Here is a 60,948-nt window from a genome sequence, read left to right as displayed (position 1 = left end):
CTGTGGGTGGCTCTGTTATGGAGAGGGGGATCTGTGGGTGGCTCTGTTATGGAGAGGGGGATCTGTGGGTGGCGCTGTTATGGAGAGGGGGATCTGTGGGTGGCGCTGTTATGGAGAGGGGGATCTGTGGGTGGCTCTGTTATGGAGAGGGGGATCTGTGGGTGGCTCTGTTATGGAGAGGGGGATCTGTGGGTGGCTCTGTTATGGAGAAGGGGATCTGTTGGTGGCTCTGTTATGGAGAGGGGGATCTGTGGGTGGCTCTGTTATGGAGAGGGGGATCTGTGGGTGGCGCTGTTATGGAGAGGGGGATCTGTGGGTGGCGCTGTTATGGAGGGGGGGATCTGTGCACTGTTATGGGCATAACAGTGCACAGATCCCTTTCCCCATAACAGTGCACAGATCCCTTTCCCCATAACAGTGCACAGATCCCTTTCCCCATAACAGTACACAGATCCCCCCTCCCCATAGCAGTGCACAGATCCCCCCTCCCCATAGCAGTGCCATAGACCGATCCCCCTACCCATAACAGCCCCGGCCCTGCTGCTCACAGCAGACTAATCACTCACTGCATCTTTATTTTACCTTACAATCGTGACGCTCCAGTAACAACTCTGCAGGCAGAGCGGAGGGCGGCGTAACGTCACTTACTCACGTGACGCACCTGCTCCGCCCACTTTATGAATGAAGGAGGCGGAGCAGGCGCGTCACGTGAGTAAGTGACGTTACGCCGCCCTCCGCTCTGCCTGCAGAGTTGTTACTGGAGCGTCACGATTGTAAGGTAAAATAAGATGCAGTGACTTAAAGTAAACCGCCCGCCCGCACAAATCCCAAACCCCATATTTTCTGCCGATATGGATTAGGCCCATTTTCGGCCGCCGGAATTTCGGTGCACCCCTAATATATATATATATATATATATATATATGTTGCACCATCAGTTAACATCCAGAGTAATTGCCATGTTAGAGCAGCCAGTTGGGCTGGGAGAGACTCAGGAAGGTCCCGGTAGGTTGTCACAGGTATCTGGATCCATGCTGACTGCAGTGCATCCCACAGCTGCTGGAGGGTGTGTGGGGGAGGATCCAAAGAGTGAACACCACGATCAAGGTGATCCCACAGATGTTCAACTGGGTTCATGTCTGGCGAATTAGGGGCCGGGGTAGTACTTTAAAGTCTTAGTCATGCTCTTCCAACCAATGTTGAAATAGTGGGGGAAAAAAGGGAAAACCAGTGGAAAAGGGAAGAATACTGAGCGTTAAACTGAAGAAGAAATTAGGGAAAAAGATAAAACAAGGGAACAGGCTAACGTGTTTCAAGGGGAATCTCCCCTCCTCATCAGACCTATAATACCTCACATTCAGAGACTGGAATTTATACAGGTTAAACAGAATGTGCTTGTAATTGGAGCCAAAACATCTTTGCACAAATATAAGTGACAAAATAATAGACCTACCATTTTTCTCCCTATAAGACGCACCTAGGTTTTAGAGGAGGACAATAAGAAAAAAATATTTTTCATTAGACCTCAGGTCAGACCACCAATGTTAATAAGACCTCAGATGACAGCCTCAATCAGACCCCCAATATTAATAAGACCTCAGCTCAGACCCCAATGTGAATGACCCCCAATCAGACCTCAGATAAGAGCCCCATGACAGGGTGAAGGGTGGTGTGGGAGACCAGAAATGGATTTTAGGATTATGCCCGATCCTGTTTCCTTGAATTTAGGTCTCTCTCTCTCTCTCTCTTTTTTTTTTTTTGGTCACTTACATTTGTGCAAATAAGTTTTGGCTCCAATGACAAGCACTTCCTGTTTAATGTGTATTAATTCCAGTCCCTGAATGTGGTGTATTATGGATCTGATGAAGAGTGGAAGCTCCCCCTTGAAATGCATTACCCTGCTCCCTTGTTTTATATTTTTTTTACCAAATAAATTCTTCTTCCGTTCAGTGTTCATTATCCTCCACTATTTCCTTATTGTATTTCTAAGTGGTTAGTTGGCTTCCAGTGATATGACTATAATCCAGTGGAAATCAGGTGAGCAGCCATCATTGGTCCTTTTGCCTCTAATTGCTTTCACACATGGTGCGGCTTACTCCATGTTTCCAACCAATATCGGACATTTCTAGCCATATGACATATCGCATTGTCTTGCTGGAGAATCCCACCCACCCCAGGGAAGACAATCAGCACGTATGGATGTACATGATCTGCAAGGATGTGTTTATACCCAAATCGTTGAGAGTGCCTTCCACATGGATGAGTTGGCCCAGAAAATGCCACAAAAAACATTCCCGAGACCATAACACTGCCACCACTAGCTTGTGTTCTTCCAGCAATGGTTGCAGGGTGTTTGTTCTATGATGTTTCTCACCTGACACACCAACATCCGTACGTTTGATGAAGCAGAAAAGGCAACTCTTTGCCAATCAGCAGAGGTCCAATTCCGATACTGCTTCAAACATTGAAGCCTCTTCTGTTAATGTAAATTTGTTAGCAAATGTGCAGTGACCATCTATCTGCTTCAGAGCCCCATACGTAGTAGGGTTCGCTGAATTGTTTTAGACAAACATCTGGTAGCCCCTGGTTCCCCATGGCACTGAGCTGCTCCACTGTAGCGCGTTGGTCTGCCCTTGTGCACATTCGTAGTGAAAGTTCTCTCACATCCCATCTCTCACAGTTTCCACGTCACGTATTCACAGTCCTACAATTTATCCATTCACATCACACTTTCACGTAAGCAGTTCACAAATGCTGCCACCCTTGGCCCGAAAGCCAATAATCATACCTTACCTCTGATAAATCACCCCTTTTACCTGGGACAGCAAAGAGGCATATGTGTGCAGACAGCTTATCTGTGGACTCGCAGCACTGCCAGGGTCACACAGCATTATATCGATTTATGATTCTATGTAACCCTTACAATTCTGGAATGTATTAGATGACACTGACATAATAATGTCAGTGTTATCCAATACATTCCAGACTTCTAAGGCTTACATAGCATAATAAATCAATATAATTCTATGTGACCCCGGCAGTGCTGAAAGTTCAGGACAGAAGCTGTGCTGCGAGTCTGCAGCGTGACACTCACTTGTCTAAAAGGAGCCTTATATACCCACCAAGCTAGCTCATGACACGTGACTTCCTTCATGAGCTACACATTACCAATGTAGTAAGTGGTCATAATTATGTCACTGGATATTGTGTGTGTGTGTATATATATATATATATATATATATATATATATATATATATATACACACACACACACACACACACAGAGTATATAAAGTTGCACTTTATTAATTTGGCGTACTAGGAACATTTGTCCGTGGGTGGGGGATATAATGTCAGTGTCATTAATTAATGCAGCTAGATTTTATAGCTACTGATTTTCCAACAAATCTTATAGAAATTGGTTCCAATTTAGGTTCTGCCCATATTGAAATTAAAAGATAAATTCAATAATGACATAAATCACATATTGCAGAGAATATGTGACAATATGCAACTTACTCAAGATTCTGGTCAACTATAACTTTGCATATGGTAATTTATGCCACAAAAGGGCAGGGTACAGACACTAAAGACCTATCCTCAGGGTAGGTCATTAATAGTGTTGAGCGAAGCAAGCTTCACATGCTACATTCGAAGTCGCTTTGTTCAAAACTTCGGATTAATACTGTATGGGCTCTGATGAGCCAAAGTTAGTTATTCGCTAAACTGAACTCTGCTTTGGTTCAGAGGTACTAGTAGGAACCTAAGCAGAGTTCGGTTTTAAAGTGGTTTTCCACTTTAAAAATCAACTACCGAAGTTATTCAACGAAGTCCCACGTGACTTCGCGAATAACTAACTTCAGCCCATGAACGAAGTGACTTCGGATGTAGCATACGAAGCTTGCTCCGCTCAACACTAGTCATCAATATTAGCTATTTTGGACTGCTGCGTACGGAGCTGGGGGCTGACAGCTCCATACACTCTAGCAGCCATGCTGGGGTACTGCAGCTAAGCTCTCATTCAAGAGAAACTGCCGATTGTTGGGCGTGCCAGATGTCGAACTCCCACCAATCTGATCGATCCTGAGGATAGATTATCAATATTGGTAGCCCACAGAACCCCTTTAACTCTCTGACAATGTACTGTGAAGAAGTCAATATATCTCCTGACAGAATTTTATTACGTTTAACAAAATAATAACGAGCCAAACTTATACTTTGCCTGCCCATATAAAGGGATAACAAATGAGCAATTTTACAAGTCTGCAAATAATGCACATTTGTAAGAACAGTGAGATTGTCTGATCACACCCCAACACGTACAATACAGCTACTTTTTTTTTTCCCGACAACATTACAACGGCCAGAGGAGTACTTGCTTGGGGGTAATGAGTACATCATAAAATATTGTTCACAAAAATGTCATAAAAATATATATTAGCTCTGTCCTTTTCTCTTTATGAATATAAATATTTTAGTAAAGAACATGCATCCTCCAAGTAAAAGTTGCAAGAGCGCGTTCTATATACATAAAAGATCAAACAGGAGAAAAACATTTTTGACATTTTACATTATAAAATATAGGACAATACAATATTAAAAAGGTAGGTTTTATGGTAAACAGATAAAAACAGTATCAGCTCCCTGTGCATCTGATGCCTCCTCTGGATGCAGCTTTACTTTCCTATACCTTTGGGATCTAGGCTTCAAGGGTTTACGTCCCTTATAACCAGTCATTTCCCTGTAACATGTAATATTGTACAGTCACTAGTGGTTACCTGGTGCACTATGATCCAGGCAATTATTTCATTATGAGAATATTCGGCGGTGTCTAGTCAAGAAAACACCTTTGACCTATTGGGTGCTTCAGAGTTAAAGGGGTTGTCCGACAAAAGAAAATATATTCTATTTCATTTGTAAAGAAAATTGAACTTGCAAATACACTTCATCAAAAATGCGTGGAACATACTATGTAAAACCCCCTTCGCACACCAGGAAGCTCTACTTCTGCACTTGTACTGACACAGACCCTTTCCACGTCGGCTACATACTTAAAGGGGGCCCAGTTCATTAGGTAAGCCATCACCCTTCTTGGACTAAGACAGCCAGCCCCACTCAAGCACATCACTGACAGAGAGGGGGAGCGAGCTCTCCAACTGTGTCAGGACTTCCAAAACCAGGAGAAGGGGGATCAAAAATCTTTTATTTTTTAATTTTGAAAACAATAAATAGATTTTTTGCTGTCTGACAACCCCTTTAACAGATGGAGTCTTCCATTTGGAGCTCTCCTCTATTTCGATAGGCACTGTAATACATAAATCTCCCTGTAACGTACTGTAGATGTATGGAAAAAAGTGACTCACTGGCAACTTTCCTGATAATCAGCTTATCATGGGGGTCAGTAACACAAACACTGGTTGTTCACATTAGACTACATTAGATAACTCCTTGATGCTAGTAGGCTCCTAGAAGCTTGTGTGTAGGGCATCACCTTTGGCCAGGCATCTCCTGACCACACTTACCATCGTTCCTTGTCTGGTTTGGCTAGGGGGTAAGTACTTTGAGAGAAAAAGAAAAAATTAGTTGCATAATAAGTTGACTCAAAATAAGGGTGAAATGTGCAGTAAGTTATAAAAAGATGGGATCACACAGACAACAGATTGGGTCTTCAGCCTATCACCAACCATGGAAAGTGCCTCTTCAGGTCACTGTTGGAAATGTCAGATACCCCTGTAATATAACGAGTGCGTACATGTCATGACTAATCTGATTATAGCACTAAAGGCCCTATTACACGGGCAGATTATTGTTAACATGATACAGGCGCTCGTTAGCGATCATATGGCAGTGTAATACTGCCACTGATTAACAGATGAAAGAGCAAACACTTGGTTCATCTGGTAATCGGGATCTTTTAGCATGTTAAAAAAGCCTGGTTTGCCAGCGACGGGTTGCGCTGTGTAATAGGCGCTCTGCTGTCGGCAAGCAATGAGACAGTATAGCTGAATGATGCATCAGCGAGGAGGAGATGGCTGCCATTACAGGCAGCGGTCTCCTCCTGATAAATGTCTGCCCGTATACTAGGGTCTTTACGCTCAAGACAACTGGTCACACGACAGGGGAAGCAGGACACTGCTGTGGCCTGGGACTGACTGCACTGGTCACATATCCCCCAATTGACGGATGTTGATCTCAGCATGGCAAGGAAAGGAAGAGCCGGCCCAGGAGCGTTAGACACCAAGCGGCGGGGGCCAGATAAGTATGATCACTACCGTGGGTCGGCCACTCTGGAAAGTCTCTCTTACTCTTGGATAACCCCTTTAAAGATATTCAGTGTGAAACTGGCAACTTCTTGCTTGTATGTATTCCGACATGGCCTGTAGCAGACTATGGGAAAAATGACTCCCTGTCCCTCACTACACATTTCATGGGCCCCTTATCTTTGACTCTTCATACAGTAACAGACATACAATGGCTTTATCATTTAAAGGGAGCCTGTTCCATTATACACAAAGTCCTTCAGGACGTATGCTATAGAGCTTCGGAGTCCAGTGAGTGGTCCTACTCCCTACCCAGCATTCTCTGTATGTATGCTTAGACAGGGAAGGCTGACAATCACTGAGCAGGTTCACCACTGGGCTCCTAAGCATGGGAATGGCAGAGGTTGGAACAAATAAAATACAAGTTACACTGAATCTTTTCCATCAAACTATATACCAATCTGCTCAGCTCCTCCTGTCTGCACTTTGCACTGCATTTTCAATGTGACAGATAATTAATGAAGTGTACATGCGTACTCTATACCATTAGTCACATTCGGTCTGTAAACAATTAGGGATTTTTACGAGCATCCAGATTTTTTTACACAATGTTCATAAGTCACTTGACTAAACAAAACATATTTAGGAAAAAAAAAGAGCAGATTTTCATGGCACCATGGTACTAAATGGTTTAGGGACGGACGCCAGAAACAGAACAACCAGTAATACTATCTATATCTGAGGAGACATAAGAATAGGTAATAATTAGAGAAGTGGAATAAAAATGCACAAAAGGGATTTCTTAAATTGAAATTGCTGGAATCCTTCCAATGACACACATAGACCACTGCCCTATAATTCTAACTACAACTTGGATTGGACTGCTGTGGGACAGCCTGTGTCTGCTGACGGATTGTAGGTCTACAGTGGTTGACTGGTAATTCCCTGCAGCTGTATGTATAGCACTGCAACGTTTAAAGGGAGCGATGGTGGTATCTATACTGATACATGTTCAGTGAGGAACCACATAGAAACGGACTTCACAGCCGTGTTCTTCAATGACCTATCGTACTACTACAAAGGTTTGCAATAGAAAACATAAAAAAATAGAAAAGCGCATATATGACATGCTTGAAATAATGTGGCAATTAAGTGAAATGCAAGCTACCGAAAAACCAGATAATCTATTAGGTAGCCTGACACTACGTCAAGCATTCACAAAGAAAACTTAAAGGGGTACTCCAGCCAGAAGCATTTATCACTTATGCACTGGATAAGCACCTTGTGGCTCCATCGAAAGTCTATGGCGCTGACCCGCTCGGCTGTTTTCTTCAGTGCCAAGGACTTTGAATGGAGTAGTACGTCTCCACCACTGCATTCAAACTGGCTGTGGTCTTGCAGCTAGCAGAACACACAGTGTGGGTCTCTGCGGTCGGACCCCAGTTATCTAACACCCAGTGGAGAGAGGATAAATGCTACTGACTGGAAGATCCCTTTAACTCACACTCTTTGCACATGACACCCATAATGACCTCTGAGGCAAAGATTTCCTTATGTCAATCAGATTTTCTTCTGAAAGACAAAGCGCTAAGTATTTGCCCGCTAATATAATCCACTGGACATGCAAGTATATCACCAATAGATGTATCAGACGATAGTTATATAGGACATAAAAAACCATTATTGCAAAAGTGCAGCTAAACAACTCAAACAAGCTCATTACCAACAGCGATGTCTTAACACTTACAAAGTAGCTGAAAAACCAACTCCTACACCATGGTGATCAAGAGTTTGCGCCATTCCCACCGAGGAAAGGTGGCTTCTTCTGTGATAGAACCATGTGGCGTGGGCACTTTCACTGTCACTATCACATACAATAACTATTCAAAAGTAGGGCACCAGCAACGGGTTAACAGTCTATTGCAACTTGACCAGTGCCTCTGTATATTTGTAACAATATGGACATAAGGAGTAGGATTCCCTTCCAATGAAAACCCAGTCACATCTGAAAAGGCACATTTCAGAGCAGGAAAACTTGGAGAACTTTTACTGCAACCAGAAGAAATGGACACATGTCCCCCATCTTGATGGACGTTCTTCAGTTTTATCGGATCTCGTATACAATCTTATTGCTCGTTGGTTTGGTCTTCAGACTTCTTGTTGAGGTCTTTATCAACGCTACATAATAGAATTAAAAAACTGTCAAATTATACAGAAAATGTAAACTTCATTTGGAAGTCAATAGCTTTGGGTAAATGTGTTTTCAGCTCATATACTTTTATGGAAAGCAAGTCAGCTAAATAAAACTGAAGAATTTCCCTTAACCCATTACCACCCTCCCACCATAATTATAACCTCGAACAAACATTATCGAAAATAACTCTGAACTTGGCCATTTAACTGGTTTAGGCTACTTTCACACTTGCGGCAGAGTGATCCGGCAAGCAGTTCCGTTGCCGGAACTGCCTGCCGGATCCGGCAAAACGTATGCCAACTGATGGCATTAGTAAGACTGATCAGGATCCTGATCAGTCTTAAAAATGCCTGATCAGTCAGAAAAATGCATTGAAATGCCGGATCCGTCTTTCCGGTGTCATCCGGCAAAATGGATCAGGCATTTATTTTTTTTCACCTTTTTTTTTGGTCTGCGCAGAAGGACGGATCCAGCATTCCGGTATTTTGAATACCGATCCGGCACTAATACATTCCTATGGAAAAAAAAATGCCGAATCCGGCATTCAGGCAAGTCTTCCGTTTTTTCGTCCGGAGATAAAACTGTAGCATGCTGCGGTTTTATCTTTTGCCTGATCAGTCAAAATGACTGAACTGATGAAGACATCCTGAACGGATTACTCTCCATTCAGAATGCATAGGGATGAAACTGATCAGTTATTTTCCGGTATAGAGCCCCTGGGACGGAACTCTATGCCGGAAAAGAAAAACGCTAGTGTGAAAGTACCCTTAGGTTCTGCAGTTAATGTGAATCAAAGGCCCTCTCTCTACCCATTGATCCCCACCAACACTGTCACTGGTGCCAAGAAGTTAACATGGCAGTGAAGGGCCCAACAATGGCCCCCAGGCCTGTCTCTTACAGATACTTATTAGTCCTGCCAAAGGAAGGACTTAATTGGTTCCCTGTCAGATTTACAGTAACATCTATAATACACTGAAATTGAAGTATTGCAGTGTATTAGATGTGCAATCAGAGGATTGATTGTTCAAGTCCCTCTACTGTGTTCTGAAAAAAAATTCTATATACCCCCCCCTCCCCCAAATAAACTACCTTTCTCCTTTTCCCTCTAAATGCCCTTTTACACAGCAACAGTTGAGTAGATGTTTCTTCCCAACAATCGCCTGCTGGTCAGTGAAGGAGACCGATGCATTGGGTAATGAGCGGCACCTTTAGGCCACCTGCACATGCTGTGGATTATGCACATTTTTCCGTGCAAATTCCCGTGAAGAAAAACCACAGCGTAGTACAAGACCAGTAAAGTGTATGAGATTGCATCTTATGTACATTTTGAAAATTAATTCTATGCGGAAATTGACCTGCATTGCGGATTTCCAAATCTGCAGCACGTCAATTATGTTTGGGGTCTTAGCTGCAGATTTCACAATTTTCCAATGCAGGGTGAGTTCTGCAGCAAAACTGCACCAAAATTTTCATCCAGAAATTGCAGATTGTGGTGTGGATATGTTGCAGAACGCACATGAATCAACTGGCGAATATTGTGTGCGATCACCCGCATCATGTGCAGATGGCCACAGGCATACGAATGCTTTTTAGCGATAATCTGCCTGATATTCGAGCAGTGTAAAGGGGCCTTAAATCCTTTTTCCCATAAAAATTTAAGAAATAAAAAAAAGTTACATATAACCAGTATCACCACATCAATAATGACCGGTACAATAAAATGAACACACTTTTGTGCACCCCAGTAAAAACAAAAAAAAACTATAAAAAGTTATACAGAAAAGTAATGGTAGAATTCTTTCACACTGCCCCCCACAAAAATATGTCACACACATTATATGTGCCGCTATATAGTGCCTAACTTTAAAACTACAACCTCGCAGAAACAAGCCCCCATGTGTCTTGTCAATGGAAAAATAAAAAAGCTATGGCTTTTGAAATGCTGAAAACATGAAAAACTCTGCCTCTGTGAGGGCTTAAAGCCTAATAGAGCAACATGGCTTAGGCACCTAGAGGACCAATTCTTGCATCTGCTCAATATACAGTAGGAAGGTTTTCAGCAAAGAAACCATACTGTAATATGATAAAGTACAGTAGGTTTTCACACATGGGGCTAGGCAATGATTTTGAGATATCATTAAGCAAACTGGGTTTGGACCACTGAGGTAAACTTCTACAGTTTTTAACACAACTTTCTCTCACGTGACTACAATTGTGGACAAAGAACCGCAGTTTGCTGTTTTCCACCATTACAATCTCAGTTTTGGTCATTGTGATAGAGGCCTACCATGCAAGCGGAGGAAAAACCTCAATAGAAGAAACCTGCTGCGATATTCCTCGGACCTCATCCTGAGCAAAGGTTTGTAAATCACAACTTTTCACCATTAAAGGGAGTTTTCCAAATTAACAACATTGAGGACATTTGCTCAGGATATCCTCAAAATCATATCGGTGGGGTCTGACACCCCACATCCGCTACCATTCAGCTTTTACCTGCAGCTACCAGGGTTGGAGTAAGAACAGCTCCATTCAAAGCGTAGTGGCTGTGCCAGAATCCTGGAGCTCAGCTCCCATTCAACCGACCTGACCTTCAGTAGTATGGCACGGCCTCTACAATTCAAGTAAATGGGAGCTGAGCTGCAGTAAACCGACGTGGCCACTATACATTCAATAGAGCCATTTCTGGCTACGTTGTCAGTGGCATCAGCAGGTAACAGCTCATCGGTGCTGGTGCAGGGTGTTGTACCCCCAAGGAACTGGCATTAATGACATATATCCCGAAGATAGTTCATCAATATCATTTGCTTGGAAAACATTCTTAACAATGTATCCTTGCCGTCCACAGTTATTTTCTTTTGGTCTTGTATACGGAACCTTTTTTACCTTAAAGGGGTTTTCCGAGATTTTTTGTTTTGTTTTTTTACTGATGACCTATCCTCAGGATAGGTCATCAGTATCTGATCGGTGGGGGTCCAACACCCAGGACCCCCGCCAATCAGCTGTTTGTCGGATCACAGAGAAGGATAGGACTGGTCTATTGAGGGCCGGATATTCCGTTCTACATGACCAGCATCCGTGTTTGCATGAAGCCTTAGAGGAACGTTTTTTTTTCACAAGAAAGGTAGAATTATGTTTCGGGGCACCAAACTTACACAGTGAAAGCTTACTCTGAAACCGATTTGGGAGGGGTTGTGCATGTATTGGGGCAGGCCTGCAAGGGAAGCATACTTACCTGCTTCCCGCTGCTGGCTTCTGGCTCCTACGTTCTCCAGCCTTGGTTGCTCCGCTCGGGTCCCTGGATGTAAACTTCCTGTTCAACGCCATTGCAGCCAGCGATTGGCTGTTTAATGGTCACATGACACAAGGGGAGCAGGTCACTGCTGAAGCCAGTGATTGGTTGCAGCGGTGTCAAACTGGAAGTTTACATTCAGGAACTGGAGCAGAGCAGCGGAGGGCGGAGAGGGAAGGAGCCGGGAAGCAGGTAAGTATTCTTCACTTCGCAGGTCTGCCCAGGACTTGGGTTTGCCAACCCCTCCCCGCAAATGTCAACAACCCCTTTAATGTATATCGATAAAAGGCAACATTGCTCAATAACTCTATGATATTAATACAGAGAATGGTGAACGAATAAAAAGAAAAAAGTAATTATCTTGAAAGCACTCAAAAAGTGTAATAGATGGGAAATTATCTGAACGGATTGTGCTTTTCAATTAAAAGGTGCGCCAATATTCTGTTAATATAATCTATTCATGCAAGCAATTACAGGCAGGAAATAAAATGATGCAGATTGGAGAGTGCACGTCGCTGCCTAATGGTTGCACGAAAGCTGGGGAAAGAATGAAGAGAGGGGATCGGGAGCATTCTCCACTTTGGTGTATTGGTTAACCTGGTAACTGGAGCACCGCAAATACAAACATTGCACTGGTGTAGAAGAAAACCGCTATATACATTGTTATTCTGCGTGCAAACAAGCAACAACAGGACAGCAAAGAACAGACCATGCAGTATATACGGCATGCTAACAGAGCCACATAGATTCCTCTCCATCAAAAACTGGGCAATGGCCACTGGGACAATTAGTGACCAGTGTATAGAAATGAATGTCATATAATGTATATGGTGCTTGTTTGTATTTGCTAAAGCTATACTGTATTATCCAAGCCAACCAAGAAGGTAGGGGGTTAGTTTGTGCAGAGCAGATGGACTTGTCTTGGTGCAACCCACAGAAGGTGTACAGATACCTTTTGTGTTTCTTTTTACTTTTTTCGTCGTCATACCTTAGTAGGAGAGAGTCGGAATTCAGTCAACATGTACAATGAAGAAGAATTTAGATAAGCATCACAGTTAAAAGAGATCAGCACAACAATCCAAAGACTAAGGCCAGTGCTTCTGTATTTCCAACGTTTTATGCTATGAGGACATTTCACCTACTACATTTCTATAGTTCTTGTCAATCACATGGTGTAAGGAAGTGCAGGTAGCACATAAATCAGAGTCAAAGGGCATCTGCAGGGCACTATGCAGAGTCACGCAGACCCACATGGTCTTATACAGCAAGCATGGACTGCGTAGGGTGAGGGCCAGCCCTGGTATGTACATATGTGATCCTCTACTGCAGTATAGTGCATAGGAAAAGAAGCTAGTCAATCTAAACTCTTCTGGAAAATACTGTGGGTGTAGTAATACCGGCACTGGTTATATGTGAGGGCAGCAATGCCGCAAGACTAGCACGTGTATCACTCTCTATATTAAAGATAGTTTTTGACCATGGTCCTCAAACTGTGTCTCTAAACATTCAGCATGCCCTAAAGCCTTGTGGCTGTCACGACATGTTAGGACAGGCATCCTCAAACTGCGGCCCTCCAGCTGTGGTAAAACTACAACTCCCACAATGCCCTGCTGTAGGCTGATACCTGTAGGCTGTTCGGGCATGCTGGGAGTTGTAGTTTTGCAACAGCTGGAGGGCCGCAGTTTGAGGATGCCTGTGTTTGGAGTTACATTTTGCAATAGCCGGAGAGCCACAGGCTGGGGAACACTGCAATAAAACATTTCTTTAGTAAAAGTTCACATTGCGACAGTACAATATAATAAAATAACTATGACCACATACTCTTTTATGCACTCCGGGATAACGACATACTCCATAGGAATAAGCTCTGCTAATTCTACCAGGCTAAAGACGTACTTAATCTTCTGACTGAATTTTGAGCTGAGGGGGAAAAAAAAAAGGAGAAAGGAGAAAGGAACACACAAAAATAAATCAATTACAGAAACTCAGAACAAGCAGCTTATAAAACACTTGAGCATAGATTATTACCTAATGAAGGGCTTCGTAATAGCTAGCAATGTTCTGATAAACCAGGAAGGATGGACTATAATGAGAGCCTTCAGATTTTTTCGTAGCCTTCAAAAAACAAACAAAAAAAAAAACATCATATTATGTTCAAACAAGAGATAAAATCAAGATACCAAGACCTTTTACAAGTAGGGCTGGAGAAGTCCTAGAGATCAGGTAGTTCCTACATAAAGAAATGTGTTCCTGACTGTCTGTGTGCCATTGTCATTGCCTGGCCACATAGAATGGTGCCACTGCCAGTTAGGCATGTTACAAAGGCTAATGGGACCACAACAGATCTCAACAAATTCCCAAAGGAAAATCCCACCATCGCTTCTCTCACTTTGTAACTACCAGAGTTGTATAGGCCGACAACATGCAGTAACAACCAACTCATCATACAAACTACTTCCCAGTTGTACTGGCGAGGAATATATGAGAAATCCAAAGAACTCTACTGGACTTCTCAGTCCTTATTAGTGGCTTTCTCTGTGAATGAAGCAGTGGTAGTGTCATTGGCAGTGCCACCGCTTCCTCCACAGATGACTTCTCCATTGTATGGAGTGATGCTTGCTGTAATGTGGCTGCAAGGCTGACAATTCTACTTTCATTCCCGGTAGTGAATCTGACATTGTACAGTATTCATCATGAGAGAATTAACAGGTTCACAATACATAAACTTCCACGTAAAACTACTTGTACGTTATGACTCCTAACAGACAACTTTAGGTAAATATTTCTCCAAAAAATATAGATTTCATAAACAGGAAAAGCTTCATGTAAAAGAGACGGCAGTGCAAAAACACAGACTATACAACTGTTAAATCAGTCCTACCGTCTATCAATTTGTTGATAGCATTTCCGGAGCCAGCCGAGACTTGGCATTTTTCTCCTGGTGGTGGCTCCATTTAAATAAACTATCATGTAGTTCTCTGCAACCAGCATTTCCAAAGTGCCAATGACGTACCTGCCAAAACAGAAGCCAGAAATGATCACAACTGTATGGGCCCACAGGAGATGTAAGCAGCGCCGTATTCCTTTCATCTGGAATCTCTATTATTCCAGTATTACACAAGTATCTTTCCCCTAGGAAGTTACACACCTAAGGCTACTTTCACACTAACGTCGGGGCTCCGTTTGAAGGGTCTCACAAGTGGCCCCGAACGCATCCGTCCAGCCCTAATGCATTCTGAGTGGACGCGGATCCGCTCAGAATACATCAGTCTGGCTCCGTTTGTCCTCCGCTCCGCTCAGTGAGCGGACACCTGAATGATGCTTGCAGCGTTCAGGTGTCCGCCTGGCCGTGCGGAGGCAAACGGATCCGTCCAGACTTACAATGTAAGTCAATGGGGACGGATCCGTTTGAAGTTGACACAATATGGCTCAATTTTCAAACGGATCCGTCCCCCATTGACTTTCAATGTAAAGTCTGGACGGATCCGTCTGAACAACTTTCAGACTTTGAATTTTTTCTAAACTATAATGCAGACGGATCCGTTCTGACTGGATCCAAACGTCTTCTTTATAGGAAAGGATCCGTCTGTGCAGACACCAAACGGATCCTCTCAGAACGCTAGTCTGAAAGTAGCCTAAGTAACCATTAGTAGGTGGCATAAAATATGCTACAATCACTGTATTTTACAAGCTCCTGGGGCTTACCAGCAGCACAACATTGGTCACCTATCCTCAGGACAAGGTCACCAATACCTGATCAGTAGGGGTCTGACTTCCAGCACCGCCACACACCACCAGTTTGAAGAGGCTGTAGCGCTCCGGTGAGAGTGCTCTGGACTCCACACAGTATACCAAGCACCGCACTGTACATTGTACAGTAGCTGTGCTTTGTATTGCAGCCAAGGCCCATTCACTTGAATGGGACTGAGCGGCATGTAGGAAAGGTGAGCGATAAACGAGACGTCACGAGTGCTTTAGCCCCTTCAAACAGCTGATCGATAGGGGTGCTGCTTGTCGGACCAGTACTGATCAGATAGTGATAACCTAACCTGAGAATAGGTCATTAATACTGTACTCCCAGAAAACCCCTTTAAAGGGTTTGTCTGGTTTCAGAAGGATGTCCCTACAATAAAGAAGTGATCATTACTTACTTGGTATAGGCCACGCTGGTTCTGCAGGCTGCAGCGTTGATATCACATCAACAACACGTGACTGCTGCAGCCAATCACCCCAGCCCTCTTTGGTGCACCCCTGAAGACAGAGATTGGCTGCAACGTGACATCACTGCTGGAGTCAGGTAAACAGATCCAGGCCAGGAGAACTGGCAGCCGGGGAGGGGGGGGGGGGGGGGGGGGGGGGGGGGGGGGGGGGGGGGGGGGGGGGGGGGGGGGGGGGGGGGATCTGCCAGGAAAGTAATGATCACTTTTTTTTACTGCAGGCTGAGCCCCTGTGTTGTTTCTTCTGAGACCCGACAACTCCTTTATTGATCATTCATTTAAGGCACTTACATGATACAATAATCACAATACGCCCAGCATCATACACTATAAAGACTGCTTTTTGGCGATAGTCACACATCTAATTTATTTTTTTCTGAAATGCCTGCGATTGTTCTATCCATCTGAACAGTCCTTGAAGAAATAAATCTTCTTGCTGCAAAAATAAACACTATTCAGATAACTAGATTTTTAGGTCTCTTGTACACGACCGTATGCCCTCCGAGATATACGGTCCATGAGCGGGCCATATGTCCTGGAGCAGCATTGATCGTGCACACGGGAGCACACAGCATCATAGATTACAATGATGCTGTGGACATCGGGTCGCCCGTGGGACTATTGTCTCGTACTATTGTCCCGCGGGCGGCCCGACGTGCACAGCATCGTTGTAATCTATGATGCTGTGTGCTCCCGTGTGCACGATCAATGCTGCTCCAGGACATATGGCCCGCTCACGGACCGTATATCTCGGAGGGCATACGGTCGTGTGCAAGAGGCCATATTCTTCTGCATGTGAGCATAGGAATATACCCAAATGGTGTGTTAACAACAATACACAGTTCTTCCTACAATTCAAGCAGAAATGGCAATGTAAGCAAGGCCATACTGCTGTGCAGAGAGAACATGACCCCATAATATATAAGCTGTTTGTCACCCGCACACATGGATACGTACTTGAAGAGATTGTCCATTAGGTATCTGTAGTTGGGTTGGCTGCTGTCTGGCATAAAACATACAGCAAATACAATAATGGCATTCAGGCCATCTCCATAGTAACCTGAGAAGAGGACACAATAAGTTGGACAATCAGTTTCCAAAAGAGAAGCAATGAACTGCCTTATTCAGTCCAAAACTGAAAATAGGAGAAAACCATCTTAACCTCCTCAGGACCGCCGTACGCAGGATTGCGTCTTTGCGGCGGTCCTGTTGTTCTGGGTGGACGCGCCGGTGCGTCCTCTCGCGAGACGCGAGATTTCCTGTGAACGCGCGCACACAGGCGCGCGCGTTCACAGGATCGGAAGGTAAGCGAGTGGATCTCCAGCCTGCCAGCGGCGATCGTTCGCTGGCAGGCTGGAGATGTGATTTTTTTAACCCCTAACAGGTATATTAGACGCTGTTTTGATAACAGCGTCTAATATACCTGCTACCTGGTCCTCTGGTGGTCCCCTTTGTTTGGATCGACCACCAGAGGACACAGGCAGCTCAGTAATATGTTGCACCAAGCACCACTACACTACACCCCCCCCCCCCCGTCACTTATTAACCCCTTATTAGCCCTTGATCACCCCATATAGACTCCCTGATCACCCCCCTGTCATTGATTACCCCCCTGTCATTGATCACCCCCCTGTAAAGCTCCATTCAGATGTCCGCATGATTTTTACGGATCCACTGATAGACTGATCGGATCCGTAAAAATCATACGGACGTCTGAATGGAGCCTTACAGGGGGGTGATCAATGACTGTGGTGATCACCCCATATAGACTCCCTGATCACCCCCCTGTCATTGATTACCCCTCTGTCATTGATCACCCCCCTGTAAAGCTCCATTCAGATGTCCGCATGATTTTTACGGATCCACTGATAGACTGATCGGATCCGTAAAAATCATACGGACGTCTGAATGCAGCCTTACAGGGGAGTGATCAATGACGGAGGTGATCACCCCATATAGACTCCCTGATCACCCCCCTGTCATTGATTACCCCTCTGTCATTGATCACCCCCCTGTAAAGCTCCATTCAGATGTCCGCATGATTTTTACGGATCCACTGATAGACTGATCGGATCCGTAAAAATCATACGGACGTCTGAATGCAGCCTTACAGGGGAGTGATCAATGACTGTGGTGATCACCCCATATAGACTCCCTGATCACCCCCCTGTCATTGATTACCCCTCTGTCATTGATCACCCCCCTGTAAAGCTCCATTCAGATGTCCGCATGATTTTTACGGATCCACTGATAGACTGATCGGATCCGTAAAAATCATACGGACGTCTGAATGCAGCCTTACAGGGGGGTGATCAATGACAGTTGGGTGATCACCCCATATAGACTCCCTGATCACCCCCCTGTCATTGATCACCCCCCTGTCATTGATCCCCCCCCCCCTGTAAGGCTGCATTCAGTCTTTTTTTTGGCCCAAGTTAGCGGGATTTTTTTTTTTTTCTTACAAAGTCACATATTCCACTAACTTGTGACAAAAAATAAAATCTCACATGAACTCACCATACCCCTCACGGAATCCAAATGCGTAAAATTTTTTAGACATTTATATTCCAGACTTCTTCTCACGCTTTAGGGCCGCTAGAATGCCAGGGCAGTATAAATACCCCACATGTGACCCCATTTCGGAAAGAAGACACCCCCAGGTATTCCGTGAGGGGCATATTGAGTCCATGAAAGATTGAAATTTTTGTCCCAAGTTAGCGGAACGGGAGACTTTGTGAGAAAAAAATAAAAAATATCAATTTCCGCTAACTTGTGCCAAAAAAAAAAAATTTCTATGAACTCGCCATGCCCCTCATTGAATACCTTGGGGTGTCTTCTTTCCAAAATGGGGTCACATGTGGGGTATTTATACTGCCCTGGCATTCTAGGGGCCCCAAAGCGTGAGAAGAAGTCTGGTATCCAAATGTCTAAAAATGCCCTCCTAAAAGGAATTTGGGCCCCTTTGCGCATCTAGGCTGCAAAAAAGTGTCACACATCTGGTATCGCCGTACTCAGGAGAAGTTGGGCAATGTGTTTTGGGGTGTCATTTTACATATACCCATGCTGGGTGAGATAAATATCTTGGTCAAATGCCAACTTTGTATAAAAAAAATGGAAAAAGTTGTCTTTTGCCAAGATATTTCTCTCACCCAGCATGGGTATATGTAAAATGACACCCCAAAACACATTCCCCAACTTCTCCTGAATACGGCGATACCAGATGTGTGACACTTTTTTGCAGCCTAGGTGGGCAAAGGGGCCCACATTCCAAAGAGCACCTTTCGGATTTCACTGGTCATTTACCTACTTACCACACATTAGGGCCCCTGGAAAATGCCAGGGCAGTATAACTACCCCACAAGTGACCCCATTTTGGAAAGAAGACACCCCAAGGTATTCCGTGAGGGGCATGGCGAGTTCCTAGAATTTTTTATTTTTTGTCACAAGTTAGTGGAAAATGATGATTTTTTTATTTTATTTTTTTTTTCATACAAAGTCTCATATTCCACTAACTTGTGACAAAAAATAAAAACTTCCATGAACTCACTATGCCCATCAGCGAATACCTTGGGGTCTCTTCTTTCCAAAATGGGGTCACTTGTGGGGTAGTTATACTGCCCTGGCATTCTAGGGGCCCAAATGTGTGGTAAGGAGTTTGAAATCAAATTCTGTAAAAAATGACCTGTGAAATCCGAAAGGCGCTCTTTGGAATATGGGCCCCTTTGCCCACCTAGGCTGCAAAAAAGTGTCACACATCTGGTATCTCCGTACTCAGGAGAAGGTGGGGAATGTGTTTTGGGGTGTCATTTTACATATACCCATGCTGGGTGAGAGAAATATCTTGGCAAAAGACAACTTTTCCCATTTTTTTATACAAAGTTGGCATTTGACCAAGATATTTATCTCACCCAGCATGGGTATATGTAAAAAGACACCCCAAAACACATTCCCCAACTTCTACTGAATACGGAGATACCAGATGTGTGACACTTTTTTGCAGCCTAGGTGGGCAAAGGGGCCCACATTCCAAAGAGCACCTTTCGGATTTCACTCGTCATTTTTTTACAGAATTTGATTTCAAACTCCTTACCACACATTTGGGCCCCTAGAATGCCAGGGCAGTATAACTACCCCACAAGTGACCCCATTTTGGAAAGAAGAGACCCCAAGGTATTCGCTGATGGGCATAGTGAGTTCATGGAAGTTTTTATTTTTTGTCATAAGTTATAAAATCATCATTTTCCGCTAACTTGTGACAAAAAATAAAAAGTTCTATGAACTCACTATGCCCATCAGCGAATACCTTAGGGTGTGTACTTTCCGAAATGGGGTCATTTGTGGGGTGTTTGTACTGTCTGGCCATTGTAGAACCTCAGGAAACATGACAGGTGCTCAGAAAGTCAGAGCTGCTTCAAAAAGCGGAAATTCACATTTTTGTACCATAGTTTGTAAACGCTATAACTTTTACCCAAACCATTTTTTTTTTACCCAAACATTTTTTTTTTATCAAAGACATGTAGAACAATAAATTTAGAGCTAAATTTATATATGGATGTCGTTTTTTTTGCAAAATTTTACAACTGAAAGTGAAAAATGTCATTTTTTTGCAAAAAAATCGTTAAATTTCGATTAATAACAAAAAAAGTAAAAATGTCAGCAGCAATGAAATACCACCAAATGAAAGCTCTATTAGTGAGAAGAAAAGGAGGTAAAATTCATTTGGGTGGTAAGTTGCATGACCGAGCAATAAACGGTGAAAGTAGTGTAGGTCAGAAGTGTAAAAAGTGGCCTGGTCTTTCAGGGTGTTTAAGCACTGGGGGCTGAGGTGGTTAAAGAGGACCTTTCACCACTCCTGACATTCCTGTTTTAATAGCTGCATGCATTCCCCATGTAATAACAATTCTGGAGCATCTAGTCTTATATGTTGTGCCATTCCTTATTATTTCTTCTAGAAGCTATGAATGAATTGCTAGCGTCTGCAGTAAGGGTACAGAGGGGTGGTAACCAGTTGGGGGGGTGCACCCCTGGGGATCAGTTGTTTTGACAGCTTTACAAGCACGACGCCATACACTGTATAGCGGCTGTGCTTGGTATTGCAGTTCAGCCCCATTGATTTGAATTGGGTTGAGGTGCAACTAAGTCATATGCGGTGACCTCACATGGCCTAAGAAGAGGCTGCAGCTTTCATGGAGCGCCAGCCTCTTCTAACAACTGATCGGCGGGGGTCTTGGTTGTGGAGAATCCAGAACATACAGTGAATAAAAAAAGTGTGCATACCCCTGTTAAAATGTCAGGTTTTTGTGCTGTAAAAAAAAAGAGACAAAGATAAATCATTTCAGAACTTTTTCCACCTTTAATGTGACCTATAAACTGTACAACTCAATTGAAAAACAAACTGAAATCTTTTAGGTGGAGGGAAGAAAACAAAAACGAAAATAATGTGGTTGCATAAGTATGCACCCCCTCTTATAACTGGGGATGTAGCTGTGTTCAGAATTAAGAAATCACATTCAAAATCATGTTAAATAGGAGTCAGCATACACCGGCCATCATTTAAAGTGCCTCTGATTAACCCCAAATAAAGTTCAGCTGCTCTAGTTGGTCTTTCCTGAAATTTTCTTAGTCGCATCCCACAGCAAAAGCCATGGTCCACAGAGAGCTTCCAAAGCATCAGAGGGATCTCATTGTTAATAGGTATCAGTCAGGAGAAGGGTACAAAAGAATTTCCAAGGCATTAGATATACCATGGAACACAGTGAAGACAGTCATCATCAAGTGGAGAAAATATGGCACAACAGTGACATTACCAAGAACTGGACGTCCCTCCAAAATTGATGAAAAGACGAGAAGAAAACTGGTCTGAGAGGCTACCAAGAGGCCTACAGCAACATTAAAAGGAGCTGCAGGAATATCTGGCAAGTACTGGCTGTGTGGTACATGTGACAACAATCTCCCGTATTCTTCATATGTCTGGGCTATGGGGTAGAGTGGAAAGACGAAAAACCTTTTCTTACGAAGAAAAACATCCATTTTGCAAAAACACATCTGAAGTCTCCCAAAAGCATGTGGGAAAAGGTGTTATGGTCTGATGAAAGCAAGGTTGAACTTTTTGGCCATAATTCCAAAAGATATGTTTGGGGCAAAAACAACACTGCACATCACCAAAAGAACACCATACCCACAGTGAAGCATGGTGGTGTCAGCATCATGCCTTGGGGCTGTTTTTCTTCAGCTGGAACTGGGGCCTTAGATAAGCTAGAGGGAATTATGAACAGTTCCAAATACCAGTCAATATTGGCACAAAACCTTCAGGCTTCTGCTAGAAAGCTGAACATGAAGAGGAACTTCATCTTTCAGCATGACAACGACCCAAAGCATACATCCAAATCAACAAAGGAATGGCTACACCAGAAGAAGATTAACGTTTTGGAATGGCCCAGTCAGAGCCCAGACCTGAATCCGATTGAAAATCTGTGGGATGATCTGAAGAGGGCTGTGCCCAGGAGATGCCCTCGCAATCTGACAGATTTGGAGTGTTTTTGCAAAGAAGAGTGGGCAAATCTTGCCAAGTCAAAATGTGCCATGCTGATAGACTCATACCCAAAAAGACTGAGTGCTGTAATAAAATCAAAAGCTGCTTCATCAAAGTATTAGTTTAAGGGTGTGCACACTTATGCAACCATATTATTTTATTTTTATATTTTTTCTTCCCTCAACCTAAAAGATTTCAGTTTGTTTTTCAATTGAGTTGTACAGTTTCTAGGTCACATTAAAAGGTGGAAAAAGTTCTGAAATGATTTATCTTTGTCTCAGTTTTTTTTTTTACATCACAGAAACCTGACATTTTAACAGGGGTGTGTAGACTTTTTATATCCACTGTAGGTCATCAATATAAATATATGTCATCGCTGCTGTTTGAAAACAAATGGCAGCAGAAGAACTGGACTGGCACCACAGAGAATGGGGCGAGTATAACTTTTTTTCTAAGCTATTTTAGGACATGTCCAACCCTTTTAGTGTATCAAACACTTTAGTAGTAGTGAAGAATTACTTAGGGAACTGACTGGCCGCAGTGAGTGTTGTTTGACCGTTCCATCTTAAAAGGAGGGAGTGGATCCTATATCAGGCTATTGTCTTCAATGCCTTAACCGCCTCACGTCCGCCCATAGGATATAAACGTCCTATGGGTGGACGTCTATTTCTGACAGCACGTTTTAAAACGTCCTGTCAGAAATAGAAGCTGCACGCTAATCGTGCAGCTGCTGATCGGGTTGCCCGCTGTCAGTGACAGCAGGGCAACCCTAAGACAAGGCAGGGACAGTGCCCAGGTGTCCCTGCCTTCACGATCGCTGCAGACACAGCGCTCACCGAGCGCTGTGTCTGCAGAGCAGGAAGCGCTGTGCGCTTCCTGTTCCGGCCCGGCGGTCATGTGACCGCCGGGACCGGAGAGTGCAGGAGCTGTGTGAGGTCTCTCAGAGACCTCGATCAGCCCTGCTGTGAGGCTGTACAGCGCAGGATTGCTGCTGTACAGCCTCTATAGGGGTGTATTTGTCCTGTAACTGGGGCTACTATGTCAGCCCCAGTTACAGGAGAAATCAACTGTGAAAAAAAAAAGAAAAAGTGAAGCAAATGTCCCCCAGAGGTCTTGTATGACCTTATGGGGGACGAAAAGTGTAAAAAAAAATAAAAAAAATAAAGGGTTGAAAAAATAAAATAAAATAAAGTTTCACATGTAAAAAAAAAAAAGTTCCCAAGTTAGGAATAAAAAAAAAAAAATTAAAATAGAAAAAATAAAGTAAAATAGACATATTTAGTATTGCCGCGTCCGTAAAAACCAGCTCTATAAAAATATCACATGACCTAACCCCTCGGGTGAACACCGTAAAAAAAAAAAAAAAAAAAACGGTGTCAAAACAAGCAATTTTTGTCACCTTGCATCACAAAAGGTGCAACACCAAGTGATCAAAAACGCGTATGTCCCACAAAATGGTACCAATAAAACCGTCACCTCATCCCGCAAAAAATGAGCCCCTACATAAGAAAATCTCTCAAAAAATAAAAAAACTATAGCTCTCAGAACATGGACACATTAAAACATAATTTTTTGGTTTCAAAAATGCTATTATTGTGTAAAACTTTAATAAATGAGAAAAAGTATACATATTAGGTATCGCCACGTCCGTAACAATCTGCTGTATAAAAATTTCACTTGACTGAACCCCTCAGGTGAACGCTGTAAAAATAAATAAATAGAAACTGTGCTAAAACAACCAATTTTTTGGTCACCTTGCCCCATAAAGTGTTATATTGAATGATCAAAAAATCATATGTACCCAAAAATAGTACTAATAAAACTGGCACCTTATCCCCTAGTTTCCAAAATGGGGTCACTTCTTGGGAGTTTCTACTGTAAGGGTGCATCAGGGGGCTTCAAATGGGACATGGCATCTAAAAACCATGTGGAGTTCCTTTCCTTCTGCGCCCTGCCGTGTGCCCATACAGCAGTTTACGACCACATGTGGGGTGTTTCTGTAAACCGCAGAATCTGGGTAATAAATATTGAGTTTTGTTTGGCTGTTAACCATCGATGTGTTAGAGAAAAAAATTGATTAAAATGGAAAATCTGCCAAAAAAGTGAAATTTAAAAATTTGATCTCCATTTTCCTTTAATTCTTGTGGAACGCCTAAAGGGTTAACAAAGTTTGTAAAATCGGTTTTGAATACCTTGAGGGGTGTAGTTTCTACAATGGGGTCATTTATGGGGGTATCCACTATGTAGGCCCCACAAAGTGACTTCAGACCTGAACTGGTCCTTATAAAGTGGGTTTTGGCAATTTTCTTAAAAATTTGAAGAATTGCTTCTAAACTTCTAAGCCTTCTAACGTCCTAAAAAAATAAAATGACATTTCCAAAATGATGCCAACATAAAGTAGACATATGGGGAATGTTAAATAATAAATATTTTATGAGGTATCACTTTCTGTTTTAAAAGCAGAGAAATTGAAATTTAGAAAATTGCGATTTTTTTTAAATTTTTGGGTAAATTTGGGATTTTTTCATAAATAAAGGTGAAATATTTGGACTCAAATTTATGACTATCATGAAGTACAATGTGTCACGAGAAAACAATCTCTGAATGACTTGGATAAATAAAGGCGTTCCAAAGTTATTACCACATAAAGTGAGATATGTCCGTTTTGCAAAATTTGGCCTGGTCAGGAAGGGGGCAAAGGGCCCAGATGGGAAGTGGTTAAGATTGCTTTAGCTCAGCATTACTCTCGACCTCCTCTGGAATGTAAGACCTGCAGGAAATATAAATAACCCAGAGCTATTTGCAGACTGATCTCTCAGAGCTAGAGCCTAGTGACTAGGATCGATCTGTACATCAGGTCACTACAAAGCTTACAGTGCAGAGAAAAGGTTGCATCGCCTTCCAGATGATTCCTACTATTAAATGAACGGCACAGTCCAGAGATAAGGAGATGTTCAAGCTAGGAGTCAAAGGGGTATGGCTCTCAGAAGAGCAGCATGTCCCCTTTCTTCTAGCCTCCAGCTATGTGCTCTTCCAGAACAACGCTTTTGGTTGTTGTACCGGTACATAAAGAAGGTTATTTGTGCGGACGCCTCCTCATCTCTTTATGTGACCGATATCTACAAATATGTACTGGTCCCGTTCTCCTCACAGCAGTGATAGCATAAGGAAATATGACCAGTGCCAGGGGAACACAGTCACAGCATTGCCCAGATTACCTCCATGGCTGATCACTTTCTTGTAGGGTTCTATGGCAGACATGTCCACTCTATGATCCTGCTCTCCAATCCTGAACATACGCCAGCGTCTGCTCTCCTCCTTCTCCTCAGCAGCAGTGTACTCTGGGATTGACCCTTTGGGGAGCACTTCAGTGGATTTTGGTTTTGGAAGGTCGTCTGTCAAAATGGAGATCTAAATGAAGGTGCATGTTTCAACAAGAATGCCACATCCTGAGATCTTTAACCACTTTCCTTTGGTTGGAGCTCTGGGAACAAGGCTCTCTGCAGTTAGGATACTTTCACATCTGCATTTTTAATTCAGGTTTTGATATCCGGCAGAAGATCTCAAAACCTAAAATAAAAGGTTCACTTTTGTCCCCATTCATTGTCAATGGGGACAAAACTGATCAGGATGCATCAGTTCAATTGCGTTTCGGGGCCGGATACAAAACCGCTGCAAGCAGCGTTTTTTGTCTCAGGTTTGCAAAACTAAACAAACCTGATCAGGCATGAAAATCAATGTAAGGGTACTTTCACACTAGCGGCAACAAACATGTCGTAGTTTTATTCTGGCCGCCTCTCGGCATGTTTGCTGTGCTGCCGCCAGAATGGGCCGGAGCGGTAATCCGGGGGCACGCGTGCACTAGCAGCAGCATGGATCCGACAGGCTGTTCACCCGCCGGAACAGCCTGCCGGAGTTCCTTGCCGCCAGTGTGAAACTAGCCTTGGTCAATGGTGCCTGATCCCTTTTTTTTGATCTGGTGCCCATTGTCTTACAATGATTTTCATGCCTGATCAGGTTTCTTCAGTTTTGATTTAATACAACCGGATCCGGCTGAGGCTACTTTCACAAGGCAGGGGTCAGCAAAAACACTTCTGTTAGGCTACTTTCACACTAGCGTTAATATTTTCAGGTATTGAGATCCGTCATAGGGTCTCAATACCAGAAAAAACGCTTTCGCTTTGTCCCCAATCATTGTAAATGGGAACAAAATGTAACTGAACAGAACGGAATGTTCCAGAATGTATTCCGTTCTGTTCTCATACTGGAGGGCAAACCGCAGCATGCTGCGGTTTGCTTTCCGCCCTGGGATGAGGAGCAAGACGGATCCGTTTTCTCTGACACAATCTGACATAATAGAAAATGGATCCGTCCCCCATTGACTTTCAATGGAGTTCATGACGGATCCATCTTGGTTATGTTAAAGATAATACAACCGGATCCGTTCATAACGGATGCAGATGGTTGTATCATCAGTAATGGAAGCGTTTTTGCTGAGCCCTGCCAGATCCAGCAAAAAACGCTAGTGTGAAAGTAGCCTTACTGAACACGATTGAAAGTCTATGGGGGACGGATCAGTTTTCTATTGTATCCGAGAAAACGGATCCGTCCCCATTGACTTGCATTGTGGGTCATGCCGGATCTGTTTTGCTCTGCATCCCGCAACGGAAAGAAAACCACAACCAAATGAAACGGAAGGGATTGCATTTTGGAGCATTTCGTTTTGTTCAGTTCAGTTCTGTCCCCATTGACAATAAATGCGGACAATACGGAAGCGTTTTTCTCTGCCAGATCTCAATACCGGAAAATGTAAACACAAGTGTGAAAGAAGCCTGAAACAGAGCCATCAGGATGTCTTAAATGGAACGGATCCTTTTAATTTGGGTTTTGAAATCCTTTGCCGGATCCCAAAACCTGAATTAAAAACGCAGATGTGAAAGTAGCCTAAGAACGTGGATGGGGGTGACTTGCATTGAGGTGGGAAATTATCAACAATTTATAATACACATAAAGCACACCATTAGTGAAGGACCATGCATTGATTTTGGAAGGTAACACTGCACCGCAGATAATGTCTATGGAGGAGGTCACCAGCTGCTCTCAGGTTTGCATTGGGTGGAAAGATGGCATTTAGTATCCATGCAAACAGAGACTACACCCAATATAGAGAGGAAATAAGGTGGTCACATGACCAAAGAGCCATTTGGGGTGCAGAAACCAAATATAAAAAAAAAAAACTCAATACCAGATATTGAACCCATTTGCTATGCATATGTTCTGTAATCCTATATCTGCCCAGACTTTTAGTATGTTACACATAGGCAGTGCTCGATCCAATGATATTCTCGTACCATCTTTCTGCCTTAACATCCCATACTCACGGAGGGAAATTTATCACAAGGGCAATTGTTAAAGTTAGTTTTGCAGGAGCCTATGTTGTCACAATGATGATTGATAACTCTGCAGCACCTTTAGGTTTAACACTTGAGATGTTACTCCACTTTACAGGAGTAAGGCTTTGACAATTTTTGAGACTTTTTAAAATTAGCAGTTGTAAAATGTGGCTTAAACTTTTGTCCAATTTCAGGAAGAAACCGGACAACACTGGGGATGCAATAAATAATGGATCACTTACATAGCAGATGCCGCTTCGGTTCTCCTGGCCACGCTATGTTTAGTCGGCTGCTGTGGTGACAACTGCAGCCAATCACTGGCCTTAGTGGTGCACTGCTGAGGACAGCGATTGGCTGTAGCGGTCACATGATGTCAACATGACATCACTGCTACAGCCTGGTAAACTGAGAACCGAAGTGTTGGCATGGTATCTGCTAGGCAAGTAATGATTTATTCTTTATTGCAGTCAGATCCCACCTTTTCCCACCGTTTGTTCAAATCTGGAGTGAGTGAAGTAAAAATGAAAAATGTGCACGTAAGCCCAAAAAGTCACAAAAACCCTATTTTGCAGCTCTTTGGAGCTAGAATTCTGGAGTGCATAATGTTGTCTTCCAAAATTCAAGTATATGAATCCTCCAGACATGGCATTGGCGGACGTCTTGGAAGTGTCCCATCAGAGAGAGCGATTAGCTGCACAGAAAAGGGCTGTCAATGGCTAAAGCTGCACAAGAGATACTAATGGTGCTGTGTAGCAGGCAAGCATACAATCAGATATGGATTACCACGTGAGCATGCGCCAGATCACAGCTAAATCTATACACTGACAAAGCATCCCATTAAAGGCTAGACAATATTTTGGTTGATTATGTGGCTGATTTTCAGGATACCAAGAAGCCTGCGGCCTTACCACAAAGCAAGGAGGAAATGACCTACTGTTAGTTGCCTGTTTCCAAGGCTTAGCTGTTAAAGGAGACTATCCTCCACGGCAATGGAAACAGCAGCATAGAAAATAAAAAAGAAATAGGAACCCTTTACAGTGTCTTTAAATGAAGGGCACACACTTTTGGCTGGTTAATGGCCTCACTGGCAAACAGACCTGGAATGGCGGTGCGGAGCCATGAAAGCATTAAACAGCTCAGAACAACATGAGTCCTGTAAAAAAATATAAATCACACAAGCAGTCCGCTGCATATTATGTCCCATGGACTCGGGATGAAGAGAAAGGCTGGGTTTCCACATTCAGGTTTTTTAAGCGGAGAATACATATGAAGAAATGACCAGCGCTGTGCACCACGAGTAGTTAAAGAGGACCTTTCACCAGAAAAAAGCCTCTAAACTGACTATACAGAAGTGTAGAGCGGCGCCCAGGGATCCCGCTGCACTTACTGTTATCCCCGGGCGCCGCTCCGTTCTCCGGTTATAGCCTCCGGTATGATTGTAGTTAGGCTCCACCCACTTGATCCTGCCACGGTCTTCTCCTATGCTGTAGTGCTGGCCAATCGCAGCGCTCAGCTCATAGCCTAACTACAAACATACCGGAGGCTATAACCGGAGAACGGAGCGGCGCCCGGGGATAACAGTAAGTGCAGCGGGATCCCTGGGCGCCGCTCTACACTTCTGTATAGTCAGTTTAGAGGCTTTCTTCTGGTGAAAGGTCCTCTTTAAACGAGTTGGGCTGTGTATGTCCCGTTTTTTGGAAAAATGCTGAGGGTGTTAGAAAACGGCAAATTTTGATGCAAACTGGGGATTGCTCCAAAATTTGAGATTTTCTGGCGTAGCTTGATAAATCTTCCCGAGTCTTCTCCTCTTTTTGAATCCATTCCTGATTTAGGCTTCAAAAACGGCATGAAAAAACCTGAGCATGTAAACAGTGCTAAATGGAAGCCCAGCATTATTATTAATCATCATCTATAGTCAGGCTTGTGAGTGGTATGGAGCCTACAGGGCTGCTCTGTCCGGTGGAAACAATACCTGCTATGTAGGTCTAGTCTGGAACTACTACCTTGTACGTTATCACGCGTGTTACTGTATGTAGCTGAGATTTCAGACATATTACTACCCGCTGCAAAGAATGCTTTTGGGAGCCAGGGAGGCTCGTCCCCCATCCCCGCCTGCCATTGGCTGCTTCCCCCATCCCCCGAAAATTGATGTTTTCATCCGTGTGCAGGGAGAAGCAGCAGTGGCGGTGCGGGGACCAGGTGTGGTATCGGGAGTGGGGTAAGTATATTACCGGTGAGGGGCCCGGCACATGGGGGGGTTTCTTTAAATTGGATAACCCCTTTAAGGATACTTTCACACTTGCGGCAGGATTCTGGCAATCCGGACACAAACTGGTGGCATTAGTCAGACGGATCTGGATCCGTCTGACAAATGCATTGAAATACCGGATCAGTCTTACCGGTGTCATCCGGAAAAACGGATCCGGCATTTATTTTTTTCTCATTTTTTTCGGTCTGAGCATGCACTTCAATGTAAATTAATGCCGGATCCGGCATTCCGGCAAGTGATCAGTATTTTTGGCCGGAGAGAAAACGGCAGCATGCTGCGGTATTTTCTCCGTCCAAAAAACGTAAGAGGGCCTGAACTGATGCATCCTGAACGGAATGCTCTCCATTCAGAATGCATTAGGATAAAACTGATCAGTTTTTTCCCCGGTATTAAGCTTCTGTAAAGGAACTCAATACCGGAAAACAAAAACGCTAGTGTGAAAGTACCCTAACTCCATGCCATCTGTGAAAACATACATTGTTAGCATGGTATAGCCTTACCCTGGCACCTCAGTGATATATAGTTGTCACTCTACTACCCTGAAGCTTTCCGCGCCAATCCTGCAGTGCTAACGTTATCCTCCAGGCACACCAGGTCACCATGCAGCCAATCACTAGCCTGAGCAGTCCACAGCATGTGGCTGCAGCAGTGAAGTGGTGTGCACTGAACATCACTGCAGGCTGGTAGGCAAGACTGTATTTTTCCACTGCTGGGGATGTATTGTATTAACTTGGACAACCTCTTTAAGCTGAATTCTTTTGAAGAGTTCTACAAATTCTTTATATTCTTCATATTTCAGCACTGTGAAGGCGCTGTTCACATCACAGTTTAACATACCATACTTTTTAAGATTTAACAATTTTTTTTTCTTTTAACAACTGAAGTCAATAGCAACAGGATGCAACAAGCTAAGCGTCCTATTGTATCCAGTTTTTAAATGTACATTTTTCATAGAAAAAAACAAAACAAAAAACAACACGTCAACAATATAGACAAGACGTGATGTGAACAGAGCCCAACTTGCGCGCTTTATATGATATGCTCTATGGACCAATGTCTGTGAGAACAAACACACAGCCATACATTACAGTCTCAAAACTGTGTAGAGGGACAGAATTACACTGAATGTTGCCTCGCTTTTAGCAGTGCAAACACTAAAGAAATGTATGAATCACCCCTGCGATCATTCATCCCCGTACAGATTCATTGTCTGTCAGCAGCACATTCCAGTTACATCCCAACCAGAAGAGCCCACCTACTCAGCAACCATGGAAGAAGAAGAAAAGGACATCTGCAAGTAAACAGCCGAGAGAAGGAAAAAGACTCAAAACTATTCCTTGTGGTTTGATGTAGACACAAATGAAGAAGGAACCAAGACATTTGGTTTTACATGAGTTTTACTAGGAATTATACGTCATAACTGTTGTATTTGGGAGGGGGAAAACGACTTCTCCATAGGCAAGCTGCCTTTAGGGGATTATCACTAATCCAGCTCTGTGTATTCAAGGTCTCCCTAAGCCATGCGGCTCATGAGTTAAGCGCCTCTGGCATCTCAAAGTCATTATACGCTGAATATCAGAGGCAGGCATGGCTTATCTCCGATATTATCAGCACAGTCATTACTAACTCTAAAATAATTGCACATGAACGGTATTAAACACACAATAGAAAATCATGAAACCATTACCTTCCCATTCAAACTCATTGCTGTTCTCGGAGGTTGTATCTAGATCATCTAAATCCAAGTCTCCGCTCTCATCCAAGTCTTCAGATAAGATGGAGCCGTCACTGCGATCCAGTGTTAAGCTAAGGTTGGGAGCCACGAGTTTCTTCTTGGCTTTTTTACTGCCATTTATTTCAACTGGACTAGGTACTAATAGAGAGAAGATAAGGCAAAGTGATATATAGAGAGGCGTTTGACATTAGGAATAGCCTCATCCCCCCATGTGATATTCGGGAACGTGTGCATCACAACGTGGCGGTGCAGTGCCGTGAGGGTGGAATGGAAGAGCATGAAGAACCATGAAGTCTGTTACCCGTAGCATGCAGAGGTCACGCCATCGCTGTAGAGAAGATGCTTGGGAAACATCACTTTAGCACATATATATTGCTTTCTTACAATATATGATGTAGTAGTCATCGCATTTACATTACAGTGCAGTCCCATTTACTTTATTAAGACTGAGCTGCAATACCAGACACAGTCCATGGACAATGGCAGCGCTGTTTCAGGAATAAAAGCAGCCATGCTTTATTGATCTCATATGCCCCTTTACGGGGTCCTCCAGGATTTACATATTGATAATCAACATGAGATTGGCCACAGCGTTCCAGTGAGCGGTGCGGTCTCCTCACAGCTTGCCATGCATTATATAGGAGCTGTGCTTGGCGTTGCAGCTCAGACCCATTCACTAGAAAGGTCAATGACCGTGATGTCACATGGCCTAGGAAAAGGTCTAAGCGCTTACGGAACGCCGTGGCCCCTTCATTCTGCTGATCAGCGGGGGTTGCAGCAGTCGGACCCCAGCCGATCTCATACGGATGATCTATCCTGAGGATAGGCCATTAATATGTAAATCTCGGAGAAACCCCTTAAAAGTTCCTTTCTTCATCTCACACATATGACAATCTTGTGGTTAATACAAGAACACATATAATAAGAAATAACAGAAAAATACAGAAAGACTGCTTATATTTTCTTAGATTTTCTGTGCTCTGATGGAGAAGGAACGAGACGACCCTGCGAAACCAATGTCCATTTTAAAGGGAACCTGTCACTGGGATTTTGTGTATAGAGCTGAGGACATGGGCTGCTAGATGGCCGCTAGCACATCCGCAATACCCAGTCCCCATAGCTCTGTGTGCTTTTATTGTGTAAAAAACAAAAACTATTTGATACACATGCAAATTAACCTGAGATAAGTCCTGTCCCTGACTCATCTCACGTACAGGACACATCTCAGGGTAATTTCCATATGTATCAAATCGTTTTTTTTACACAATAAAAGCACACAGGGCTATGGGGACTGGGTATTGCGGATGTGCTAGCGGCCATGTAGCAACCCATGTCCTCAGCTCTATACACAAAATCCCGGAGACAGGTTCCCTTTAAAGTAGGATACAAAGCTTTATACACGAGATACCCATCATCTGCTTCCTTCTGTGGCACTAACATCAACCCTTCTGGCGCGCGCACGCCATAGTGGATGACGCCATTGCCCACAGCAGACGGCGCGGGGCAAATAGATGGATGGTACGCGCCTGAGCAAGATTTCAAGTGCTGGTTTTCTGACGTCAGGAGCGGAGGGAGGTGTAGAGAAGATGGGAGGAGTAGGCCTCGATTCTAATAAGAGTGGCTAGGCCCCAATGTCCAAGGGTACTGTACTTTTTCGGGGGAACTAATATCGATATCTCAACAAAAAGGCATGTCTAGGATACAGAAATTGTGATCTGCAGGGCACCAGGAGTGCTTTATATTGGAAAAAGGGGTGACAGACTCCATTTAAAAAAATTCATAAATCTATGTGAAGATCAGCTGGCTTTCCAGGGCTAAAACCATCCTGCACACCCTACACTTTATACTCTTAATGTTTTCACATCTGCGTTTTTGCTGGATCCGTCAAGATAATACAACCGGATCCGGTTGCATTATCTCTAAAATAGCCATGACGGATCCAGCACTAAAACCATTGTAAGTCAAAGGGGGACGGATCCGTTTTCTCTTGTGCCAGAGAAAAACAGATCTTCTCCATTGACTTACATTGTGAGTTATGATGGATCCGTCTTGCTCCGCATACCAGAACGTACTCAAAAACACTGCTTGCAGCACAAGAAGGGATTGCATTTTGGAGCATTCCGTTCCCTTCAGTTCAGTCCCCATAGACAATAAATGGGGACTAAACGGAAGCGTTTTCCACGCTATTGAGATCCTATGACTGATCTCAATACTGAAAAGAGAAAGCGCAGATGTGAAAGTAACGTTACAATATTTCTCCGTTTACCTCACTGAGGCAGTCATCTGCATGGAGCTTGTATGGATTTATTCTATTGCACTCCAAAATCATACCAATAGGTAAATTAGCTGTCCATGAAATTTCCCCTAATGTGTGCATTTCTGAGATAGGAAATTGTGGTTAAAAACAACTAAAAAAAATAATCACCTAGAAGAATATGCCTGATGGAATTTGATGCATACAGACATACAGCAGGGCAGAAGTTGAAAAGCAAGTTAACCCTAACCATTCTATAGCTATATTCTACACTAGGATCCAGAGCGCAGGTGTGTGAGGCGTTACTGCCATCTTCATCAGAAGGACGTGACTCAGGCGGGTGCAGACGAGGGGACAAACCACACATGGTTGTTAATACAGCAGGCACGGACAGGCAGATTGAGTAGCATGCAGATATAGCTAGGAGGTAGATACTTGCGTGAGTTATGAGATGCTGAGTAAGGGATACAATACATTGACTGATCCAGCACTGGAAATGCCCAAGTTAAAGCAGACAGACAGGGTCCATAGGCAAAGGGACACAAAACAAGAGACATTTAGAGATGCATATTATAGGAAGTAGTAAGTAGACTGCTAGATCTAGAGGAATGGTAGTATTAGGCTGCAGCACATGACCAGAACCGTACCCACCATACTAAACAGATTGGTCCAACTTTCCTTGTGGTTAGATAAAGAGCTGGAAAGCTCCCCGTACACATTAGTGTATCGCTGGCTAAACATGCTGAGAACAATCGGATGTGTATGAGGAGCTCCCGACTCTCCCATGACAGATGATGTCTTGGGAGAGAAGGATTGGGTCTCCCAGGAGATAAACCACCGCTTGAGATGTCTGGCAGAGGCTCTCCGCTCTCTTCCCACTGACAACACACACTTGTTTGGTTCATCCGAGTGTTGAAATGTAGGGGGACCTAGAAAGAGATAGGAGTCGGCCAACAGCTATTGACTGTCTATGGCCAGCTTAAAGGGGTTGTGCAGGGGTTTTATACTGATGACCTATCCTCAGGATAAGTCATCAATATCTGATCGGTGGGAGTCCAACACCAGACGACCCTGCCGATCAGCTGTTTGAAGAAGAGGTGGTGCTCTATTACACTGCACTTCGTCTCTGAAGCGTAGTGTAATTACAAGAACTTGTTCCGTTCACTTGAATGGAGCGAGTACATGTAATTACACTATGCCACCGCTACAGGGGAGACGACACACAGTTTAAGGATGAGGAAGTAGCGTATGGAGTGCCGCCTCGTCTTCAAACAACTGACCGGCAGGGTTGCCAATTGTCAGTCCCCCGCTGATCAGATATTGATGACCTATCCTGAGGATGAAACTCCTGCACAACCCCTTTACGTCTGAGAAGCAGCTTGACACTGGATGTTCTCACATTATCTCGTTAAGCACCAGAGTCTGCCAGACCACAAAAGAAGAGATAGATATATGACCCCCCATAATGGATTGACCCCATGTATAACACTTGTGACCCAGTGTAGTAGGCACCAGGGACACTGTTTTGCTCACATTTGAAAGAGATTGGCCAAAATGTCCATGTGCTCATTATAAAGCAAGGTTCAGACAGGTTTTTCTTAGTGCAATTTCATATTTTGTCTAGGCCTCTCATAAATTACACTAAAAAGTCTATAGAGAAAAATGCCTAAAAAACAATACCTAGAGCATGATGCATTTTGATAAAAATGTAATTGACCTCATAAATGCAATTAAAGCGTAGCAAAAAAAAAGCTGTGTATGCAGATTTGCAGATTTTACTACACACTTTTAACACATACCCCTTGAATTTTAGCCCCCCCCCCCCCCCCCCCCAAAAAAAAAAACACCAAATAAAAAGCTGCATTAGCAAAAAATAAATAAGGTAACGGGCAAAACAATTGACTAGATGTACAGCCAGTTTTATCCAAGCATAATATGGGTGCAATTCTGTGCTTATATTACGGCCACAGGTCCAGTGACCCGAAATGACAACATCATAGATCCCTATACCAAACTACAAAAATATATGGATTGCACCCCCACATACCATGGATTGATCTACTGCTTCTCAGCAGTGACGGCCAGTTCGCAGTGTTCGCCAACGAACACATGCGGGCTGCCATCTTAACTCACAAGTCCGGCGAGGCACAGGTAAGCCCTTACCTGTGCCTGTATCGGGAGCCGGTCTGAAACAAATGCGGTCACCGGGAGCAGGCAGTTCCGAGATAAGCCCGATGAAGGCCCCCGGCGGCTGTTCTTGGAACTGCCTGTCCCGGTGACCGCATTTGTTTCAGACCGGCTCCCGATACAGGCACAAGTAAGGGCTTACCTGTGCATCGCCGGACTTGTGAGTTAAGATGGCAGCCCGCATGTGTTCGTTGGCGAACACTGCGAACTGGCCATCACTGTTTCACAGTAGGGATGAGCGAAGTGGTACCTTGGAACCGAACGAGAGTTCGGGAAAAGGTTTTTAACAGTAGAAATTAATTTTTGAAGTTATTACCCGAAGTCTAGCGAGACTTCGCAAAGTAATAATTTCGGCTCATCGGAGCCAATACATTCTAATACTGTACGGAGCGCTCTCTACGTACAGTATTTGAACAAAGTTTTTTGCAAATCGACTTCAGGTGTTTCATCCAAAATCGATTCGCTCATCCCTACTTCTCAGCATAGTTGATAACTATATCCTATGTGTTTTGAACAAAATCCATAGGCCCACTCCTCACGTCAAGGTGGTCTCTTTTGAGTGCAGCAGCGGTGGTCCCATTGTGGCACTGCACCAAATTAAAGTAGGGAACCACTCAAAACAGGCCACCTAGTGGTTAGTGGGCCTAAGCATTTTAATCTAAACGTATACTAAGTGCCTCGCGTACAGTTATATAAAACTGTACATGAGGCAATAGTAAATTTTTCTCCATAGTTTGTTATCACAGATTCCTATGATGCTGTGAGTTTGGGCCAGTAGACTCACGGTCGGGCTGGGACATCATCCATCATACATCCATTTAAAACTGGCCCAAGTCTGTAAAAGAGAAATAACTCTTTCTTTATATTGCAGCTAATTTTTGTTTTTTATGTTATATTGGAGACACAAACTTTCAACCTCCATTGTCTATATAAGGCGCCATGTCAGTTACACAGTCCTGCAAAAAAGATAGAACATGTCCTATTCTTGTTCGTTTCCACAAAAAAACGGATGCCACACGGACATCACGTGGTTATCATCCATAATGTTTGCGAATTCCCATTTTGTGAACTACAAAATACACTCAGTCGTGTGAATGCACCCTTACAAGTAGAGAGGAGTGTTTGTGCTTTATGGCCGTTGTAATGACTGGGAGTCAACTGACAGAGGAATTTAAGACTATTAGAGAGTCCAGGAATGTGAGTACAGCCTCACCCCCAGAAAATAACACCGGAGGTTTTCACCGAGCTTATCTGTGTGGATAGTGTTAAGGCCCTTCTACATGGGCCGAGGATCAGGGCTATTAATGGGCATGAGCATCTGTCTGAACGTTTGTTCCCGATAACTGTCCCTAATAAATTGGCTGCCAATCACCCAATGAACATGTAAATGCTCGTTCACCAGCTGACAGTATATTTTATGTAGCACAGCCACACACCCCGTAGCCGGTAGCATACCACCCTGTGTAAACGGAGATCTGCTGCCGGCAAACAACGGATCTGTGTGTAGTAACAATTGCTTGTCTTCATACAGAGGAGATGACCGATACATGTAAATGCAGCAATCCCTCTGCTTAAAGGGGTTATCCAATCCTATACAATGTCCCCCCATAGACCCCCCCACGCTGAATATACTTACCGGTGTCCCGGCCGCTGCTGCTTCTCCCCGTGCACGGATGAAAACATCTGGTATCAGGGGGGCAGCCAATGGCAAGTGGGGACAGGGACGAGCCTCCCTAGCGTCGCCCACGATGCTAGGGAGGCTCTTCCCCGTCTGCCATTGGCTGCCCCCTTCCCCGGCACCGGATGTTTTCATCGTGCATGGGGAGAAGCAGCAGCGGCGGTGCAGGGACCAGGAGCGGCGCAGGGAGCGGGGTAAGTATATTCAGCGTGGGGGGCCCGGCATATGGGGGGGCATTGTACAGGATTTGATAACCCTTGGTTTGTTCCAAATAATTGGCTAGGCATGTAGACGGGCCTCTAATCTCCTGCTTTACTAGGCCGCGAGCAGTAAATTAGAACTATCGGTATATCCTCCAGTGATAATTCTATCTCAGTCTACACAAAAAAAATTACAAGTAAACTGCAGAAAACAGTATCAGTCTATTGTGGCTCTTCACGGGCAGTGTGATAACTGGAATATTTCAGGGAATTGAAAAAAAAAAAATAGTTTATATTCTACATTCCATTTAAAAGTCATATATTGATGTCTGCATATCCCATCCCCAAAGACGTGGAAGGCATATAAATACATATAAAGAATAACAACTCCAATGGCAAATAAAGCTAAACGTAATGTGTACCTCCAGTTATAAACAAGTTTTCATAAACGAACAGTACAGGTGAATATAAGAAACGTTGTAATATATCTTATTAAAGAATTATGCTTCCCCATGGGCTTCTCAGGTTGATTTCCTCCTCCTTCCCTTCTCGTCTCTTATCTGTAATAGCACCCATCTCCAGCCTCACACACAAAAGTCTATGGAGAGAGGAGGAGGGATGAGGAGGCTGCTTCCAGCTAGTAAAAGATTTATGATCTCACTCTGGACTGTGTAGAGCAGGCATCCTCAAACTGCGGCCCTCCAGCTGTTTCAAAACTACAATTCCCAGCATGCCCGAACAGCCTACAGGTATCAGCCTACAGCAGGGCATTGTGGGAGTTGTAGTTTTACAACAGCTGGAGGGCCGCAGTTTGAGGATTCCTGGTGTAGAGCCTTATCTTACTATAGTAAGAGTCAAATGTGCTAGGTGTAGCCGAGCTAACTGCAGTTTGTGTGTGTCTCATACAGCTGCCTTCTATCTCTTTTCTTTCCATAGACATCAATGTTAAAAGCAGCCAGATAACAGCAGATGGAGGCCTTTTTCCGTAATATATTACAATGTTTCTTCTATTCACCTGCACTATTCATTTATGAAAAGTTGCTTGATAATACACTTTCGATAGGCATCTCCCATTATGGTTCCATGCAAACCCTTTATCTTGTCTCATTTCAGTGGATATATAATGTTTGCATCTATTGTGTTAGTGCATTATTTTCTGTGAGATTTTTTTTTTTAAATAAATGTAGCCATGCACATCCGCACATTCATTTATTAACACGTGCAGGATGTTTTTTTTTAAATCTTTTTCTGTGATTTTTGTTTGATCTAAGGCTCCTTTCACACCTGCGTTCAGGTGTCCGCTCGTGAGCTCCGTTTGAAGGAGCTCACGAGCGGTCCTGAACGCAGCCGCCCGGCCGCAATGCATTCTCAATGGAGGCGGATCCACTGAGAATGCATCCGCCTGCCAGCGCTCAGCCTCCGCTCCGCTCAGTGAGCGGACACCTGAACGCTGCTTGCAGCGTTCGGGTGTCCGCCTGGCCGTGCGGAGGCGAGCGGATCCGTCCAGACTTATAATGGAAGTCAATGGGGACGGATCCGCTTGAAGATGACACCAAATGGCCCAATCTTCAAGCGGATCCGTCCCCCATTGACTTACAATGTAAAGTCTGAACGGATCCGCTCAGGCTACTTTCATACTTAGAAAATTTTCTAAGTTTTAATGCAGACGGATCCGTTCTGAACGGATGCGAACGTCTGCATTATCGGAGCGGATCCGTCTGATGAAACATCAGACGGATCCGCTCCGAACGCTAGTGTGAAAGTAGCCTAAGCTGCAACACCAGACACAGCCCGCGGATATGAGTGAGGCTGCCTTTGCAAGGAAGCAGCCATGTCTTACAATCCTGAATGAACCCTTTAAGAAAGGCTTTCTGTCAGTTTAAGGGTACTTTCACACTAGCGTTTTTCTTTTCCGGTATTGCATTCCGTCACAGGAGCTCAATACCGGGAAAAAACTGATCAGTTTTATCCTAATGCATTTTGAATGGAGAGCATTCCGTTCAGGATGCATCAGTTCAGTCCTTCTTACGTTTTTTGGACGGAGAAAATACCGCAGCATGCTACAGTTTTCTCTCCAGCCAAAAATACTGATCACTTGCCGGAATGCCGGATCCGGCCGGATTAATTTACATTGAAGTGTATTAGTGCCGGATCCGGCATTAAGTGTTCCGGCAAAACGGATCCGGCTTTCCGCTCTGCGCATTTGCAGACCTTTAAAAAATAAAATAAAATAAAATAATACTGGATCCGTTTTTCCGGATGACACTGGAGAGACGGATCCGGTATTTCAATGCATTTGTCAGACGGAGCCGCATCCGGATCTGTCTGACAAATGCCATCAGTTTGCGTCCGGATTGCCGGATCCAGCAGGCAGTTCCGGCGACGGAGCTGCCTGTGGGAATCCTCTGCCGCACGTGTAAAAGTACCCTAAGAAAATTGATATATAAAAAAATAAATCGGGGAGGACAGTCCCATAAAAAGTATTCCTCTTCTAGTTGTGAACAGCATAACAATAATATTCACAACCAAACCTCTTATTTGGGTTCACCAATAAAGATACCGGTAATTTACAATAAAAGGTAAGGAAACATTATTAATGCCAATTACTCCTTTACCTGGCCTGCCATCTGTTCCTGATAAGAAATCTCCTTCAATATGGTCATCTTCTGGAAGTGGTCTATTCAAAAGTACAGAGAAAGTGATTGCAAACATCTACTGTAGCTAAGAGCAAACCAAGTACAAGTACAACCACCTATGAAACCATAGGATAGAATCATCATCATCATCATCATCGGGTTCTCTAACTGCACAGATAAAACGGAGGAAAGGTGGGCACTAAGGAAGACATTAAAATGGAAGGATACATATAATCCTACATGCTGTACACTGATGAAGCTCACTGCGTATGGATGCATGGTGCAGTACAGTTTACATCCACCCAGCAAGCTTCAATAGTGTACAGCGCGTGCGCCAATGGTGCACTCACTGCCGCAAGATGTTAGAGCCAGGTGACATTACCTTTAGGGTTCATTCACACGTCCGTATGTGTTTTGCGGATCCGCACATCGCCGGCCCTCTCATAGAAAATGCAATTGCGGACAAGAATAGGACATGTTCTATTTTTTTGCAGAACGGAAGTGCGGATCCACAAATGCGGACAGCACATTCCGGCTCCAATAAAAAAAATAGATAGGTCCCCGGACCCATTTTGCGGACGTGTGAATGGACCCTTCCACTGCCTGGCCCTGTCACTCACCACGGAGGTGGCGTGATTGGCGCATACACTGCCTGGAGCTCTGAAAGCAAAAGCAATGCCCTCGGTGCACCAAGTAGATTATTATAAAATAGCTCATATCTCTGGCATGACCTGGCGCAAATGGAGCTCTAGTCAGCTGTTCAGTACACATCTCCATGGAAGCTGCATTTATATCAAGGGTATGTGCTGAAAGAACCTGTCACCATCATGATGGCCCTCTGACTGCCCGGAGTACCTCCCCGCTCTGGTCATCATGTCCACAATGAGGTTTTTGGGTAGTTTATCCGATGGATGGCAGTGGTTTTGCTGCTCCAAGTCAAGTTTGCCCTGCCCCATCCCACTTCTTCACTCTTCATGGATGTGTCCAAGCTCATGTATGTCAGATGCAATGCACCCGAGATCCCACAGACTCATCACTGACTTCAAATGGTCCTTTTGCATACAGTGCATGGGGAGAATATAGTGGTATTGCGGCAAACTTCCCAAAAACATCACTGGGGACATGATGACCAGAACTGTGAGGTATTCTTGGTGATTGGGGGCCATTATTGTGTTGACAGGTTTCATTTGCATATTAATCTATATATACATAGAATAATTTAGTCCCATGCTTTCTCTGCCTCTCTTCTAAATCTGTAGATGAGGACATATGGGCCTCATAGAAGGGAGCCAACTCTGGTCTGTCCGTGCTTGTGTGCGTTTGAGATCAAGGAACTAAGGCTACTTTCACACTGGCGTTTTGGTTTCCATTTGTGAGATCTGTTCAGGGCTCATTTAAAAAACGGTCCACAATGGATCAGTTTTGCCCTAATGCATTCTGAATGGAAAAGGATCCGCTCAGAAAGCATCAGTTTGCCTCCGATCAGTCTCCATTCCGCTTTGGAGGCGGCTTGCAGCGTTTTGGTGTCCGTCTGACGAAACTGAGCCAAACGGATCCGTCCCGACACACAATGTAAGTCAATGGGGACGGATCCGTTTTCTATGACACAATCTGTTACAATAGAGACTGGATCCATGCCCACTGACTTTCAATGGTGTTCAAGGCGGATCCGTTGTGGCTCTGTTAGATAATAAAAGATAAGATAATACAAACGGATCCTGATGCAAGCGGTTGTATTATCCGAACGGATGCGTCTGTGCAGATCCATGCACCAAACGCGAGTGTGAAAGTAGCCTAAATTGTAACTGGGGACAGGGATTCTAATCTAGGCACAGAGCTGAAGTATCGGTTGCATTTCTATAAGTAACAGGATTATGGAGAATAAACGATATAATTATGGTAACAACCAAACACTTACCTTGGGAAATCTTCATCCTGCCATTCCTCTTTGAGCTCTACGCCTTCCATCCTAAGCCTCGCTTCGGTTGTAGCCACAGACTCCTGTCTGTCAAAGGATCCAGAAAACGTGTCTTGGCTAAAACAAATGCAGAAATGATTCAGGATATACAGCACAGGAGGATATGTCATGGGTATGTGAGATCACATTGGAGAAACACAACCATAAGAGGCTCCACACAAGGACTAAACGGCTGGAAACAGCAAAGATCAAGCACAGTTTTTCTAGAATATAGGGGAGCATTGTATTCTGGCACAATCGGCTCCCAAAATACAGGCATACATTGCTTTGCAACACATTTATTAAAGGGAACCTGTCACCGGGATTTGATGTACAGAGCTGAGGACATGGGTTGCTAGATGGCCGCTAGCACATCCGCAATACCCAGTCCCCATAGCTCTATGTGCTTTTATTGTGTAAAAAACAACGTTTTGAGACATATGCAAATTACCCTGAGATGAGTCCTGTACGTGAGATGAGTCCAGCGTGAAGGAGCCCAGCACCGCCCCGCATCCTCAGAATCTCCTCCTTGCTCCTCGATGTCACAAAGCCAGAGCGCCGTAATCTCGCGATGCGCGAGCTAGCGCATGCGCAGTTCCTTCCCTGAGGCTGATGCCAGCACAGGGAAGGAACACTGAAGTTGCGAGATTACGGCTCTCTGGCTTTCTGATGTCGGGGAGCAAGGAGGAGATTCTGAGGATGCGGGGGGGTGCGGGGCTCCTTCTCGCTGGACTCATCTAACGTACAGGACACATCTCAGGGTAATTTGCATATGGATCAAATGGTTTTTTTACACAATAAAAGCACACAGAGCTATGGGGACTGGGTATTGCAGATGTGCTAGCGGCCATCTAGCAACCCATGTCCTCAGCTCTATACATCAAATCCCGGTGACAGGTTCCCTTTAAGTGTTTTAGACATTTTCAGATACTTTTTGCAACTGGTGCAACAAGGAGTGTGGCTTTACAGAAAGAGGATGTGACAAATGTGGCACCATGCCCCAAAAAATACAAAAGGTAGACAGATTTATCAGTCGGCATCAGCCGCTGTGATGAGTAAGTGTGGGCCCCACACTATCAGGGGCAGAAACGTGTTCTGGAGATCACTGCTGGCCCGAGGTCACAGAGCAACATTGGGACATTTATCTAGGACAGAGGTCAGCAACCTGTCAAACACAACAGATGGGTCGATGAGAAAGCTTATTCTGCAGTACTGTCTGAATGGAGGTAGGTGCTGTGCACTTACACATTAATGCACAGGAACATGGGAAGGGGCAGGATCAATACTGACGTAGACCTCTCGTCCTCTTCTGCTTTACGTGTTATGTCTAAGGTCCAGCATGGAGAGGAGGAGTCTCTCATGTTATTATGTACGTTGCTGGCGGGGGTGGGAGGTAGTGAGAAATATTGGTTATTAATGTAAATTGGGGAGCAGTATTAATCAATCACTACAGATGCACTGTAAATGGGAGCGCAGTGGCAGTATTATTTAAAGACAATGTAGGTGCTGCAAGCTGGGTCAAAATCCTGAAAATGCGCTTGCACATAATTCTGGCAGATCTCTGCTGTTCCAAGGCTGCCTACCCCAATCTAGAAGATATCAGAAGGAAATTCTGTATGCATTTCCCCTGTAATAACATGCACAGAGCTGGGTCTTGCTGCTCTGAGAACTTACGGATCATTTAAGACCTGTGACACCGATCATAATAACCCTGTGCTGGTGCTTGATGCGCCTAAGCTATGTCGAGGCGCTGGCTTCTACAAACTTAAATCTACGACAGCACCCTGGCATAGATTTAGATCGTTTTCTATGCCAAAAACTGTTGTAGAAAATGATAAATAAAAAACGTGCCTGCCGGCCGCCCTATTCCCCGCCGCCCTATTCCCCGCCCTCCATCCCCCCCCTTTTTTTTTTTTTTTTTTTTTAGAACTGGCATACGTGGCATGGAAGAAGTTGCAGATTTTGCTGCAAATCACCTTTGCAACAAAATCGGTGCCAAATATACGCCAAAAAGTGGCGGATATTTAGTCATAAATGACACCCTTAGCTCTTTCCGTTTGTAATGTTAAGAACCTTGTGTAAAGGGAACCTGTCACCGGGATTCTGTGTATAGAGCTGAGGACATGGGCTGCTAGATGGCCGCTAGCACATCCGTAATACCCAGTCCCCATAGCTCTGTGTGCTTTTATTGTGTAAAAAAAACGATTTGATACATATGCAAATTAACCGGAGATGAGTCCTGTACGTGAGATGAGTCAGGGACAGGACTTATCTCAGGTTAATTTGCATATGTATTAAATCGTTTTTTTTTACACAATAAAAGCACACAGAGCTACGGGGACTGGGTATTACGGATGTGCTAGCGGCCATCTAGCAGCCCATGTCCTCAGCTCTATACACAAAATCCCGGTGACAGGTTCCCTTTAAAATTTGATTGAAGCTAAGAACAATGATAAATGGCATCCATTGATTAGGATGCAGCACGCCCCGGTAGTGGTGGAATAAAGCAATCATGTGTCAGAGCATTTACAAATAGAATGTACGGCTAATCTTTCTGCAAGACCCAAGTATGTTCATCATATGGCAGCAGGTGGACAAGAGAGATGGCAGCACTATCTTGGTCTCTGGGTTACTACAGATGAGATGTGCAGAATATTTCATGGCATGACGCCAAGAAAAGAAAGTATTCTTAACAAGCAGTGTCTTCTCAAGACCTGACAAAAAGCAGATTGTTATCGGGCAGCGTTCAGAAGGCATTTTGCAGTTTGCTGCCGGATCTGGCAGGTTTCAAATGTATCCATAGCCCCCATTTACCGGACAGAGGGCAAAAGTGTCCCTTTAGCCTCCACTAAAACAGAGCATGAAAGCACCCTTAAATGGGGGAAGGTCTGAGCACTGAGACCCCCACCGATCTCTAGAATGGGGGGAGAGAAGTGGGCACATATCATGCGCTCTCTCCTTGCTGCACGAGACACGCTCCATAAAAGTCTATAGGCCTGTCTCGATTCTGTTCTCAGAGTGAGAGCGCAATATGCGTACACTTCTCTTCCCTCGTTCTAGAGATCGGTGGGGGGTCTCAGTGCTTAGACCCCCACTGATCTAAACTTTTGATATGTCTCTATGAAGTCAGTGACCCTATAAAGGAATTGTCTGAATTAAATAAAAATGTGGGCAGCCTCTGCAAATGGAATAACAGAAGAATCAGTACTAGCGGCCCTCCCCACTAGTGTTTTCCTGGGTGCAGAGGTGACTTCCATGCACATAGGTCACTGCTCCAGCCAGTGATTTGCTGTGCCGTGACCTGTGCGCGCTGAACATTACCGCTGCAGTCAGACAGGTGATGTCATCAGTGGAAAGGACTGGAACACTGCACTAGAAGAGAGCAGAAACGGGGTGAGCATCCATACACAGGCGCTACCCAAGTTCTTATTTAACTCAGAAGACCCCTTTAATTGAAAGCGAGAAATAGTGAGTTGTTTTTTTTTACGATTAACGACGTGAACACAAATAGAACAGACACTGCACAGAATATTTAGGTCATAAAACTATTTAATTTACAAAACTAAATCCAGTGGTTGAGGGTGAGGTTTACATTTTCAGCTACTTCAGAGGAAGTCCAACCACCAGCGAGTGGTCAATGCAGCGAGGCCTTCACAAGTGAACCGGACTGGGTGACAAACGGCCATCAAATCAGCTGGATGGAGCAGCTTAGGGCGCCTTCACACGCTGCAGATTTTGTGGCAGAAATTTCTGCATCTGAACATCAGTGCTATTCCCCTGAATGGGTCTTCAGAAATCCATGCGCTTCCAGCCCTGATTCAGATGAATGGAACTGATTCAGTGTGAAGGCGCCGTAATGAAACCCATTCAGAATAAGCTCCAGGGGCATCTGAAAAAAACAACATGAGTGTCCTTTTGGCCTTAGTCCGGCTGCTATAAGTCGGTATGGCTTTTCGAAGCAGAGGAATCACACGAAAAAAGTAGGCGCTGCAATATGGAGTTTGCCGGAGAATCCACCTCATGTACACCCCAGAGAGAAGGCTCAATGTACAGTTAGAAACACTAGCACAATTTGGTTTTCTAGGCATGAAGTCAAATTATATCTATATATGAAGATGGAAAGAATTAAGATTGAGATTCGATTTTCAGATCCTTGAAAGATAACCTCCATGTACAATAATTTTTCTCACTCCAATAGAAAGGGTTATACACATCCACAAAAATGTCCAAGAACGAGGCCTGCAGTGAGATCCTCCAGTCAGGCTCACAGATCCATGGACGCGTGCCTAGTTCCTCTGACTGGCATGGGTCGGAGCGCTATCCGGATAGCACACTGAAGAAGAGTATGGTCGTGCGGATAACCCCTTCTGATGGTGGATGACTGGTCTCATAGGAAGTATGATCTGGAAAGAGTACTAGAAGTTTTTGTCAGACTTCTTTAAATGAAACCAGGCCTAGAGGTCACGACGGCCGGTAACAAATGCTCCTTCCAGGGTTTTAACCTGTTTATCACAGATCTTCTCAAATGGGTGTCCCTAGCTACCTCTCTCAACCAGCCACATTATAGCACACAGGGACCACGCTTCATGCATGTACTCATGTACCTACATACGGTATGTGAGTCTTCCACAGATCTGTCCAATGTTCACAGCTTATCCCTCTGCAATCAAATTGCTCCACAGGGCAGATTCCTGCAAATGTATGGCGGGACTACTTTCTCCTGGGACCTCTGGAGGCATCATTTGTGATGTGAACTAGTTCAAGACTCGCATCTTGAAAGCAGGAAAACCAATTTTTACATTTCTCTGTACAAAAAACAACCAGAAAACCATGGACATGACAGTTCAAAGCCACTGTGGTCCCATCTGACCAATGCATTACACGGCACCAAGGCCTACATTTAAGTCACAAATGATGTGCATAACATTTTTACATAAAAATGTCCAAATACTTTGAGCAAGTGCTGAGAAAATCGGGCACGGTTTAGGTCGGCTGTACCAAGCATGCATGTTTATGGGGGGAGTTGAGAGGAATTGCTGCAGGCCATACAAACATTTGGTTTACAGCTATTCAAGGTACATAGGTATCTTAAAGGGACTGCCCTACTACATACAGCTTTTTAAATACCCAACCACTACCCAGCGGGACCTGTCCCAGATGCTTGGTTTCAGATCCATTGCTGCTTAAAAGGGGTTGACCAACTTCATATAGCTTTTTAAACCCCACCCAGAGGGACATGTTGATAGAAGCATACTTACCTGCCCCCTGATGCTCAGTCCCCGCTCCACGGGTTCCTCACACCGCTTCAGACCCCACATGTAAACTTCTACAGAGGCTCAAGTCCGCTGCTGCAGCCAATGGCTGACCAAAGTTCAGTGAGATGTCTCTAAGCAGCACGTCACTGCTTGGTCACGTGCCACTTGGGGACATCTCATCGCTGCGGCCAGTCATTGGCTGCAGCGGTGCATGTTAACCATTCCATGCGGGATCTGAAGTGTAGTCAAGACATTGAGGCCAGAACTGTACACCAGGGAGCAGGTAAGTATGCTTCTCTCAACAGGTCCCGCTGAGTGGGGTTCAAAAAGCTATATGAAGTTAGACATAGCCTTTAAGCTGCTGCCTGAACCTCTGTTTGCAGTTTATCTCCCCTGAGAACAAAAGAATCAGGCATGTTGACATCCAACAGCCTGATCCTTCTAAGCCCTGACATTGGGAAAAAGTGAGGGGGGAGGGGGGGTTAATGCTAATGGATATAGCCAGCTTTAGTTATATCTGCTTGTTTCGCCTTAGACCTCTCCAAGACTGACCACAAATGGCAGCCACAGGTCCACTTTATGAAGCAGATCATAAACAATAATTCATGATTTATTGCTTTACAAGCCGCTATGAATCTGCCAAGTCGTTTTATTCACTCATTTTAGCCATAGCCCAGGAATGCATGGAAAGAAGATGAGATCCAGGAATACTGAAGGAAGAAGGAACGTCTATGGGAACAAGACAAAACAATGAGCTTGGGCATCAAAGGCAAATTATCAGGAAACCCCGAGAGGAAAACAGCTATACGCCTGAGAGGAAGCAGGAAAACGGCAGGAACACGGGGAGCAGCCTCCTCTTCTGCACACCCACAATGTGTCACCGGGCAGAGACAGCTCGTCTTACAGTGCAGATTCCGAGCTGCTGCTTCAGGCTCTTTCTATGGGCTGGTTTCATGAAATATTCATATTACCATGACTATCATAGGCAGAGAAAATGCATATTAATGCAGAAAATAAAGCCTCTCAATGCTGTAAAGTACAGCACTACACAATGTGCCACAATGTTATAGGACTGAGTTGGCCAGATCTCAAGAATTTCAACCTGACAGACCAGCTTCCTCTACAATCTGGCTGTGAATGTAGCGGTGTCCTAAAATTTCACATAGTCCGCACTCACGTGACTCTCTCCTCACATGATTCTGATTCTAGACCCGGAATAAGCAATAAAAAAAAGACTGCTACTCCTGTAAACTGAATCTGTCAGTCACTCTGAAAGGGGTGGTCCCACGAAAAATGTTCTGCAGTTTTCAACCCAGCACCTGGATCTGAATACCTTTGTAATTGCATGTAATTACCCAATGACTAATAAATAGGTGTTGGGCAGCACTGCAGACAAACAGAAACACGGAGTGCCGGCGGCCGAGGAAGCGATCCAACATCCAAATCAGATACAAAAAAGAAAATCCACGGCACTTCCAAAAAATAAAGTGTGTTTATTACACCAGGTGCCACGCTTCGGTCCTCTCAATGGAACCTTTTTCAACCCAATGACTAGTTATTCAATAAAATGTATCTGAATAGCACCACCTGCTGTGTTTTTTTCTTTCTTATTTCTTTGTCCTGCTCACTGAGAAGGCCGCACATGCTCCGTTTCATCCTTCACCTGCCTCCTGAGCTGTGATAGGCAGAGCATGGACACGCCCCCCTGAGCTGCAGCAGAAAAGACACTCCCCTTGAGCTGTCAGCTTAAAGGGAACCTGTCACCGGGATTTTGTGTATAGAGCTGAGGACATGGGTTGCTAGATGGCCGCTAGCACGTCCGCAATATCCAGTCCCCATAGCTCTGTGTGCTTTTATTGTGAATAAAAACCGATTTGATACATATGCAAATTAACCTGAGATGAGTCAGAGCTTGAAAATATGACTCTTCTCTGGTCACACAAGTAAGATATGACTCTTATGTTAATTTGCATATGTATCAAATCGTTTTTTTTTTACACAATAAAAGCACACAGAGCTATGGGGACTGGGTATTGCGGATGTGCTAGCGGCCAACTAGCAACTCATGTCCTCACCTCTATACCCAAAATCCTGGTGACAGGTTCCCTTTAAAGAGGACCTGTCACCAAAAATGCAATGCAATCTGACAGCACCATGGTGTAGAGCAGGAGAAGCTGAGCAGATTGATATATAGATTTTTTGGGGAAAAAGATTCAATAAAACTTGTAATTTATACATTTATATCAGTTTTTTCTACCTCCTGTGAACAACTATCAGTACAGCTATCTCTCTATGCACACAATGCTGTCAATCACTGATAACACCTCCCTCCTGTACCGATAGCTCTTCACAGGAAGTAGAAAAAGCAGAGATATAAATGTATAAATTACAGATTTTACTGAATGTTTTCCTACAAAACTATATATCAACCTGCTCAGCTCCTCCTGCTCTATAAAAGGGTGCTTTCAGGTTGCATTTCATTTTTTGGTGACAGTTCCTCTTTAATATAAAGCTAGCAGAGCAATGAATGAGATCTCTGGATACATGTGAGGTACAGGGCTGGTTCTAGCTTTGTTAGATTGTCATTGGATAACCCTTTAATAATCAGCCGTTCCCACTGATTGACCCGAATACTTCTTCTGACGTGCTGGAAGATCTGCATGTTTACCCAATTTCTACTCTAGATCTGTGTGACGGGTATGGCCAAGTAGGCTCCTTCACAGCCATTCTCAACTTGGTACCCATTGTGTCCTATAACGCCCAATATACCCTATCAAGCCTTATGACATTAAAGGGGTTTTCTGGGAGTATAATGTCTGTCATTGACGGGTTGGGTTGGAGAAGGTAAAAAAAATGAACCATCATAACTCGCTTTACCGATCCCCTGCCACTGCTCCAGTGATTGGCTGAATGAGCAGTCAATCTGATTACTGAGCCAGTACGGACCAGAAAGTGGAGAACAGTGGGGACCGGACCAGCGTTGGGGGATCAGTAAGGTGGGTAATGATGGTATGCTTTTATTTTAACTCTCTTCAACCCTGTTTTATATGTAAAATGTTTCCTCCAGAAAAATTTAGGGCATATTCACATCTGTATAATAATAGCAAAGAGTGGTCTTGAGTGGGACTCGCAGACTTCTCCCTCCTCCCATTGCAAGCATGGCCACATGCTGGAGGTAACTGGTGAGTTGGCTATGAGTTGGACCTTACGCTCCTGTAATTCGCCCACTGGCTCCTGGTATGGCCCATATGGCACAAGTAGGTGAGTGTTAGGTCCCGAGCTACTTTAGAAACCTTGGTGCGGTGCTCAGGCTCAGACATGTCCTCCACAGTAGGAGATGTTGGCTAATCTCTCAATTTTATCATCAGTTTGAGGGTTTAGTAAGACCGCAGAGTGCACCTGTCTTTGCAAATGTTATTATATTGTTATATTGATGATCACATCCACATAATTGCCATCTTGTGTAGGATGTCTATTGTGGTACTTGTGGTCCGCTGCAGGCATCCTGCACTGTATGCATTTTTTGCTGGGGATCGCCATTAGCAACGGGCTACAAGTGCAGGATCTGCTCCCTGTACACACATGCACAACTGCATATGGGTTTGAGCACTTCCTGCCTGTTTAACACCACGCCATTTTTTTTTTTCAGTTTGTTTGCATATTCACATCTGCACTAGTTATTTCAGTTAGAGGAGAGGAACAACGAAAATAACTAAAGTGTCGGATTCAGGACGTCAGTGAAACCAACAGGTGCCATTCACTATAATGGGGTGTGTTCGGGTGTCCGCTTTTTTTTTTTGTGTGTGTTTTTTTTAGCAGGAAAAACATCCTGCGTGCAAGACACGTCTGCTTTTTTTGGTGGAATCTACAACAGAGGCCCCGATTGGAGCCTCCAACGCAAATGTGTTTTAATGTAGTATTCAATAATGCTGGCTCTCTAGCATAAAAATACTAAAATATAACGTGGAATTCACAGTACCAGATGCTGAATACTGCAATTCTAAGAAAAAACTTTATAGAAGCACATTGTAGGTCAGTGTGCTCCTCCTGAAGGCTAGCTGTACTGTATGTGGACTCCACTCCCCTGGCCAGGAGACGTAACACCGCTATCTCTCCGCTGACCTCTCATGCCTTTCATCCAAGGTTACAGCACAGGCAGAGGACAACTCTGGAGCGAGTCCTCTGCAGGAAGTCTGCAAGTGTTGTCAGACATGTAGGGCTGCTCGTCGATGATGAGGAGTAATGAAACATACAGGTCTTTATAGGCTCCTTGGGCACAGAAAAAAGTACCCGAGGCTTTTAGGAAAATACACCTGATATCTGCTGTATTAATGCCGCAGAGCCCCGGTCTACAGGAGGCATTTTACAGAAAGGCCATAAGACAAGGTGTCATATGTTCAGTGTTATCCCATGAAAAGATATAATACAATATTTACAAAAATGTGGGGGGTGTACTCACTGTTGGGAGAAACTGTATATTTTTTTCATTTTATATGATTTTCGGGCGGATTATGAGGAACGACCATTGACGATCTGCCCATCTAGGGTACTCTCACACTAGCGCTTTTCTTTCCCGGCACTGAGTTCCATCCTAGGGGCTCAATACCGGAAAAGAACTGATCAGCTTCATCCCCATGCATTCTGAATGGAGAGCAATTAGTTCAGGATGCATCAGGATGTCTTCAGTTCAGTTTTGGACGGAGGAAATAAAGCAGCATGCTGCGGTATTCTCTACGTCCAACATGCCGGATCAGTTGCATCAATTTATATTGAAATGTATTAGTGCCGGATACGGCATTAAAAATACCTGAATGCCGGATCAGTCCTTCCAGTCTGCGCATGTGCAGACCGGTAAAAATGTGGAAAAAAAAATAGAAACGGATCTGTTTGTCGGTATGACAAACGGATAGACGGATCCGCTCTTGCAATGCATTTGTGAGATGGATCCGCATCCGGATCCGTCTACAAATGCTGTCCGTCTGCATGCAGATTGCTTGATCCAGCAGTGTGAAAGTAGCCTAAATGTGCTGCCGATCACCCGATGAACGCTCATTTATCGGGTGATCCGGTCACTGCTGGCAATGGAGATCTCTCGTTCTCATACTGTGAAGGCGGTCGCTGCATGGAAATGAGCAGTGCTGTATCATCGTGCGGTGTAAACCAACCTGTAGGCCTCATGCACTCGATTGCATCAGTTTTGCGGTCCGCAACTCGCAGCTCCGCAATACACGGATACCGGCCGAGTGCGTGCTGACATTTTATTTAACTTCTGTAGAAATGCACAAGAACGGGACATCTAGTCTTTTTGCGCGGAGGGGGGCGGAACAGACATACGGATGCGGACAGCTAGTAAGAAGCGTTCAGAGAGCTCGTGTACAAGAGGTTTCCACTGAGGTGGAGTCAAGACGTAGATAAAGTCAAGAAAGTGGAGCACTGTCACCAACAGGGGTCTCCCTCCTACATGTACGTGTTATTGGAGGTCTCCTATAGCATGTCAGAAACATACCAGTATGTAACGTACCAATCTTATATATATGCACATCACCGAGGGGCTGCCCTAACCATCAGTGGAGCCCAGCCGCGCCCATTCCGAGTTGGGTAACTTTCACATCTGCGTTTTTGCTGGATCCGGCATGGATCAGCAAAAACGCTTCTGTTATGAACGGATCCAGTTGTATTCTCTCTAAAATAGCCATGACGGATCCGGCATTAAAACCATTGTAAGCCCATGCGCACTGGATCCGTTTTCTATTGTGTTCGAGAAAACGGATCCGGCACCATTGACTTACATTGTGTTTCATGCCAGATCTGTCTTGCGCCGCATCCCATGGCGGACAGAAAAACGCTGCTTACAGTGGATTTCTGTCCGGTATGGGAACGCAATGCTTTGTGGAGCACTCCGTTCTGCTCAGTTTTCTCCCTATTGACAATGAAAGGGGACAAAACGGAAGTGTTTTTCTCCGGTATGGGGATCCTCTGCTGGTGTGAAAGTAGCCTCAGCCCGGCACCTCCCCCCCCTCATCACTCCTCGGACGTCATTCTGAGACCGCACTGTAATCTCGCGTGAGTGCTTTCACATGTCACCTAAGCGCCCACGCGGTCCTCTATTAGTGTTGAGCAAACTTGTGTTTTAAGTTCTGCGTCCAAAGTTCAGGTTCGGGTTATCGAAGTATCCCTTTATGGATTCCGCTACCACGGACCATAACGGAATTTGGAATCCATAACGGGATTCTTCGATAACCCGAACTTTGGACGCAGAGCTTAAAACACAAGTTCTCTCAACACTATCAGCCTCATGGAAAGAACGGCGCAGGCTCCAGCTTTACTTTCCATGAGGCTGTAGATTTTGGATGACTGGCACGGTGTTGGATTGGGGCAGATTTATCTCCGATAACCAGGCGCGCTGCTGCAGGCTGCATTTCATTTATGATGAGGTATAAGTCCGTGTGCCTGAACTGAGGTCTACGCCAGCCCATGGCCTTCTTCCATGGCAGAAAGCTGGTGTAGAAGACGATAAATGTGGCGGGGCCTCCAGCCCGGCGCCTCCGCACCACACGCCCTTTTCAGGAAAGGGGCTTCAACAACATACAGTCCCATGTAAGTAACATAGCCCCCCTCCCATCAGCATAGGGTTAAAGGGGTCCACTGCAACACCAGGGACCCTTGCTATAGTCTGCTGCCATGGGCCTACCGGGCGCCGCTGCAGCAGTCTCCTTCCACATCTTCAAAGCAGTGCGCCAAATGGTCCGGCAGCCCGCCCAATCCTTACAGCAAGGAGCTTTGTTATTGGTTATTTCAGGCACAGGTAGCATCGCTGCGCAGCCGTTCACAGCGTGCGCTGCGCTGATGAATAACATGGAAAAGGTCTAAGGTGTATTGGTACACCTAAGGGTCCATTCACACGTCCGCAAATGGGTCCGCATCTGTTCCGCAATATCGGGAACGGGTGTGGACCCATTCATTCTCTATGGGGCCGGAAGAAAAGCGGAGAGCACACTATTTGCTCTCCGCATCCGCATTTCCGGGCCACGGCTCCGCAAAAAAAATAAAAATATAGAACATGTCCTATTCGTGTCCGCAATTGCGGACAAGAATAGGCAGTTCTATGGGGGTGCCGGTCGGGTGTATTGCGGATCCACAATACACTACGGACGTCTGAATGGACCCATAGACATTCTTCAGAGAGTAAAATGTCCTGTGCTATGAACGCATCCGTTTTTTGCGGATCCACAATTTGTGGCCGTGTGCAGGAGCCCTGCTAGGAGCATTAACAAATTCTTTAGACCAATTTTACATGAGCGCATTCCGCCCGAGGGAGCAGTGTTTCCCAGAACCCTGATCCTCTGAAGTGAACTCGCAGCGTCAGAATGATTTATGATGCTGTGAACCAGAAATGCAGCACGTCTCCCAGATCCAACATGTCTGTGCACACTGTGCGGATATTTCCAGCATGAAAGCTGCCCTCCGGAGGGTGCTGTGACCCGCTGCACGTCAGAGGTTTGTGGGGGTTGTCAGAGAAGATTTCACCCTTTGCAATGCACAAAGCCACAACTAAATCTGCCGTTTTATAGCAGAAACCGAACAAAAATCTGCAGAAACTAGAGAGTGTGCATACGCTGGCGGCATTACTAATTGTGGACGGACCCTATTGGAGCACCACAGAGCGCCATATAACCTTTCCTATACTATCCGGCCTGCATCCGGAGAACACCGCACTATGGCTACATGTAGCATCATGTCCGGATGTCTTCTCCCAAATCAACCTCTGCTTGTCCTGGGAACACGCATGGAATCTGCAACGTGTGCACGTAGCCTGAAACTGGTCCCAGTTCTGGGACTGTGACAGAAGTATGTGGGGACCAGTGCCTTATTATACTGGTACCAGTTCTGGGAGTGTGACAGTAGTATGTGGGGACCAGTCCCTTATTATACTGGTACCAGTTCTGGGAGTGTGACAGTAGTATGTGTGGACCAGTGCCTTATTATACTGGTACCAGTTCTGGGAGTGTGACAGTAGTATGTGGGGACCAGTGCCTTATTATACTGGTCCCAGTTCTGGGACTGTGACAGTAGTATGTGGGGACCAGTGCCTTATTATACTGGTACCAGCAATGAGTCTGTAGTATGTGGGGACCAGTGCCTTATTATACTGGTACCAGTTCTGGGAGTGTGACAGTAGTATGTGGGGACCAGTACATTGTTATACTGGTCCCAGTTCTGCGAATGTGTCTGTAGTATGTGGGGACCAGCTCCTTATTATACTGGTACCAGTTCTGGGAGTGTGACAGTAGTATGTGGGGACCAGTACATTGTTATACTGGTCCCAGTTCTGCGAATGTGTCTGTAGTATGTGGGGACCAGCTCCTTATTATACTGGTACCAGTTCTGGGAATGTGACAGTAGTATGTGGGGACCAGTGCCTTATTATACTGGTACCAGTTCTGGGACTGTGACAGTAGTATGTGGGGACCAGTGCCTTATTATACTGGTACCAGTTCTGGGAGTGTGACAGTAGTATGTGGGGACCAGTACATTGTTATACTGGTCCCAGTTCTGGAAGTGTGACAGTAGTATGTGGGGACCAGTGCCTTATTATACTGGTACCAGTTCTGGGAGTGTGACAGTAGTATGTGGGGACCAGCGCCTTATTATACTGGTCCCAGTTCTGGGACTGTGACAGTAGTATGTGGGGACCAGCGCCTTATTATACTGGTACCAGCAATGAGTCTGTAGTATGTGGGGACCAGTGGCTTATTATACTGGTACCAGTTCTGGGAGTGTGACAGTAGTACGTGGGGACCAGCGTCTTATTATACTGGTACCAGTTCTGGGAGTGTGACAATAGTATGTGGGGACCAGTGCCTCATTATACTGGTACCAGTTCTGGGAATGTGTCTGTAATATGTGGGGACCAGCGCCTTATTATACTGGTCCCAGTTCTGGGAGTGTGACAGTAGAATGCGGGGACCAGTACAATGTTATACTGGTCCCAGTTCTGGGAATGTGTCTGTAATATGTGGGGGACCAGTACATTGTTATACTGGTCCCAGTTCTGGAAGTGTGACAGTAGTATGCAGGGACCAGTGCCTTATTATACTGGTACCAGTTCTGGGAGTGTGACAGTGGTATGTGGGGACCAGCGCCTTATTATACTGGTACCAGTTCTGGGAGTGTGACAGTAGTATGTGGGGACCAGTGCCTTATTATACTGGTACCAGTTCTGGGACTGTGACAGTGGTATGTGGGGACCAGCGCCTTATTGTACTGGTCCCATTTCTGGAAGTGTGACAGTAGTATGTGGGGACCAGCGCCTTATTATACTGGTACCAGTTCTGAGAGTGTGACAGTAGTATGTGGGGACCAGTGCCTTATTATACTGGTACCAGTTCTGGGAGTGTGACAGTGGAATGTGGGGACCAGCGCCTTATTATACTGGTCCCAGTTCTGGGAGTGTGACAGTGGTATGTGGGGACCAGCGCCTTATTATACTGGTACCAGTTCTGGGAGTGTGACAGTAGTATGTGGGGACCAGTGCCTTATTATACTGGTCCCAGTTCTGGGAGTGTGACAGTGGTATGTGGGGACCAGCGCCTTATTATACTGGTACCAGTTCTGGGAGTGTGACAGTGGTATGTGGGGACCAGTGCCTTATTATACTGGTCCCAGTTCTGGGAGTGTGACAGTGGTATGTGGGGACCAGCGCCTTATTATACTGGTCCCAGTTTTGGGAGTGTGACAGTAGTCCGTGGGGACCAGCGCCTTATTATACTGGTCCCAGTTCTGGGAGTGTGACAGTGGTATGTGGGGACCAGCGCCTTATTATACTGGTCCCAGTTCTGGGAGTGTGACAGTAGTATGTGGGAACCAGCGTCTTATTATACTGGTCCCAGTTCTGGGAGTTGTCTACCACTAGCCATCAGTCGCCCCCGCACGCCCGTCCGGTATAAGGCCGGGTATAGACTGATCTGATAACACTGCTCTATGGTATCCCTCAGCAGCCGCCCGCCTCCCTGCAGCACTCACTCGGCATCCTGGACGTCAGGCTCCTCAGCAGACATGTCTGCAGGTCCGTCCCCATGTATCATGTCATCGGTAGCGGGCCCGTCACACTCCACAACAAGGAGTGGCCCGGACGGCTCCTTCACGGACACCTCTGTAGACACGGCCTCCCGGAGAGTAGAGGTAGTTCCTATCCTGTACAAGGACCTTGATGACGTCACAGCCACATGACCGTGATGTCAGTGTACCACGTGACCGATCATTGTAGACTTCTGTCTATGAGTTGAAAACAGGGCGGTCTGGATAGTTTAAAGGCAGATGTGATGTGATGTGATATATGTATACATGGAGACTGTGTGTATGGAGGCTGTGCTGTACAATGTGATGTGTGTATGGGGGCTGTGCTGTACAATGTGATGTGTGTGTGTGATGTGTGTGTATGGTGGCTGTGCTGTACAATGTGATGTGTGTATGGGGGCTGTGCTGTACAATGTGATGTGTGTATGGAGGCTGTGCTGTACAATGTGATGTGTGTATGGAGGCTGTGCTGTACAATGTGATGTGTGTGTATGGAGGCTGTGCTGTACAATGTGATGTGTGTGTATGGGGGCTGTGCTGTACAATGTGATGTGTGTATGGGGGCTGTGCTGTACAATGTGATGTGTGTATGGGGGCTGTGCTGTACAATGTGATGTGTGTATGGAGGCTGTGCTGTACAATGTGATGTGTGTGTATGGAGGCTGTGCTGTACAATGTGATGTGTGTATGGGGGCTGTGCTGTACAATGTGTTGTGTGTGTATGGGGGCTGTGCTGTACAATGTGATGTGTGTGTATGGGGGCTGTGCTGTACAATGTGATGTGTGTATGGGGGCTGTGCTGTACAATGTGATGTGTGTATGGGGGCTGTGCTGTACAATGTGATGTGTGTGTATGGAGGCTGTGCTGTACAATGTGATGTGTGTGTATGGAGGCTGTGCTGTACAATGTGTTGTGTGTATGGGGGCTGTGCTGTACAATGTGATGTGTGTATGGAGGCTGTGCTGTACAATGTGATGTGTGTGTATGGAGGCTGTGCTGTACAATGTGATGTGTGTATGGGGGCTGTGCTGTACAATGTGTTGTGTGTATGGGGCTGTGCTGTACAATGTGATGTGTGTATGGGGGCTGTGCTGTACAATGTGATGTGTGTATGGGGGCTGTGCTGTACAATGTGATGTGTGTGTATGGAGGCTGTGCTGTACAATGTGATGTGTGTATGGGGGCTGTGCTGTACAATGTGTTGTGTGTATGGGGGCTGTGCTGTACAATGTGTTGTGTGTATGGGGGCTGTGCTGTACAATGTGATGTGTGTATGGAGGCTGTGCTGTACAATGTGATGTGTGTGTATGGAGGCTGTGCTGTACAATGTGATGTGTGTATGGGGGCTGTGCTGTACAATGTGTTGTGTGTGTATGGGGGCTGTGCTGTACAATGTGATGTGTGTATGGGGGCTGTGCTGTACAATGTGATGTGTGTATGGGGGCTGTGCTGTACAATGTGATGTGTGTATGGGGGCTGTGCTGTACAATGTGATGTGTGTATGGGGCTGTGCTGTACAATGTGATGTGTGTATGGAGGCTGTGCTGTACAATGTGATGTGTGTGTATGGAGGCTGTGCTGTACAATGTGTTGTGTGTATGGGGGCTGTGCTGTACAATGTGATGTGTGTATGGAGGCTGTGCTGTACAATGTGATGTGTGTGTATGGAGGCTGTGCTGTACAATGTGATGTGTGTATGGGGGCTGTGCTGTACAATGTGTTGTGTGTATGGGGCTGTGCTGTACAATGTGATGTGTGTATGGGGGCTGTGCTGTACAATGTGATGTGTGTATGGGGGCTGTGCTGTACAATGTGATGTGTGTGTATGGAGGCTGTGCTGTACAATGTGATGTGTGTATGGGGGCTGTGCTGTACAATGTGTTGTGTGTATGGGGGCTGTGCTGTACAATGTGATGTGTGTATGGGGCTGTGCTGTACAATGTGAGGTGTGTATGGAGGCTGTGCTGTACAATGTGATGTGTGTGTATGGAGGCTGTGCTGTACAATGTGATGTGTGTGTATGGAGGCTGTGCTGTACAATGTGATGTGTGTGTATGGAGGCTGTGCTGTACAATGTGTTGTGTGTATGGGGGCTGTGCTGTACAATGTGATGTGTGTATGGGGGCTGTGCTGTACAATGTGATGTGTGTGTATGGAGGCTGTGCTGTACAATGTGATGTGTGTGTATGGAGGCTGTGCTGTACAATGTGATGTGTGTATGGGGGCTGTGCTGTACAATGTGTTGTGTGTATGGGGCTGTGCTGTACAATGTGATGTGTGTATGGGGGCTGTGCTGTACAATGTGATGTGTGTGTATGGGGGCTGTGCTGTACAATGTGATGTGTGTATGAAGGCTGTGCTGTACAATGTGATGTGTGTATGAAGGCTGTGCTGTACAATGTGATGTGTGTATGGAGGCTGTGCTGTACAATGTGATGTGTGTATGGAGGCTGTGCTGTACAATGTGTTGTGTGTATGGGGGCTGTGCTGTACAATGTGATGTGTGTGTATGGGGGCTGTGCTGTACAATGTGATGTGTGTGTATGGAGGCTGTGCTGTACAATGTGATGTGTGTATGGAGGCTGTGCTGTACAATGTGATGTGTGTGTATGGGGGCTGTGCTGTACAGTGTGATGTGTGTGTATGGGGGCTGTGCTGTACAATGTGATGTGTGTATGAAGGCTGTGCTGTACAATGTGATGTGTGTGTATGGGGGCTGTGCTGTACAATGTGATGTGTGTGTATGGAGGCTGTGCTGTACAATGTGATGTGTGTGTATGGGGGCTGTGCTGTACAATGTGAGGTGTGTATGGA

At 44.8% G+C, this 60,948-nt stretch overlaps 1 protein-coding gene across 3 annotated transcripts; it reads right to left on the bottom strand.

The window, feature by feature from the left end:
- Window positions 1-7,921: 7,921 nt before the first annotated feature.
- On the bottom strand, window positions 7,922-58,273 carry BNIP2 (BCL2 interacting protein 2). Of its 3 annotated transcripts, none has more exons than XM_040413831.1 (11): window positions 58,080-58,273; window positions 42,763-42,879; window positions 40,824-40,885; window positions 31,842-32,027; window positions 25,711-25,887; window positions 16,918-17,020; window positions 14,625-14,756; window positions 13,772-13,858; window positions 13,561-13,663; window positions 12,696-12,727; window positions 7,922-8,438 (listed from the first exon to the last, which is right to left on the bottom strand). In XM_040413831.1, exons 1-11 carry the CDS (start codon window positions 58,139-58,141, stop codon window positions 8,387-8,389), a joined length of 1,113 nt encoding a protein of 370 aa, XP_040269765.1. In that variant the 5' UTR covers window positions 58,142-58,273; the 3' UTR covers window positions 7,922-8,386. The 3 variants fall into 3 exon arrangements, with proteins under 3 accessions (XP_040269765.1, XP_040269764.1, XP_040269766.1); XM_040413830.1 differs by having other exon boundaries at window positions 12,696-12,731; window positions 13,565-13,663; XM_040413832.1 differs by lacking the exon at window positions 12,696-12,727 and having other exon boundaries at window positions 13,565-13,663.
- Between the last annotated feature and the right edge of the window lie 2,675 nt (window positions 58,274-60,948).

The sequence above is a fragment of the Bufo bufo genome, chromosome 1 (genome assembly GCF_905171765.1).
Source record: "Bufo bufo chromosome 1, aBufBuf1.1, whole genome shotgun sequence".
In the NCBI taxonomy this organism is placed as follows: Eukaryota; Metazoa; Chordata; class Amphibia; order Anura; family Bufonidae; genus Bufo; species Bufo bufo.
Note: the sequence above shows the minus strand (reverse complement) of the source record. Positions and strands in the feature narration are given on the sequence as shown.

Bases quoted from the DNA above. Each gene is read 5' to 3' on its own strand.
- BNIP2 (XM_040413831.1), bottom strand. From the start codon at position 58,141: ATGATACATGGGGACGGACCTGCAGACATGTCTGCTGAGGAGCCTGAC. The intron at 32,028-40,823 runs GTAAAGGAGTAA...TCTCTCTATTAG, and splicing joins AGGAACAGATGGCAGGCCAG to TACCTAGTCCAGTTGAAATA. The intron at 17,021-25,710 runs GTAATCTGGGCA...TCCTCTTCTCAG, and splicing joins GAAAGTGATCAGCCATGGAG to GTTACTATGGAGATGGCCTG.